This window comes from Aythya marila (assembly GCF_965140915.1).
Source record: "Aythya marila genome assembly, contig: HAP1_HAP1_SCAFFOLD_169, whole genome shotgun sequence".
Classification (NCBI taxonomy): Eukaryota; Metazoa; Chordata; class Aves; order Anseriformes; family Anatidae; genus Aythya; species Aythya marila.
Genome location: NW_028137768.1, coordinates 130752 through 201320, shown reverse-complemented (window position 1 = coordinate 201320; position 70569 = coordinate 130752). Strand labels below are relative to the sequence as shown.

The following is a 70569-nucleotide window of genomic DNA, read 5'->3' as shown; positions in this document are numbered from 1 at the left end:
TTCCAGCTGACTTCTCAACAGGAGATCGGCCAGGATGGTGCCGTGGTCTGGTCCAATTGCCGTGTGATTCTGGGTGAAAGAGAAGAAGCACCAAACGGAGCAGCATCCCTGTCAACACGGGCAGCCCCTGCCTCTATGCCCGAGGGTCTCCAGCGACTCACCGAGGCCGTCCTTGTCCCATTGTCCTCGTGGAGCGGTCACTGCCCTCCTGGCCCGATCTAGTCACCATCCTGCTGGCTGTTAGAGGTTGGTGGATTTGGGTTTGGGCGATCTTACATGAACATGCCCTGGAGAGCATTGGCAGCTCTACTGTTGAGCTAAGTGCAAGAGGGCAGTGAGGCCAGGATTGTGCTGTTTCTGGCTAAAAGAGGAAAACAACAAACGGAGCAGCACCTCCCTGCGACCATGGGCAGCCCCTGCCTCTCTGCTCAAGAGTATCTAGCGACTCACCGAGGCTGTCCGTGTCCCATTTTCTTGATGCAGCATTCACTGCCTTTCTGCCCCCATTCTGTCAGCTTCCTGCTTGCTGTGGACCATCGGCGGTGTAGGTTGGAGGGATCTTACCTGTCCTGGACTGCGTTGGGAGCTCTTCCTTCCAGATGATTTCTCAAGGGGAGAGTGACCAGGAGTGTGCTGTAATTTGGTCCCATCGCTGTGTAAATCTGGCTGCAAACGGAAAAGCACGAAACAGAGCAACATCCCCCTGAGACCACAGGCTGCCCCTACTTCTGTGCCTGAGGGTCTCTAGCGAATCACTGAGGTTCTCCCAGCCTCACACCAAGGCTGTCCATCTCGCATTTTCCTGATGTCCAGGAGATGTTCCTTGTAGCTTAAATGTGTCATATTCCCAATTTGTGTGGTGACACCGTGGTGGGGAATGGCTTGGGGCTGTCTTATCTGTCCTGTAGAGCGTTGGCATCTTTTCTGGCTAAGTTTCCAAAGCGAGAGAGGCCAGCAGTGTGCCATGGTCCGGTCTCATCGCTAGGGATGTTTCTGTCTGAAAGACGAAAAGCACCAAACTGAGCAGCATCCCCCTGTAACCATGGGCAGCGCTTCCCTGAGTGCCCAAGGGTCTTCTCACCGAGGCTGTCCGTGTCCCGTCATCCTCATGCAGTGGTCACTGCCATCCTGACCTGATCCTGTTACCATCCTGCTTGCAGTTAGAGCCTGGCGGGTGTGGGCTGGGGTGATCTTACCTTTCCTGGAGAGAGTTGGCATCTCCTCCGTCCAGCTGAGTGCTCGAGGACAGAGTGGCCAGGATTGTGCTGTTTCTGGCTGAAAGTGGGAAAGCACCAAACGGAGCAGCAGCCCCCTGCACCCATGGCAGCCCCTGCCTCTGTGCTCAAGAGTATCTAGAGACTCACCGAGGCTATCCGTGTCCTGTTGTCCTCATGGAGCGCTCACTGCCCTCCTGGCCTGAGCGTGTCACCATACTGCTTGCTTTTACAGCCTGCTGGGCATAGGTTGATGAGGTCTTACCTGTCCTGGAGAGTGCTGGAAGTTCCTTCCAGCTGACTTCTCAAGGGGAGAGAGGCCAGGACTGTGCCATGGTCTCGTCCCATCGCTGTAGGTGTCTGACTTTAATAAAAGACAAAACAAACGGAGGAGCACCCCCATGTGATCTTGGGCAGCCCCTGCCTCTCTGCCCGAGTCTACCACGACTCACCGAGGCTGTCCGTGTTCCATCATCCTGATCCAGGGGTCACTGCCCATCCTACCCCGATCGTTTCACTGTCCTGCTTGCTGTTACAGCCTAGTGGGTGTGGGTTGGGGAAATCTTACCTGTCCTGGAGAGCGTTGGCAGATTTTCCTTCCAGTTGAGCGGTTGAGGGCAGAGAGGCCAGAAGTTTGCTGTGGTCTGGTCTTGTCGCTGTGTGATTCTGGCTGAAAGAGAAGAAACACAAAACAAAGCAGCACCTCCCTGTGACCATGGGCAGCCCCTGCCTCTCAGCTCAAGAGCATCTAGCGACTCACCAAGCCTGTCTGTGTCCCGTCTTCCTCATGCAGCATTCACTGCCGTCCTGCCCCCATTCTGTCAGCTTCCTGCTTGCTGTGGACCATCGAGGGTGTGGGTTGGGGCGATCTTACCTGTCCTGGAGAGGGTTGGCAGCTCTTATTCCAGCTGATTTCTCAAGGGGAGAGTGGCCAGGAGTGTGCTGTGGTTTGGTGCCATCGCAGTGTGATTCTGGCTGCAAAAGAGAAGCACCAAAAGGAGCAGCATCCCCCTGTGACCATGGGCAGCCCCTGTCTCTCTGCCCGAGGGTCTCCAGCGAGTCACCAAGGCCGTCTGTGTCTCGTTGTCCTGATGGAGTGGTCACTCCCGTACTAGCCTGATTGTGTCACTGTCCTGCTTGCTAATAGAACCCGGCGGGTGTAGGTTGGGGCAATCTTACCTGTCATAGAGAGCATTGTCAGCTCTTATTCCAGCTGACTGCTCAACAGGAGAGCGGCCAGGATTGTGCCTTGGTCTGGTCCAATCGCTGCTGGATTCTGGCTGAAAGAGAAGAAGCACCAAACAGAGCAGCATCCCTCTGTGACCCCGGCCACCCCTGCCTCTGTGCCCAAGGGTCTCAAGTGACCCACTGAGGCCGTCCCTGTCCCATCATCCTCATGGAGCGGTCACTCCCATCCTCACCCGATCATGTCACCTTCCTGCTTGCTGTTCGAGGCTGGTGGATGTGGGTTGGGGTCATCTTACTTGTCCTGGATAGCGCTGAATGTTCCTTCCAGATGACTTCTCAAGGGGAGAGTCGCCACGATTGTGCCGTCGTCTGCCTCCCATTGCTGTGTGTGTCTGGCTTTAATAAGTGAAAGAAAAAATGCAGCAGCATCCCTGTGTGACAAGGGGCTGACCCTGCCTCTGTGCCCAACGGACTCGAGCGTCTCACCACGTCAATCAGTCTCACGTCATCCTGATGGAGCGGTCACTCCCGTCCTGGCCCAAGCGTGTCACTGTCCTGCTTGCTATGAGACCATGCTGGGGTGTAGGCTGGGGAAATCTTACCTGTCCTGGAGAGCGTTGGCAGCTCTTATTCCAGCAGACTTCTTAACGGGAGAGCAGCCAGGATTGTGCCTTGGTCTGGTCCACACTCTGTGTGATTTTGGCTGAAAGAGAAGAAGCACCAAACAGAGCAGCATCCCTCTGTGAACACAGGCAGCCCCTGCCTCTGTGCCCGAGGGTCTCCAGCAACTCACTGAGGCTGTCATTGTTCTGTCATCCTGATACAGCGGCCACTCCTGTCCTACCCCGATCATGTCACCGTCTTCCTTTCTGTTAGAACATGGTGGGTGTGGGTTGGGGAAATCTTACCTGTCCTAGAGAGCATTGGCAGCTCTTCCTCAAAGATGACTTCTCAAGGGTAGAGTGGTCAAGATTGTACCGTGGTCTGGTCCAACTGCCGTGTGATTCTGGCTGAAAGAGAAGAAGCACCAAACGGAGCAGCATCCCTCTGTCAACACGGGCAGCCCCTTCCTCCATGCCTGAGGGTCTCCAGTTACTCACCGAGGCTGTCCATGTCCCGTTATCCTCGTACAGTGGTCACTGCCCTCCTGACCCGAGCGTGTCATCATCCTGCTTGCTATTAGAGGCTGGTGGATGTGGGTTGGGGCAATCTTACCTGTCCTGGAGAGCGTTGGCAGCTCTTCCTCCCAGATGAGTGGTCAAGGGCAGAGAGGCCAGAAGTTTGCCGTGCTCGTCTCATCACTGTGTGATTCTGGCTGAAAGAGAAGAAGCACCAAACGGAGCAGCAACCCCCTGTGGCCATGGGCAGCCCCTGCCTCTCTGCTCGAGTATATAGCAACTCACCGAGGCGGTCTGTATCCTGTCTTCCTCATGGAGAGGTCACTGCCATCCTGACCCGATCATGTCACCTTCCTGCTTGCTGTTCGAGGCTGGTGGGTGTGGGTTGGGGCGATCTTACCTGTCCTGGAGAGCGCTGGAAGTTCCTTCCAGATGACTTCTCAAGGGGAGAGAGGCCAGGACTGTACTGTGCTCCCGTCCCATGGCTGTGTGAATCTGGCTGCAAAACAGAAGCACCAAACTAAGCAGCATCCCTCTGAGAGCACAGGCAGCCCCTACTTCTGTGCCGGAGGGTCTCCAGCGACTCACTGAGGCTGTCATTATACCGGTGTCTTCATACAGCGGCCACTCCCGTCCTTCCCCGATCATGTCACCGTCCTGCTTGCTAATAGAACCTGGTGCTGTGGGTTTGGGCAATCTTACCTGTCCTGGAGAGCATTGGCAGCTCTTCCTTACAGCTGACATCTCAAGGGTAGAGCAGCCAGGATTGTGCCGTGGTTTGGTCCACTCGCCGTGTGATTCTGGCTGAAAGAGAAGAAGCTCCAAATAGAGCAGCATCCCTCTGTGAACATGGGCAGCCCCTGCCTCTCTGCCCGAGGCTCTACCGCGACTCACCAAGGCAGTCTGTGTTCCATCATACTGATCCAGGGGTCACTCCCATCCTACTGCGATCATGTCACCTTCCTGCTTGCTATTCGAGGCTGGTGGGTGTGGGCTGGGGTGATCTTACCTTTCCTGGAGAGCGTTGGCAGCTCTTCCAGGTAGTGCTCGAGGGCAGAGAGGCCAGGATTGTGCTGTTTCTGGCTGAACGTGGGAAAGTACCAAATGGAACAGCAACCCCCTGCGACCATGGCAGCTCCTGCCTCTCTGTTCAAGATTATCTAGCGACTCACCGAGACTGTCCATGACCCGTTGTCCTCATGGAGCGGTCATTGCCATCCTGGCCCAAGCGTGTCACCATCCTGCTTGCTGTAACAGCCTGCTGGGCGTAGGTTGGGGTGATCATACCTGTCCTGGAGAGGGTTGGCAGCTCTTATTCCAGCTGATTTCTCAAGGGGAGAGTGGCCTGGAGTGTGCTGTGGTTTTGTGCCATCGCTGTGTGATTCTGGCTGAATGAGAAGAAGCCCCAAACAGAGCAGCATCCCTCTCTAAGCACGGGAAGCCCCTGCCTCTGTGCCCAAGGGTCTCAAGCGAGTCACCGAGGCTGTCATTGTTCCGTCATCCTGATACAGAGACCACTCCCATCCTACCCCGATCATGTCACCATCCTCCTTGCTGTTAGAACATGGTGGGTGTGGGCTGGGACAATCTTACCTTTCCTGGAGAGCATCGGCAGCTCTTCCTCCCAGATGACTTCTAAAGGGGAGAGCAGCCAGGATTGTGCCATGGTCTGGTCCAATCGCCGTGTGATTCTGGCTGATAGAGAAGAAGCACCAAACAGAGCAGCATCCCTCTGTGAACAGGGCAGCCCCTTTCTCTGTGCCCTAGGGTCTCTAGCGACTCACCAAAGCTGTCCCTATCCCATCGTCCTCATCGAGCAGTCACTACACTCCTGGCTCGAGAATGTCACCTTCCTGCTTACTGTTATGGGTGGTGGGTGTGGGTTAGGGTGATCTTACCTGTCCTGGAGAGTGCTGCATGTTCCTTCCAGATGTCTTCTCAAAGGGAGAGTCGCCACGATTGTGTCGTCGTCTGCTTCCCATCGCTGTGTGTGTCTGGCTTTAATAAGAGAAAGAACAAATGGAGCAGCATCCCCGTGTGACCAGGGGCTGACCCTGCCTCTGTGCCCGATGGACCCGAGCGTCTCACCACGTCAATCCGTCTCCCGTCATCCTGATGGAGCGGTCACTCCCGCCCTGACCCAAGCATGTCACTGTCCTGCTTGCTATGACACCGTTGCTGGGTGTGGTCTGGGGCAAAATTACCTGTCCTGGAGATTGTTGACACCTTTTCCAGATGACTTCTCAATGCGAGACAGTCCAGGAGTGTGCCATGGCTTCATTCCAGCACTGTCAGTGTCTCCAGCTGTAATAGAGGAGGCGACAAACCGAGCAGCCACCCCCTCTCAGCACTGGAAGCCATTCCTTCCTCCTTGCACGAGGCTCTCCCAGCCTCACACCAAGGCTGTCCATCTCCCATCTTCCTGATGTCCAGGAGATGTTTCTTGTAGATTAAATGTGCCATATTCCCACTTAGCGTGGTGACACCGTGGTGGGGAATGGCTTGGGACTGTCTTATCTGTCCTGGAGAGCATTGGCGTCTTTTCTGGCTGAGTTCTCAAAGCGAGAGAGGCCAGCAGTGTGCCATGGTCCGGTCTCATCGCAAGGGATGGTTCTGTCTGAAAGAGGAAAAGCACCAAACGGAGCAGCATCCCTCTGTAACCATGGGCATCCCCTGCCTCTGTGCCCGAGGGTCTGCAGCGACTCACCGAGGCCGTCCCTGTCCCCTCATCCTCATGCAGTGGTCACTCCCATCCTGACCAAATCGTGTCACCGTCCTGCTTGAAGAGAGAGGAAAAAGAAGCTGACTCCCTCTGGTTGAGGTTGTGTCTGGAGCGGACACTTGAGCGGGAGGAGCAGGCAGCCGAGCAGCCTCCCCGTCAGCACGGGCAGCCGGTACAGGCCTGCCCAACCGCCCAACCGCCCTTGGGGCCAGCATTCCGCAGCCATGGCCGTCCCCAACGCTTTGTGTTGTGCCAGCCTGGGCTTTGCTCTGCCCTTGCCCCTCAGGGTGCAGCAGCCTGGGGGTTGCCATGTTCTTCAGCTTTTGGAAAAAAAAGCATTTTTTCTGGAAATTTCTGGAAATTTCTCCAATTTCTCTCTGGAAAAAGGCATGTGTGGCTAGAAACATGCCTGCTGTTGTAGTCCAGTTACATTTAACTGGAGCTAAAGCCACTTGGAGGCCGGTCACTAGTGGAGTCCCCCAGGGCTCAGGACTAGGGCCAGTCCTCTTTAATATCTTTATCGATGATCTGAATGAGGGCATCGAGTGCACCCTCAGTAAGTTTGCAGATGACACCAAGTTAGGTGCGTGTGTCGATCTGCTCGAGGGTAGGAAGGCTCTGCAGGAGGATCTGGATAGGCTGCACCGATGGGCTGAGGCCAACTGCATGAAATTCAACAAGGCCAAGTGCCGGGTCCTGCACCTGGGGCACAACAACCCCAAGCAGAGCTACAGGCTGGGAGATGAGTAGTTTGAAAGCTGCCTGGCAGACAAGGACCTGTGAGTATTGGTTGATAGTCGGCTGAATATGAGCCAGCAGTGTGCTCAGGTGGCCAAGAAGGCCAACAGCATTCTGGCTGGTATAAGAAGCAGTGTGGCCAGCAGGGCTAGGGAACTGATTGTCCCCTTGTACTCGGCTCTCGAGATTCTTTTCTGAAGTGGAAGCCACAGTATCTCTTTTCAAGTGTTCAGAAATTGTACTGATACAGAACGGATCATTTCCATATCAACTCTTAGAAATACGAAAAATCCTGCAAATAAGCAATTGACATGATTCTGCTTTTAGTGCTGCACAAGCTAACAGTAGTCAAGTAATCTTTGGCACTGATGCCATGGTAGTTTGCAAGTTAAAGTCCTAAGTTAGGTAAATGCATGTTTTTAAACACAGTTTTCTTGGTGTAATCATGTTTTCGCTCTCTATTACTTATCTTTTACGTCTATATTCTTAATCTATTTCTACAATCGTTTTGTGTAACTTTGTTTAGTTTCTTCTCCTACATGCATTCACTTCCATTCTGAATTACCTTTTTCCTCTCTTATGCTGTCATACACTTTTTCCTCTCTTGGACTTTTTCTTCATTGCTCTGCTGATCTAGACATAGTTCTTCCTATATCTCCATTTGTTCTTATTTCAGCCCACAAATAATTAGATTCCATTTACTTCTGAGCAAGATATATCTCACTGCAGAAAGAAAGTTCTCCAAGTAGCAAACAGATTACACAAGAGCTAGCAAGGTCCACCCTATCTATCAGTCACTTCTGAACTAGTGATGCACTCCTTCCCATGCTCGCTATCCCATGATACAGCAAAATAGAACCACTTCCACTCATCAAAGGCTCATCTCCTACAAACAGGGATCAGTGTTATTTATGGTTCATGTGTTCAGTCATGTGTCAAACACGAACATCTAGATTCCAAGATCTGTGTCCACGCTGATGGGTTCACACGGCACTCTCAGTCTTACCATCTGTTCCATAAATCCTTAGAGCTCTTTGAAGTATGAGGCCCTCACCCTCAGACTTCGAAGTATATTCCCATCTGCATAAACACATATTGCCTAAATCAATCTCCCTGCACCGTGTAGTTTTACTGTAATATAATATGGTGGATTTTTTATTATTATTATTTTTCTTAATGGAAGGCTTAGAAGCAGGTGTTTTACTGACAGGAAGAATGAAAAGACGTCCCAGTTTTTCATTCCCTCTACAGCAGGTCAATCTTCATCAGCTGGCAGAATCATAAGAGCTCATGCAGCTCACAGAACTGCAGTGAAATATGTCTCCGGTTAGCTAGACAAGAGAAGGTTGGTGTGCAGATGTAGACATGGGTTGTAGGTAAATACATCAGAAGAAGTGGGAAGCAATAGCTGTAAAATAAGGCAACAGAAGAGGAACAGCTACAACAGGACATAGTGAAAGTGAGAAAGGAGGAAAGGAAGAGCAAAGCTATAAATCTGAGTTATGGAAGAATCACTTTTTCTTCAGGCTTTATTCAACTAAGAAACACATAGTTTTGAACTGCGCTTTTCACAGATTAGGAAAACTGGTAAATCTACAATTTAATCAGCCATTTGGATAGTTAAGGTGCTGCCCCATGTTTAGGAAGAAGCAGCTGGAGTGAAGATTAGACTGGTTCAAAACAGAACAGGGTGGAGTTATTTCAGTCCTCTGAGCCCAGATTTCTACTTTCCATGGGCAGCTGCAAGATAGCTAGAGAGCAGCTCTCTGCCATTTACAGGTAGATAAGTGATTGTTTTCCATTTCCAAAATTCGATTTATTTTTGATTAATAAGCATCCAAACTCTTCTGTATCACCCTATCTCTGTCAGAAAAGGAGAACAATGAAGAAAAAAAAGGGGGGGGGGGGGGGGGATGACATGTGGTATAAGCAAGCCAGACAAGTAAATCAATATTCCAATTCTCAACCAGACAAAAGTTCAAAATACTGAAAGGGTGTCAGAAAGCTTCCAGGAATTTTAGTGCACACTGAAGGTATTGGCACCCAGAGAGGACTGACAGCATGAGTGACTGCTTGCCAAAGAAAGAACTAATCATGTGGGTCTACCATTTAAGTAACTTTCAAAGGGCAATCTGAATAAAGGAGGCTAAGGATTGATCTTATAGGCTAACTACTGGTATACTGGGTCAAAATCCTCTGTGGAGAGAAGTTTGAGGTCTCTTCCCTAAAGAGAAGGCTTAACGACCCTTAAAATTACGCCAAAAAGTAATGTTTTTAATGCCATGGAATCTTGTCCAATCTTTATGACTTCTCTATGCCTTTCTTCCTGCCTTCTCTGTTTTTATTTTTATAGATGCCTGAATATTTACCTGGGTGAGTTACGTTGCCACACTACCATTAGCAAGATTTGATTATGTGCTTGAAAGTTGATTCGGATTTTGTATCTGTCCCATTTTTCAGTGATCAATACCCACTTGTTTTGAAATACTGTTGTTGATGTTTATGAAAAGACTTGTTTATTGACAAATGGTGCTCCACTGTGTCTAAGGACTTCCAGAATGCTTCAGCCTATGTGTCTTGAATAATGTTTTTATTTTAGACTATTAGAAAGCTCTATAGCACATTATCATTCATTAATGGAAACAGCATCCAGGTGCATTATAATAAATAAATATTGTGTTTATTGTATTTATTTGAGTCATATATCAAAATTCTGGAACATATAATGTTACAATGCACGCATGCTACTTGATCTCCACCTACTATATTTTACCACCAGCAGTTATTGCCATGAATACTGCACCAAAAATACAAAAGAGTTGCATGAACTCTATCATACAGGAAAATTAAATATTATGTTTTCTATTTTAGAAGTGTATCTGATTTTAAGTGGCACTTAGGCACTCACTCTAAGAATTTTTTAGTAGGAAGAGTGTGTGCTGTAAAGCTTTAATAGGATGTAAAATGCTTCATTAAGCATTATCTAACATGTCTAAAACAAAATGCAGACTAAAGATGTGATACTTTGGATGTTATTATAATTTCCCCTAGCATCGTATGTAGAATTACAATCCCAAGTGATTAATTTCCACACTTAAATGTCAGCAGAAAATGAAGTTCTAAGTTTGATTTCAGAATATAAATATACTGTGGTAGTGGAGAATAATTAAGGGCTTGATGTTCTCGTGTTGCAGATGGTTGGAGTCCTGTTAACTGAACCATAGGCTCCACATGGGAGAATAGGTCTGCCCAGACAGACTGTAGTGCTCATGTCTCAGGCTTTCAAATGCACTGGTGTTCAGACCTTTAGGACTCCCTTTGTCACTATTTCGTGATTCTTTGGGGATAAGGAACAGAGTTTGAAAAAAAGACTGGATTTGGAGATGTGGCATTTTTCAGGCTCAAGACTGGCGAACTATCCCTGATTAAACTGGTGTTTTTCAGAACTATTTTCCAGCCTTTTTGCCATTTGACTTACTCGTTGTTGGAGAAAAATGTGTGAATGGCAATACTGTCTAATAAGCAATAAAATGAGAAGAGATAATGCGTTATTCAGACTCTCAAAAACAAATCTGAAAGGGTTTTTTTGCTTGTTTGTTTTTGTTTTTTCCTTGATGTTTTGTCTCAGTGCTAAGATACTTGAAACAGGGTCTAATCACATTCTCTGCATGGGTATGATCTTCAATGTTTCTGTTCAGATTTTTTAAAATCATTGCAAACATCTACTGACAGTATCCATTTAGAACGTTTCTCAGATCTTTCCTGTACTGATAATTATTTGGCAGGGACCAGGACTTGCTACTACAAGACTGTGGTATACTAGGGTGAGACTACTATCAACGGAAGGAGAAATTTGTTGGATTATCGGAAATCCAGAGGAAACCAGCTGTGAGGCCTACCATTGAACACTGCTCTATGAATGCCAAGCAACATAGAAAATGTTAAAAATAGGCTTCAATCCTTAGAGCAACAGGCTTTCAAACCTCAACGTTTGTTCTAATTGTCTTGGTGTGCGAAAGCTACTGATACTCTCATTTCTTGAGTAGTTCCAGGAATTTAAAGTCTGAGCCTCTTGCTGTGTCATGGGTTTACGTGGCAAGGTTTTGGTGTTAGGGGGCCACAGGCATGGCTTCTGTGAGAAGGATCTAGAAGCTGCCCCATGTTTGGCAAGGGCCCCACTGCTGGCCAGAGCTGAGCCAGTAAGTGATGTTGTTTTGCGCCTCTGTGAGAGCAGATTTAAGAAAAAAAAAAAAAAAAAAAAAAAACCACAACACTGCGCCACACAGCAGAGAGTGAGAGGAGTGAGGAACGGCCTTGCAGGCGCCAAGGTCAGTGTAGAGGAAGGGGGAGAGGTGCTCCAGGCATGGAGCAGAAGTCCCCTGCGGCCTGTGGTGAGGCCCATGGTGAAGCAGGCTGTCCCCCTGCAGCCCATGGAGTACCACGGTGGAGCAGGGTTCCACGCTGCAGCCCGTGGAGGAGCCCACGCAGGAGCAGGTGACCTGGTAGGAGCTGCTGCCCGTGGGGGACCTGTGCTGGAGCAGTCTGCTCCTGAGGGATGGACCCCATGGTATGAAGCCATGTGGGAGCAGTTCTGGAAGAGCTGCTGCCTGTGGGAAGCCCACGCCAGGTCAGTTCAGCAAGGCCTGCATCCTGTGGGAGGGACCCCACAGCACAGGGGACAAGAGGGATTGAGAAGGAGCGGAGAAGAAGCGCTATAGACTGACCATAACCCCCATTCCCGCACTCCCCTGCGCTACTTGGGGGGAGGAGGTGGAAGAGGGTGGATGGGGGGGATAGGTGCTTTTGGTTTCCTTCGTTTCTCGCTTTTCTAGCTGCTTAGTAATAGGCAATCAATCTTACTGCTGAGTCTGCTTTGCCAGTCACAATAATTACTGCGCGTCCTCCCTGTCCTTATCTCAACCTTTGAGCCCTTTTGATTGTATTTTCTCCCTGTTCCTCTTTGAGGAGGGGGAGGGAGAGAGCGGTTGTGGTGGAGCTCAGCTGCCTACACGAGTAAAACCACCACAGTGTGTAAGGAGAAAAGCAAGGCAGAGTACACATACCCACACTTCAGGTGACATAGCAATCCAGGTGGCCATACTGTGACCTGTGATGTTTATGCATGTATCTACTCCTTAGTGTTTTTCCCCTAAAATACTGTTCCTTTCAGGGAAAGGATTACATACTGCTTTTTCTCTTTAATCATCAACTTGGTGGTTAGTTTAGGTTTAACCTGACTTAACTACTGCATGTGTGAATATTTTTGTGTGGCTAAACTTCCAAATAATAAATGCAATTACTTTTTATAAAATGAACTTTTTTTTTTTTTTTTTTTTTTTTTTTTAAATAGCTTCCTCAGAGAACTGAGTCCAATCTCTGTTAGCCAAAATATGGTCTTGAATCTAGGTTCCTCACATTGGTGTGAGCGCCTGCCTGTAATGTGCTGTGGAGGTTGGTTATTAGGCTTTGCGCGTGGCAGCAAGGTCATTTGTGAACCTCATTCACTGGAAACAGGGAAATGTCAGAGAAACTATTGAAACATGTATCGTTTCTCTCTTCACACCTAGTCTCTACTTTTCATCTGCAGTCCCTTCTCATATACTCACATTTTTCTTCCAGCACCAGTAGCAAAACAGATGGGCTCACAGGTCATGGGGAATTTATGGGAAATGCTGTTTCAAACGTGTTACTGGCCACAAGATCCTTCTTTTCCTCTTGTTCAGTGAATGGGACTAGATAAAGCACTACACTTCCCTGATACAATTGCAGGTTTTTTTGCCTTTTTTTTTTTTTTTTTTTTTTTTTCTGGCTTCATCCCTGATGAATTACTTGTATTTTGAAAATATATTCTTAAATATACCTCGGATTTTTCCCTGTGTTTCCTTTGGTGAAGCTTGATTCTTTTGGACTATCTATAATTTATTTAATGTTCAGTAAGGGTCTGATTTTATTTAACAAGCAAGTGCAACTTACCCCCCCAGTCTTAATGGCATTGCAACCACATGTACTGCACTATATATTTATTGTAATACTCCTCCCAGCTTTCACTGTATTCATCGTGTCTAGTTTATTTCTAGTCACTATATCCACATTACCCTTTTCCTGTGGCCTGAGTGGCTTTTGAGCATATTCCATAAGGAAGCAATCCTTTTTTACTCTTATAATCATGCTTGCTTAATAGTTTTTCCCACTAACATTTTCCTAGGAAACGTCTAGGTAATTGAACTCCTCCACTGGATCATTACGCTGGATTTGATACAGACTTCCTTCATCTGTTAAAACGTTTCCTGATATGCTTTCTCATCCTCTCCTGAAAGTCTCTGGCAAGGTCCAAGGACAAACTTTTTCCATATCTCATTCTTCTGTTTACTTCAAACAGTCCCGGTTGTGTCAGCCAAAATCCTAGTGTCATTTATTTCTGTTTATTCAGTATTCTCCCTGTACGCAAATTACTCCCTCCCTCATTACTTTTGTTTTACCTCACCCATCCGCAAACTTTATACCTTGGTAATTTTATCTCCCAGTTGATAGCTTGATATAACCAAGTCTCTGTCATTCCAATGTAATCATAATTTTCCCTCAACATGTTTCTAATACAGCTATCTTGTTACATATGTTTCTAGCATTTGTAAAACACATTCATCCTGTTCTTTGTCCTTTTTGTTCACCTTTTTTTTTTGAATGTGTAGAAAGAAAGGGTGTCCACGTTGACTTAATTTACAAATTCAGTGCCCCTTTCTCTAACCATTAAAGTCCTTATCTTTTTTGTCTATGTGAACTCTGGCTTCTGAGCAATAAAAGAAAATTAAGACACTTTAAATTACTTTTCTCATCTCAGTCTTAAAGTGTTTCTACAGAGACAATCTCTTTTGATTTTGAAGGGTTGTTAAGCCTTCTCTTTAGGGAAGAGACCTCAAACTTCTCTCCACAGAGGATTTTGACCCAGTATACCAGTAGTTAGCCTATAAGATCAATCCTTTGCCTCCTTTATTCAGATTGCCCTTTGAAAGTTACTTAAATGGTAGACCCACATGATTAGTTCTTTCTTTGTCAAGCAGTCACTCATGCTGTCAGTCCTCTCTGGGTGCCAATACCTTCAGTGTGGACTAAAATTCCTGGAAGCTTTCTGACACCCTTTCAGTATTTTGAACTTTTGTCTGGTTGAGAATTGGAATATTGATTTACTTGTCTGGGTTGCTTATACCACGTGTCGTCATTCCCCCCCTTTTTTTCTTCATTGTTCTCCTTTTCTGACAGAGATAGGGTGATACAGAAGAGTTTGGATGCTTATTAATCAAAAATAAATCGAATTTTGGAAATGGAAAACAATCACTTATCTACCTGTAAATGGCAGAGAGCTGCTCTCTAGCTATCTTGCAGCTGCCCATGGAAAGTAGAAATCTGGGCTCAGAGGGCTGAAATAACTCCACCCTGTTCTGTTTTGCACCAGTCTAATCTTCACTCCAGCTGCTTCTGCCTAAACACAGGGCAGCACCTTAACTATCCAAATGGCTGATTAAATTGTAGATTTACCAGTTTTCCTAATCTGTGAAAAGCGCAGTTCAAAACTATGTGTTTCTTAGTTGAATAAAGCCTGAAGAAAAAGTGATTCTTCCATAACTCAGATTTATAGCTTCGCTCTTCCTTTCCTCCTTTCTCACTTTCACTATGTCCTATTGTCAGCTGTTCCTCTTCTGTTGCCTTATTTTACAGCTATTGCTTCCCACTTCTTCTGATGTATTTACCTACAACCCATGTCTACATCTGCACACCAACCTTCTCTTGTCTAGCTAACCGGAGACATATTTCACTGCAGTTCTGTGAGCTGCATGAGCTCTTATGATTCTGCCAGCTGATGAAGATTGACCTGCTGTAGAGGGAATGAAAAACTGGGACGTCTTTTCATTCTTCCTGTCAGTAAAACACCTGCTTCTAAGCCTTCTATTAAGAAAAATAATAATAAAATAAATCCACCATATTATATTACAGTAAAACTACACAGTGCAGAGAGATTGATTTAGGCAATATGTGTTTATCCAGATTGGAATATACTTTGAAGTCTGAGGGTGAGGGCTCATACTTCAAAGAGCTCTAAGGATTTATGGAACAGATGGTAAGACTGAGAGTGCCGTGTGAACCCATCAGCGTGGACACAGATCTTGGAATCTAGATGTTCGTGTTTGACACATGACTGAACACATGAACCATAAATAACACTGATCCCTGTTTGTAGGAGATGAGCCTTTGATGAGTGGAAGTGGTTCTATTTTGCTGTATCATGGGATAGCGAGCATGGGAAGCAGTGCATCACTAGTTAGTTCAGGAGTGACTGATAGATAGGGTGGACCTTGCTAGTTCTTGTGTAATCTGTTTGCTACTTGGAGAACTTTCTTTCTGCAGTGAGATATATCTTGCTCAGAAGTAAATGGAATCTAATTATTTGTGGGCTGAAATAAGAACAAATGGAGATATAGGAAGAACTATGTCTAGATCAGCAGAGCAATGAAGAAAAAGTCCAAGAGAGGAAAAAGTGTATGACAGCATAAGAGAGGAAAAAGGTAATTCAGAATGGAAGTGAATGCATGTAGGAGAAGAAACTAAACAAAGTTACACAAAACGATTGTAGAAATAGATTAAGAATATAGACGTAAAAGATAAGTAATAGAGAGCGAAAACATGATTACACCAAGAAAACTGTGTTTAAAAACATACATTTACCTAACTTAGGACTTTAACTTGCAAACTACCATGGCATCAGTGCCAAAGATTACTTGACTACTGTTAGCTTGTGCAGCACTGAAAGCATAATTATGTCAATTGCTTATTTGCAGGATTTTTCGTATTTCTAAGAGTTGATATGGAAATGATCCGTTCTGTATCAGTACAATCTCTGAACACTTGACAAGAGATACTGTGGCTTCCCCTTCAGAAAAGAATCTCGAGAGCCGAGTACAAGGGGACAGTCACTTCCCTAGCCCTGCTGGCCACACTGCTTCTTATACCAGCCAGAATGCTGTTGGCCTTCTTGGCCACCTGAGCACACTGCTGGCTCATATTCAGCCGACTATCAACCAATACTCACAGGTCCTTGTCTGCCAGGCAGCTTTCAAACTACTCATCTCCCAGCCTGTAGCTCTGCTTGGGGTTGTTGTGCCCCAGGTGCAGGACCCAGCACTTGGCCTTGTTGAACTTCATGCAGTTGGCCTCAGCCCATTGTTGCAGCCTATCCAGATCCTCCTGCAGAGCCTTCCTACCCTCAAGCAGATCGACACACGCACCTAACCTGGTGTCATCTGCAAACTTACTGAGGGTGCACTCGATGCCCTCATTCAGATCATCGATAAAGATATTAAAGAGGACTGGCCCTAGTCCTGAGCCCTGGGGGACTCCACTAGTGACCGGCGTCTAACTGGCTTTAACTGCAGTTAAATGTAACTGGATTACAACAGCAGGCATGCTTCTAGCCACACGTGCCTTCTTCCAGAGAGCAAGCTGAAGCACATGGCAGCCCCCAGGCTGCTGCACCCTGAGGGGCAAGGGCAGAGCAAAGCCCAGGCTGGCACAACACAAAGCGTTGGGGACGGCCATGGCTGCGGAATGCTGGCCCCAAGGGCGGTTGGGCGGTTGGGCAGGCCTGTACCGGCTGCCCGTGCTGACGGGGAGGCTGCTCGGCTGCCTGCTCCTCCCGCTCAAGTGTCCGCTCCAGACACAACCTCAACCAGAGGGAGTCAGCTTCTTTTTCCTCTCTAACTCCAAGCAGGATGGTGACACGATCGGGTCAGGAAGGGAGTGACCACTGCATGAGGATGAGGGGACAGGGACGGCCTCGGTGAGTCGCTGCAGACCCTCGGGCACAGAGGCAGGGGATGCCCATGGTTACAGAGGGATGCTGCTCCGTTTGGTGCTTTTCCTCTTTCAGACAGAACCATCCCTTGCGATGAGACCGGACCATGGCACACTGCTGGCCTCTCTCTCTTTGAGAACTCAGCCAGAAAAGACGCCAATGCTCTCCAGGACAGATAAGACAGTCCCAAGCCATTCCCCACCACGGTGTCACCATGCTAAGTGGGAATATGACACATTTAAGCTACAACAAAGAAACATCTCCTGGACATCAGGAAGATGGGAGATGGACAGCCTTGGTGTGAGGCTGGGAGAGCCTCGTGCAAGGAGGAAGGAATGGCTTCCAGTGCTGAGAGGGGGTGGCTGCTCGGTTTGTCGCCTCCTCTATTACAGCTGGAGACGCTGAGAGTGCTGGAATGAAGCCATGGCACACTCCTGGACTGTCTCGCATTGAGAAGTCATCTGGAAAAGGTGTCAACAATCTCCAGGACAGGTAATTTTGCCCCAAACCACACCCAGCAACGGTGTCATAGCAAGCAGGACAGTGACATGCTTGGGTCAGGGCGGGAGTGACCGCTCCATCAGGATGGTGGGAGACGGATTGACGTGGTGAGACGCTCGGGTCAATCGGGCACAGAGGCAGGGTCAGCCCCTGGTCACACGGGGATGCTGCTCCATTTGTTCTTTCTCTTATTAAAGCCAGACACACACAGCGATGGGAAGCAGACGACGGCACAATCGTGGCAACTCTCCCTTTGAGAAGACATCTGGAAGGAACATGCAGCACTCTCCAGGACAGGTAAGATCACCCTAACCCACACCCACCACCCATAACAGTAAGCAGGAAGGTGACATTCTCGAGCCAGGAGTGTAGTGACTGCTCGATGAGGACGATGGGACAGGGACAGCTTTGGTGAGTTGCTAGAGACCCTAGGGCACAGAGAAAGGGGCTGCCCTGTTCACAGAGGGATGCTGCTCTGTTTGGTGCTTCTTCTCTATCAGCCAGAATCACACGGCGATTGGACCAGACCATGGCACAATCCTGGCTGCTCTCCCCTTTAGAAGTCATCTGGGAGGAAGAGCTGCCGATGCTCTCCAGGAAAGGTAAGATTGTCCCAGCCCACACCCACCATGTTCTAACAGCAAGGAGGATGGTGACATGATCGGGGTAGGATGGGAGTGGTCTCTGTATCAGGATGACGGAACAATGACAGCCTCGGTGACTCGCTTGAGACCCTCGGGCACAGAAGTAGGGGCAGCCTGTGCTCTCAGGGGGATGCTTCTCCATTTGTTGGTTCTTCTTTTTCAGCCAGAATCACATGGCGATTGGACCAGACCATGTCAAAATCCTGGCCACTCTCCCCTAGAGAAGACAGCTGTAAGGAAGATCTGCCAATGCTCTCCAGGACAGGTAAGATTGCCCCAACCCACACCCAGCAGGTTCTACTTGCAAGCAGGATGGTGAAACGATCTGGTTAGGACGGGAGTGACTGCTCCATCAGGTTGACGGGACACCGACAGCCTTGGTGACTCACTGGAGACCCTCGGGCACAGAGGCAGGGGCTTCCCATGCTTAGAGAGGGATGCTGCTCTGTTTGGTGCTTCTTCTCTTTCAGCCAGAATCACACAGCGATGGCACAAAACCACAGCACACTCCTGGCCACTCTCCCCGTGAGAAATCAGCTGGAATAAGAGCTGCCAACACTCTGCAGAACAGGTAGTATCCCCCCAACCCACACCCACCAGGTTCTAACAGCAAGGAGGATGGTGACATGATCGGGGAAGGACGGGAGTGGCTGCTGTATGAGGACACTGGTATAATGACAGCCTTGGTGAGTCTTTGGAGACCCTCGGGCACTGAAGTAGGGGCAGCCTTTGCTCTCAGGGGGATGCTGCTCCGTTTCGTGCTTCTCCTTTTGTAGCCAGATTCACACCGCGATGGGACCAAAACACAGCAGACGCCTGGCCACTCTCCCCTTGAGAAGTCAGCTGGAAGGAAGAGCTGCCAATGCTCTACCTGACAGGTAAGATTGCCCCAAGCTACACCCCCGATGGTCCACAGCAAGCAGGAAGCTGTCAGAATGGGGGCAGGACAGGAGTGATCGCTGCATGAGGATGATGGGACACAGACAGCATCGGTGAGTCGCTAGATACTCTTGAGCAGAGAGGCAGGGGCTGCCCATGGTCACAGGGAGGTGCTGCTTTGTTTTGTGCTTCTTCTCTTTTAGCCAGACACACACAGCGATGAGACCAGACCAAGGCACAATCGTGGCCTCTCTGCCCTTCAGAAGTCAGCTGGAAGGAACTTCCAGCGCTCTCTATGACAGTTAAGATCTCCCCAGCCAACGCCCAGCAGGCTGGGCTTTGCTGCTCCATTTGGTGCTTTTCCTCTTTCAGCCAGAAACGGCACAATCCTGGCCTCTCTGCCCTCGACCACTCATCTGGGAGGAAGAGCTGCCAATGCTCCCTAGGACAGGTAAGATCGCCCCAACCCACATCCACCAGCCTCTAACAGCAAGCAGGAAGGTGACACACTCGGGCCAGGAGGGCAGTGACTGCTCCATGATGACGATGGGACAGGGACGGCCTCAGTGAGTTGCTGGAGACCCTTGGGCACAGAGGCAGGGGCTGCCCGTCTTAACAAAGGGATGCTGCTCCGTTTGGTGCTTCTTCTCTTTCAGATAGAATCACATGGTGATTGGACCAGACCACGGCACAATCCTGGCTGCTCTACCCTTGAGATGTCAGCTGTAAAGAAGTGCTGCCAACACTCTCCAGGACAGGTAAGATTTCCCCAACCCACACCCACCAGGTTCTAACAGCAAGGAGGATGGTGACATGATCGGGCCAGTAGGGCAGTGACTGCTCCATGTGGATGATGGGACAGGGACGGCTTTGGTGAGTCACTGGAGACGCTCAGGTAGAGAGGCAAGGTATGCCCATGTTCACAGAGGGATGCTGCTCTGTCTCGTATTGCTTCTCTTTCAGCCAGACACACACAGCGATGGAACCGGACCAAGGCACAATCCTGGCCGCTCTCCCCTTGAGAAGTCAGCTGGGAGGAAGAGCTGCCAATGCTCTCTAGGACAGGTAAGATTGCCCCAACCCACACCCACCATGTTCTAACAGCAAGGAGGATGGTGACATGATCGCGGTAGGACGGGAGTGGCCGTTGTATCAGGATGACAGAACAATGACACCCTCGGTGGCTTGCTGGAGACACTCGGGCAGAGAGGCAGGGGCTGCCCGTGTTCACAGAGGAATGCTGCTCTGTTTGATGCTTCTTCTCTTTCAGCCAAAATCACGCGGAGTGTGGACCAGACCACTGCACAATCCTGGCTGCTCTTCCCTTGAGATGTCAGTTGTAAGGAAGAGCTGCCAACACTTTTCAGGACAGGCAAGATTGCCCGAAACCACACCCACCAGGCTCTAACTGCAAGCAGGACAGTGACACGCTTGGGCCAGGACGGGAGTGACCGCTCCATCAGGATGACGGGAGACGGATTGACGTGGTGAGACACTCGAGTCCGTCGGGCACAGAGGCAGGGTCAGCCCCTTGTCACACGGGGATGCTGCTCCGTTTGTTCTTTCTCTTATTAAAGCCAGACACACACAGCGATGGGAAGCAGACGATGGCACAATCGTGGCGACTCTCCCTTTGAGAAGACATCTGGAAGGAACTTCCAGCACTCTCCAGGACAAGTAACATTGCCCCAACCCATATCCACCATTGTCCACAGAAAGCAGGAAGGTGAAACGATCTGGCTAGGACAGCAGTGACCACTCAATGGAGACGACGAAATACGGAAAGCCTCGGTGAGTCATTGGAGACCCTTGGGCACAGAGGCAGGGGCTGCCCGTGGTCACATAGGAATGCTGCTCTGTCTCATGGTGCTTCTCTTTCAGCCATAAACGCACAGCAATATAACCAGACCACAGCACAAACTTGCCGCTCTCCCCTTGAGAAGTCAGCTGGAAGGAAGAGCTGCCAACGCTCTCCAGGACAGGTAAGATTGCCCCAACCCACACCCAGCAGGTTCTATTTGCAAGCAGGACGGTGAAACGATCTGGTTAGGACGGGAGTGACTGCTCCATCAGGTTGACGGGACACCGACAGCCTCGGTGACTCACTGGAGACCCTCGGGCACAGAGGCAGGGGCTTCCCGTGCTTAGAGAGGGATGCTTCTGTGTTTGGGGCTTCTTCTCTTTCAGCCAGAATCACACAGCGATGGCATAAAAACACAGCACACTCCTTGCCGCTCTCCCCTTGAGAAATCAGCTGGGATAAGAGCTGCCAACCCTCTCCAGGACAGGTATGATCGCCCCAGCCTACGCCCAGCAGGCTGTAAGAGCAAGCAGGATGGTGACACACTTGGGCCAGGATGGCAATGACCTCTCCATGAGGACGACGGGACACTGACAGCCTCGGTGAGTCGCTAGATACTCTTGAGCAGAGACGCAGGGGCTGCCCATGGCCACAGGGGGTTGCTGCTCTGTTTGCTGCTGCTTCTCTTTCAGCCAGACACACACTGTGACGAGACAAGAGCACGGCAAACTTCTGGCCTCTCTGCCCTCGAGCACTCAGCTGGAAGGAAGAGCTGCCAACGCTCTCCAGGAAAGGTAAGATCACCCCAACCCACACCCACCAGGCTCTAACAGCAAGCAGGACGGTGAAATGATTGGGTTAGGACAGGCGTGACCGCTGCATGAGGATGACGGGACACGGACATCCTTCGTGAATCGCTGGAGACCCTTGGGCACTCAGGCAAGCGCTGCCCATGGTTACGGGGGATGCGGCTCAGTTTGGAGCTTTTCCTCTTTCAGACAGAAACACACCTAGCCATGAGACCGGACCATGGCACACTGCTGTCCTCTCTCGCTTTGAGAACTCAGCCAGAAAAGATGCCAGCGCTCTACAGGACAGATAAGACAGCCCCAAGCCATTCCCCAGTATGGTGTCACGGTCGGACCAGGAATACAGTGACCACTCAATGAGGACGATGGGACAGGGACGGCATTGGTGAGTTGCTAGAGACACTCGGGCACAGAGGCAGGGGATGCTCGTGTTCAGAGAGGGATGCTGCTCTGTCTTGTGGTGCTTCTCTTTCAGCCAGAAATGCACAGCGATGGAACCAGACAATGGTATAATCCTGGCCACTCTCCCCTTGAGAAGTCGGGTGTAAGGAAGAGCTCCCAATGCTCTCCAGGACAGGTAAAATCGCCCCAGCCCACACCCGCCAGGCTCTAACTGCAAGCAGGATGGTAACAGGATTGGGTCAGGACATGAGTGACCGCTGGATCAGGATGATGGGACACAGACAGCCTTGGTGAGTCGCTAGAGACACTTGGACACTCAGGCAAGCGCTGCCCATGGTCACAGGGGGAAGCTGCTCCGTTTGGTGCTTTTCCTCTTTCAGACAGAAACATACCTAGCAATGAGACCAGGCTACGGCACACTGCTGGCCTCTCTCGCTTTGAGAACTCAGCCAGAAAAGATGCCAACAATCTACAGCACAGGTAAGACAGTCCCAAGCAATTCCCCACCACGGCGTCACCACGCTAAGTGGGAATATGACACATTTAAGCTACAGCGAACGTCTCCTGGACATCAGGAAGATGGGAGATGGACAGCCTTGGTGTGAGGCTGGGAGAGCCTCGTGCAAGGAGGAAGGAATGGCTTCCAGTGCTGAGAGGGGGTGGCTACTCGGTTTGTCGCCTCCTCTATTAGAGCTGGAGACACTGAGAGTGCTGGAATGAAGCCATGGCACACTCCTGGACTGTCTGGCATTGAGAAGTCAGCTAGAAAAGGTGTCAGCGCTCTCCAGGACAGGTAAGATTTCCCCAACCCATACCCCAGCATGGTCTCTTTGCAAGCAGGACAGTGACACGCTTGGGCCAGGACGGGAGTGACCGCTCCATGAGGATGACGGGAGACAGATTGACGTGGTGAGACACTCGAGGTTGTGGGGCACAAAGGCAGGGTCAGCACCCGGTCACAAGGGGATGCTGCTCCGTTTGTTCTGTCTGTTATTAAAGCCAGACACACACGGCAATTGGACCAGACCAAGGCACAATCCTGGCCACTCTCCCCTTGAGAAGTCAGCTGGAAGGATCTTCCAGCGCTCTCCAGGACAGGTAAGATCGCCCAAACCCACACGCACCAGGCTCTAACTGCAAGCAGGACGGTGACACGATCGGGTCAGGACAGGAGTGACCGCTCCATGAGGATGACGGAACACAGACAGCATTGGTGAGTCACTAGATACACTTGAGCAGAGAGGCAGGGGCTGCCCATGGTCACAGGGGGTTGCTGCTCCGTTTGGTGCTTCTCCTTTTGCAGCCAGACACACACAGCGATGGCACCAAACCACAGCACACTCCTGGCCACACTCCCCATGAGAACTCAGCAGGAAGGAAGAGCTCCCAACGCTCTCTAGGACAGGTAAGATCGCCCCAATCCACACCCCCGATGGTCCACAGCAAGCAGGAAGCTGTCAGAATGGGGGCAGGACAGCAGTGAATGCTGCATGAGGAAGACGGGACACAGACAGCCTCGGTGAGTCGCTAGATACTCTTGAGCAGAGAGGCAAGGGCTGCCCATGGTCACAGGGAGGTGCTGCTTTGTTTTGTGCTTCTTCTCTATCCGCCAGACACGCACAGAAAAGACTCCAGACCACGGCACAATCCTGGCCTCTCTGCCCTTGAGAAGTCAGCTGGAAGGAACTTCCAGCGCTCTCTGGGACAGTTAAGATCTCCCCAACCAATGCCCAGCATGCTGGGCATTGCTGCTCCGTTTGGTGCTTTTCCTCTTTCAGCCAGAAACGGCACAATCCTGGCCTCTCTGCCCTCGAGCACTCAGCTGGACAGAAGAGGTGCAAACGCTCTCCAGGACAGGTAAGGTTGCCCTAACCCACACCCACCAGGTTCTAACAGCAAGCAGGACGGTGACGCGCTCGGGTCAGGAGGGCAGTAAACGCTGCATGAGGATGACAGGACACGGACAGCCTCGGTGAGTCGCAGTAGAGCCTCAGGCAGAGAGGCAGGGGCTGCCCGTGGTCATGGAGGGATGCTGCCTCTCTTTTTCCTTCTCTTATTAAAGCCAGACACACAGAGAATTGACTCCAGACCACGGCACAGTCCTGGCTTCTCTGCCATTGAGAACTCAGCTGGAAGGAAGAACTTGCCATGCTCTTCAGGAGTGCTCAGATCACCCCAAACCACACTCACTAAGGTCCACAGCAAACAGGAAGGTGATTCGATTGTTTAGGACGGCAGTGAGCACTCCAACAGGATGATGGGAGGTGGTCAGACTTGGTGAGATGCTCGAAAACCTCGGGCACAGAGGCAGGGTCATCCTGTGGTCACACGGGGGTGCTGCTCCGTTTGTTCTTTCTGATATTAAAGCCAGACACACACAGTGATGGGATGAGACCACGGCACAGTCCTGGCCTCTTTCCCCTTGAGAAGTCAGCTGGATGGAGCTTCCAGCGCTCTCCAGGACAGGTAAGAGCTCCCCAATCCACACCCAGCAGGCTGTAAAAGCAAGCAGGATGGTGACACTCTCGGGCCTGTATGGCAGTGAGCACTCCATGAGGATGACGGGACACGGACAGCATCGGTGAGACGCTAGATACCCTTGAGCAGAGAGGCAGGGGATGCCCACGGTCACACGGGGTTGCTGCTCTGTTTGGTGTTTTTCCTATTTCAGCTGGAAACGGCACAAGCCTCGCCTCTCTGCCCTTGAGCAATCAGCTGGATGAAAGAGCTGCCAACTCTCTCCAGGACAGGTAAGATTGCCCTAATGCACACCCACCAGGTACTAACTGCAAGCAGGACAGTGAAATGATCGGGTTAGGACAGGAGTGACCGCTGCATGAGCATGATGGGACACGGACAGCCTCGGTGAGTCGCTGGAGACCCTTGGGCACTCAGGCAAGCACTGCCCATGGTTACAGGGGGATGCTGCTCCGTTTGGTGCTTTTCCTCTTTCAGACATAAACATCCCTAGCGATGAGACCGGACCACGGCAAACTTCTGGCCTCTCTGACCTTGACCACTCATCTGGGAGGAAGAGATGCCAACGCTCTCCAGGACAGGTAAGATTGCCCTAACGCACACCCACCAGGTTCTATTAGTACGCAGGACGGTGACGTGATCAGGGTAGGATAGGAGTGGCCGCTGTATCAGGATGATGGAACAATGACAACCTTGGTGAGTCGCTGGAGACCCTCGGGCACAGAAGTAGGGGTAGCCTGTGCTCTCAGGGGGATGCCACTCTGTTTTGTGGTTCTCCTTTTGCAGCCAGATTCACACAGCGATGGGAGCAAACCACAGCACACTCGTGGCCACTCTCCCCTTGAGAAATCAGCTGGAAGGAAGGGCTACCAGTGCTCTCCAGGACAGGTAAGATCGCCCCAACCCTCACCCCTGATGGTGCACAGCAAGCATGAAGCTGACAGAATTGGGGCAGGATGGCAGTGAATGCTTCATCAGGAAGTCGGGACACAGACAGCCTCGGTGAGTCACTAGATAATCTTGAGCAGAGAGGCAGGGGATGCCCATGGTCACAGGGAGGTGCTGCTCCGTTTGGTGCCTCTTCTCTTTCATCTAGACACACACAGCAACGAGACCAGACCACGGCAAACTTCTGGCCTCTCTGCCCTCGACGACTCATCTGGGAGGAAGAGCTGGCAACGCTCTCCAGGACAGGTAAGATCGCCCCAAACCACACCCACGTGCATGTATGAGCAAGCAGGACGGTGACACACTCGGGCCAGGAGGACAGTGACCGCTCAATGAGGACGATTGGACAAGGACGGCCTCGGTGAGTCACTAGAGACCCTTGGGCATAGAGGCAGGGGCTGCCCATGTTCACAGAGGGATGCTGCTCTGTCTCATGGTGCTTCTCTTTTAGCCAGAAATGCACAGTGATGAGACCAGACCACAGCACAACCTTGCCTGTCTCCCTTTGCAAAGTCAGCTATAAGGAAGAGCTGCCAACGCTCTCCAGGACAGGTAAGATTGCCCCAAACCACACACACCAGGTTCTAACAGCAAGGAGGACGGAGACACGATCGGGGTAAGATGGGAGTGACTGCTGCACGAGGATGACAGAACACGGACAGCCTCCGTGATTCACGGTAGAGCCTCAGGCAGACAAGCAGAGGCTGCCCGTGGTCATGGAGGGATGGTGCTCCTCTTTTTCCTTCTCTTATTGAAGGCAGACACACACAGAATTGACTCCAGACCACGGCACAATCCTGATATTTCTCCCCTTGAGAAGTCAGCTGGAAGGAACTTCCAGCGCTCTCCAGGACAGGAAAGATCACCCCAAGCTATGCCCAGCAGGCTGTAAGAGCAAGCAGGATGGTTACATACTCAGGCCAGGATGGCAATGACCGCTCCATGAGGACAACGGGACACGGACAGCCTCGGTGAGTCGCTAGGTACTCTTGAGCAGAGAGGCAGGGGCTGCCAGTGTTCACATAGGGATGCTTTTTCGGTTGGTGCTTCTCTTTTGCAGCCAGAATCACACAGCGATGGAAAAAAACGATGGCACTACCTGGCCGCTCTCCTCTTGAGAAGCCATGGCACACTCCAGGACTCTCTCGCATTGAGAAGTCAGCTGGAAAAGGTGTCAATGATCTCCAGGACAGGTAATTTCGCCCCAACCCACACTCCAGCACAGTGTCTTTGCAAGCAGGACAGTGACACGCTCGGACCAGGACGGGAGTGACCGCTCCATCAGGATGACGGGATTGACGTGGTGAGACGCTCGAGGTTGTTGGGCACAGAGGCAGGGTCAGCCCCTGGTCACACGTGAATGCTGATCCATTTGTTCTGTCTCTAATTAAAGCCAGACGCACACAGCAATGGGAAGCAGATGATGGCACAATCGTGGCGACTCTCCCCTTGAGAAGTCAGCTGGGAGGAACATCCAGCGCTCTCCAGGACAGGTAAGAACGCCCAAACCCACACCCACCAGCCCATAACAGCAAGCAGGAAGCTGACATGATCGGGGTAGGACAGTAGTGTCTTCTGTATCAGGATGATGGAACAATGACAGCCTCAGTGAGTTGCTGGAGACACTCGGGCACAGAGGCAGGGGCTGCCCGTGTTCACAGAGGGATGCTGCTCTGTTTGGTGCTTATACTCTTTCACCCAGAATCACACGGCGATTGGACCAGACCACGGCACAATCCTGGCCGCTTTCCCCTTGAGATGTCAGTTGTAAGGAAGAGCTGCCAACACTCTTCAGGGCAGGTAAGATCGCACCAACCCACACCCACCAGTGTCCACAGTAAGCAGGAAGGTCACACGATCAGGCTAGGATGGGTGTGTATGCTGTATGAGGACGGCGGGACACTGACAGCCTTGGTGAGTTGCTGGAGACCCTCGGGCACAGAAGTTGGGGCAGCCTGTGGTCTCAGGGAGGTGCCTCTTCATTTGATGCATCTCTTTTCCAGCCAGATGTACTGGGTCTGGCTGGAATGTTAACTTTCCCGGCAGCAGCCCATACAGTGCCGTACTCTGTACTTGTAGCTGGAACAGCAGTGTTATCACACCAGTGTTGTGTCTACTGCTGAGCAGCAGTGGCACAGCATTGGGCCTTTCTCTAACCCTCCTAGGGGGTGGGCAAAAAGTGAGGAGAGAAAAATCACCTGGTCAGCTGACCTAAACCAATCAAAGGGATATTCCATACCATATGATGTCACACTCAGCAATAAAAGGTGGAAACAGGAAGAAGAGGGGAGGGGTGGGCTCTTGTTGTGAAAATGTCGGTCCTCCTCTCGAACACCGGCTGCGTGCGTTGAGGCCTTGCTTCAAGGACGTGGTCAACCATCGCTTATTTGTGGGAAGTAGAGAGTAATTTCTTTCCTCTGCACTTCCATATAGCCTTCATTTATTTTGTTTGTTTGTTTTCCTCCCTTCTTTTTATTTTTTCCCTTTTTCCCCTCCCTTTTCCCCTTTCCCTTTTTATTTCCCCTTAGTTAAATTGTTTAGTTCATAATAATCTTTCTTTATTATTATTATTTCCCTTTAATTAAATTATCCTTATCTCAACCCATGAGTTGTTCTTTGCTTTACTTCTCCCCCTCCTCATCTAAAGGAGGGGGAGTGAGAGAGCGGTTGTGGGGTTTAGCTGCCCAGCACGGTAAAACCACCACACATGCTGTAGGTGAGCCTGCTGGAGCAGGGGCGTTGGAATAGATGATCTCTGGAGGGCCCTTCAACCATTCAGTAATTCTGTGAAATAAATAAAAACATGTTGTGTTGTTGTTCTTCACGATGTGTAAGAAGTCTTCATTTTCAGAATTTTGTAGATTGTCTCATGATTTTTTTCATAGGTCTGGGACATGTCCCAGCAAGATGAGGACACTCCCTCTATGCAAATATAAATTTATATAGATATTTCCAAAAATGCATGTCCTCCCAATAACTTAAATGGAGATACTGTATCTCCCAAACATACTTATATTGGCATATTTCACATCTACATTTCATATCTAAATGGATTTGGGAGCAATGAAGTCTTTAGAGGTTGAATAGATCCTGCCTCTACTTCTTTGCCATTGGGCTACAGCTGGTAGCAGTTTCCTCATGTCACCTCTGTTTATGACCCAGAGAAATCTGACACCAAAAATGTCACTCAAATGTCACTCTGGCACCTCCAATGTCACCAGGGATCTGCATCTGAACAGCTCCCTCCTGCCCTCCACCTCCATTCAGTGTGCTGGGAGCTGAGACACGCAGCTGACATGCAGATGTCTGGTGTGCGCCCATCTAAACCACTGCACGAGGAAACTCCTGTGGAATTCCATGAGTCATGAGAGAGGCATCTAACCTCCCTCTAGCCTCTGGACTGAAAACAAAAAAGGAGCTGCCTTGCTTGATTCAGATGAAACACTTCCCTCAGCAGGGGGAAGGCAGATCTCTTCCTGTCCTTGTCTGGGTGCCCTGCCTAAAAACAGGACATGGAAAAGTCCTAATAGTTTGGACCTTTAGTTTTCTGTATGGACTTGGACCTAATAGTTTTCTGTATGAGAAATGACAGCACTGGAAATAAGTTTCCTTCCCAGCGGAGGGAACAAACACCAGTAATTGCTTCAGTCAGTTTCAAAGTTGATTAACTTGGAGGCCCAGGGACTTGTCAAGACCTCCCTGTGCTGATGAGCTGGACTCCTGAGCCCAACGGGAGCTCCTGGCAAGCGGGCAGCACTGCAGAGAGACAGCTCTGCCCAGGAGCAGCTCCTCTGCACAGTGCACCAGCAGGGCTGGGGGCACTGCCTGCAGGGGACAAGGGACAAGGGCGGCTGAGAGAAGGGAGGGAGATGTTAAAGGCAGTGTGGAGGGGGGATGCTGAGAGCTCACTGCAGGAGAAATCTTCACAGCCCTGAACCGGGTAAGTCTGTGGCTGCAGGGCAACACAGCTGTTGTTCCTGGTGTCATCTCCAGATTTGCTGGCAAATCCCACATCCTATGGGATCTTTCAGGAGGACTTTCTACTATCTCTACTGTATGAATGACATGGTTCAGAGCAGGGCTTACCAGACACAGATGTCAGAGGGACAGGATATGAGGGTTCCTTCTCATGGGGCCAGCTGCAGCCTGTGCAGCCAGGGTGCAGTCAGGGGAGCCCAGGTCTGTGGTGCAGAGCAGGGTCCCTGCTGTGCCCCAGGGGCTGTGTGTCAGGGCAGGGCCTCTGCTGCCTGCCAGGCTCAGCACTCAGCATGCCCAGGGAACTTCCCAGGGCACAGCAGTGAGAATTTGTGGGTGTTAGGAACCCCCCCAGCAGGACAGGGCAGGGCAGGTTCCTGCTGCTGCCCAGAGCTCTACAGCACCTCCAGTCCATGTCAGAGGGGAATCTTCAACTGAGACATCAGAGCAAGGAATACTTGAAGAGAATGATTTTGTGCTTTGTGATTTCTCCTCTTGCTTTGCTGGATGGCAGTACGAGATGGGAATTTATTTTTACATTATTATGAAGTCACTGAGTCAACTGTTCTAGTTACCTCCTGTTAGGTCAGACCTGTTCCTTAGCCACACAATATGGGGAGTTGTCCCTGAAAAGTGCCCTGGGACAGGAGGTGTCTGCAGGGCAGAGCCGAGCACAAAAATGGGTTGGACAGGGTCTGGAATCAATGGCAGGGAGGAGATGTGGGGACAGGGAAGCAGCTGCCAGCAGGGACAGCTCCAGGCAGCAGAGACCAAGGCAGGGAAGGAGAGGGAGCTGCTGCCCAAAACACCAAGGGAAGGAGGATTCAGACAGTCCCTGCCAGGTCCGCAGTGCAGGCACTTTCTCTGCAGCAACTCCCTGCTCTTTATGATTGAGCCACCTTCTCCTCAGCTGGACATCCAGAAGAGGAGAGGAGCCTGTGTCCTGCAAGGTGATAGACAACAATAAGGCTGAGAGTACCTGCCCCGCAGTGTCACTTCCATAGGTGGCATGCAAGCTTGGTAATGTGAAGGCTTCCCTGCATGCCCATCTACATTTTCCTTTGTCAGCAGATTGGAGCATTGTTGTATTCTTTATTATTTGTTCACCTGTCTGTGATTCTCCTATACTCTTTGTCTGGGGTGCAGGTGGGTGTAAGCTTCTATTCTGACATTGACTGCTGGGGCCCTGTCCTTAGGGTGTCTTCTTGTGAACAAGGTGCCCAAGATCCGTTTGAAACAGTCAGGCACACCGTCATTCAGTTGGAAGGGTTGGAGGATGAGTGGATTCATTCCTCATTCAGCTCAGGGAATGGTGACTTGTGTGAATGAGGCTCAGAGAAATCTCTCTAACTTGTCTCTGTCTCTTCCTCCATCTACAGGTCCACATGGCCAGAGGTAGCAAATGTCCAACAGCAGCTTCCCCACTGAGTTCCTCCTGCTGCCATTCGCAGACACACGGGAGCTGCAGCTCCTGCACTTCGCGCTCTTCCTGGGCATCTACCTGGCTGCCCTCCTGGGCAATGGCCTCATCATCACAGCCATAGCCTGCGACCACCGCCTCCACACCCCCATGTACTTCTTCCTCCTCAACCTTGCCCTCCTTGACCTGGGCACTATTACCACCACTGTTCCCAAAGCCATGGCCAACTCCCTCTGGGACACCAAGGACGTTTCCTACTTGGGATGTGCTACCCAAGTCTTTATGTTTGTTGTCTTTGTCACAGCAGAGTTTTACCTTCTCACCGTCATGGCCTATGACCGCTACGTTGCCATCTGCCAGCCCCTGCACTATATGACCGTAATGGCCAGCAGAACTTGTGTCAACATGGCAGTTGTTGTCTGGGGTGCTGGTGTTCTCAGTGCTTTGGTGCACACTGCCAATACATTTTCCCTTTCATTCTGCCAAGGTAATGCCCTGGACCAGTTCTTCTGTGAACTTCCCCAGATCCTTAAGCTCTCCTGTTCAGATGCCTACCTCAGAGAACTTGGGTTCATAATGTTTTGCTTCTGTTCAGGTATTGGATGTTTTGTTTTCCTTGTGCTGTCCTATGTGCAGATCCTCAGGACTGTTCTGAGGATGCCCTCAGAGCAGGGCCAGCACAAGGCCTTTTCCACATGCCTCCCTCACCTCACTGTGGTCTCCCTGTTCATCAGCACTGTCATGTTTGCCTACCTGAAGCCCCGCTCCATTTCTTCCTCATCCCTGAATCTTTTGCTGGCAGTTCTGTACTCAGTGGTGCCTCCAGCAGTGAACCCCCTCATCTACAGCATGAGGAACAAGGAGCTGAAGGATGCTGTTAGGAAATTGATTTGGGGGATGTTTTTCAATACTCATAAAGATCCCTTCACTCTCCAATCATGAATGCCAGTACATCAACTTCCAGACTTATATTTTGGTTGTCTTTAGCAGGTGGCTATATAGATACTTATTTTTTTTCTCATTGTCAGTTTTGCTACCTGGGTTTCTTGTGTTCCTGCATAAATACCAGGATTCTCATCAGTGCAGTGAATGAATGAACCTGTTCTGTCCCATATGGAGGCTGTATAAATGTGCATCTAACCCTGTGAGTTAAGCAATATTCTCTTCTAGCACCCCTGTAATAAAACGGAATTACCACAATGAAATGCCTGAAGGCTGGGATTTCTTTGCCTAACAAGCGTCAAGAATAGGCCCAAATCATTGCTCCCTACAAAAGTCTGTTCCTGCTTCTGTTCTGGAGGTAATGGCTCATTGTTGCATTGTGACCTGTCAGAGACCAAGGGCTAGGTTTAAGACTCACCCATGGGTGTCTGCTCACAGCAGAGACAGCAAATGGTCACTGCGTTACATAGCCAGGGCCGTTCCCACGTCTGACCTGTAGATGATGTCCTTCAGGAGGGGAATCTGGAGCTGCCTGCAGAGCCCAGGGTACCTCCAGGGTCAGCGGAGCATGGCATGAGCACTGACTGCAGCCCCTCTGAAAGTGAGAGATCTCCCACTGTGGGCTCAGCCACAGTGAAAGAACTAAAGCCAGGTATTCACAAGGAACCTGGAATTCACAGGGTCCAGCTCAGTGATCTGGACCTGGCTGAGTCTGCTTCCCACCTTGACTAGCACAGCCATGCAGATTCACCCCACAGCACCACAGCCTATTTGCTCTGCAAGGCAGCACCAACAGCTTGGGGACAACTTGTGGGGAGCACAGGGACATCCATTCCCCACTGCCCAAGGGGGGCACTGCAGAGAACTGCAGTGAACTGCAGTTCTCTTCCAGGAGCTCTGTTTCTGCTGACTGACTATGCCATGAGGGGCAGGACCTCTGCCCATAGACTCACAAGGAGTATCAACTTTTTGGATGAGGCCATCTAACTAATTCTTTTCTCCATCTAACAGTCAATCCATCAAGCCCATATTCCTCCAGTTCAGTAGCGAAAAAGTTGTGAGAGATCATTTCAAAAGCCTCATAGACATCCAGGTAGATGACACCAGTAGCCCTTCCCTTTTCTGGTAAGGAACATTAAAGAATGGAATAAAACTAAGGAAAACCTTTAGGTATATAAACATATCTATGCTTTTAATTATATATCCAGTCCTTATTCTAACATCAAGGAGTATACATAATGTATATATTACCATGTTTTTCTTGTATATTGAAAAACATCATACATCTTTGTTGGAACATATCAAACAATATCCTCACACAAAAATATATATATATATAAACAGCACTTTTAATGAGAACCTTAATCAAATCAAGTGCCTTCAAAACTCAGGGATGATTAAATAAAACTTTTACTCCTTTCTCTGCCCCATGTCTCAGAAACTTCCTTACCAAGGTTCTGGTTTGCTCAGTTCCAGCTGGCAGCATCCTTCCTCAGCACAGAGGAAAACTGGAACACAGGACTGCTTTAGCCCACCAGAGATCACAATTCCAGGACTCTCTGCTTCTCAACTTCCAGCAAACACAACCCACACTGATCCTTGCTTGATGAATACTTTGATTGATGAGGATATTTCTCTGGAGTTTCACAGAGAGACAAAATTTTTCCTGAGGCCTGTAGCTCATCAGCTGAGATGTCTTCCAGATGAGAAAGACAGGTGTGAGACAAGAAGAGGAAAGGAAATTCTCTTAACCCCCACCATGAGCAATAGCTCAGGTGCAACATGGCCAACCAAGTTGCCGAAGTACTAAGCTGATACAGCCCACTGGGGGCTCCTTGGAAAAGGAATTAGATGTGAAGAGAGGGGTCCAGCTGGAGGAGAGATACCATGCAGATGAGAGTCTGTGAATAAAAACAGGTGGAATAACTTGGACATTGGTATCTGGGGCCATTTCTGATGCCTTTGGGTATCTGAAAATTCTGCATGGATCAGAAAAGCATGACATAGGCCTTTAAGGCAACTGTCCCCCATTTCAGTAGCTGCAGGAGGTAGAAAAGACATGTACTTGGACAGATGATGTGCACTTCTTTGCTGGGTGCTTGCAAAACGGTGTTCCTCTTCCTTGACCATCTCCACCAGAATGAGGAGTTCATGTATCAGGCTTGGATGTGAACCCCATGCACCTACATTTCAATGTGAGGCTCCTGAGACAAGTTGGGGTTTATATCTCTTGTCCTTAGCAGCACCAGCACAAACAACTGTGCCCACTGGCTCTCCCCGTCCTGCATTTCCATTCAGAACAGAGGTAGCTTTTAAACTAAAAGAGGGTAGTTTTAGATTGGATATTCAGAAAAAAATTGATTTTTCAGGGTGATGAGGCACTATAACAGGTTGACCAAAGGAGCTGTGGGTGCCCCATCCCTGGAAGTATTCAAGGCCAGGCTTAATGGGGCTTTGAGCAACCTGGTCTGGTGGAAGGTGCCCCTGCCTATGGCAGGGCAGTTAGAACTGGTTGATCTTTAAAGTGCCTTGGAAACCAAATCTTTCTATGTTTTTGTGATCTTATGATTAACGTGACTGACCAGACTTGTTTCCCGTCACTGCCTCCCATTCTTATTTTTCCTCATTGCATGGGAAAAAGTCTTGGATCAGATCCCCTCAGTGCTTAGCTGATCATCAGGGCTAAACCACAACATATTGCTGTTGGTGACTGGGCTTGAGCTTCTGCTAAAACTATTACAGCTAATGGGTTAATCTCAACAAGTTTTCCAGATGAAGCCAGTGCACAGATTCCTCTTTGCCAGTCTAGAGGCAAAGAGCAAGGCAGGGCACTTGGGGTCTAAGACCAGCCCAAACCCCATGCTTAAAAGTCCTTAAAACTCCCCGCTTCTGAGCTTTCCATTTTCCTGCCTAAGTGCACCCATTCTGCCCTGGGACAGGTCCTGAGGGGACAACACAGCCCATGGAGAAACTACTTCACTGCTTCAAACCCATCATCTCCTCCCCCACCCTTGTGTTTTGAGGTGGTCACTTTTTGCAGTCATCTGCTCTGATCCTTTCTATGTCTAAACACATAGGGAAAGGTGAAGGAGAAAATGTCTGTCTTTGCTGAACAAGTTTCTCTTGTGGTTTTTGTTTTAGTTTTGTTTATTTTCCTGTTTGAGGAGTACTTTGATTTACAGAAGAGAGTAATTTACTACAGTCATCAGAGACTTGAGTAATGAGTTTAACCTTCTTCACTCCTGGTGCCTGTGAGAACTTGTTCTCCTGAGGCTTCCCCAACAATCAATGAAACAAGAGAAAGTGCTTGTGTCTGGGTCGTCCCAGCCTAGAACTGCCATGCAAAATAAAGGTGAGGGATCTCTTTCAGATGCTCTTCTCTCTCTCAGCATTGACGGGATGGGAGTAAGTCAAATAGCTCAACCTGAAGGATGTGACTTTTAGTCAACTGAAATATAAGCCTACACAGTAGTACTTGGCACTTTGCTTTTTTTAGGCACTTCCTCTTTGTACTACAAGGACTATCCTTAAGCTTTTGAAGAGGACAAGATTTTTCCACCTCTCAGAAAAGCAAGGCATTTAGTTGAGAATGTCTGATAGTAAGAACGAAGACCAATTCTGGATATATCTGCTTTTCAGTGCAGAAAGAAGTCAGATGAGATTGTGATAGATGTTTCTACGGACCTGGTGGGACCATAATGAATTTTGGCCTTACTTTACAGTACTAAAAAAGGCAAGCTACACTTGGTCCCCATTTTTCTTCTTTCCTAAAGAAATAAGGGAAGATGACAAAGAAGAAATCACAGCATTACAAAAGAGAGACCTGAAATTTCTTTGTCCTGAAATAAACCAGGGGATCCTCAGCTGCTGGTAGTCCAAAAGGCAAGTACTGAAGAGGAGAGAGAATAACTTCCAATATACATATTTGAATTCATGGTTTAGAATCTACAAAATAGAAAATATTTGTGCAGAAGATGAGATTTCCTTTCGAAACATTGTTACAATGGGTGTTTGCAATTGTTCTGAGTAAATGAGGACCTTCCCGGGAACAGGGTGCAATCGCTAACAACCCCTTATTGGTCCTGTGCTCTTGAGAAAGAATAATTTGTGGCTGATGGACAAAGTTGGAAAGAAGACAAGAAATTCCTGTAGGACTCTGCATGATATATGAAATGGAAAAGGCAGAGTGTAAGGAAGGTCCAACAGAATCTCCTTCTCTCTCTGTTTTATAGGAAGCCTGCAAGCAAGGAAAGAGAGAAGGAAGGAGATAACCTTGCATCCAGACCATGAAATTATTTTACTTGGTTTTGCCATGTTCTTGCCTCAGCAGGATGAATGGAAATTGGGCATGGGAGTAGGCAATGGAACTGTCATTTCTGAATTCATCCTCACAGGCTTCTCAGGGCTTGATCAAAGGCTACAGCTATTTTTCTGCATGGTCCTTCTACTCATGTACCTGACAACGGTGATGGGGAATGCAGCCATCATTTTCCTGGTGTGTATGGATAGCCGCCTGCAAACCCCCATGTACTATTTCATTGGCAATCTGGCATTCCTGGAAATCTGGTTTACGTCTTCCACAAGCACCAAACTGTTGGTAATTCTGAGCTCTGGCAGGAGAACTATCTCAGTAGGTGGATGCTTTGCCCAGTCCTCCTTCTATTTTGCCCTGGGTGCTGCAGAGTTTGTTCTCCTTGTTGTCATGTCCTTTGACCGTTATGTTGCCATCTGCCAGCCTTTGCGTTATGCTGCCATCATGAAGCATCAGCTCTGCATCCAGCTGGTTGCTGCTGTTTGGGTCATGGGCTTCACATTCTTGAGTTACCACTTGGTGCTGCTCTCCAAGCTCACTTTCTGTGGTTTGAAGAACATCCAGCATTTTTTTTGTGACAACACCCCTTTATTCCAACTGTCTTGCTCTGATGTCACCCTGCTTTGGAAAACAGAATCAGTTTTCATATTGTTTATCATGCTGTCTTCCTTGTGTCTAACTCTGGCATCTTACACAAGCATATTTTTCTGTATTCTACAAATGCCAACAGCCTCTGCGAGGAGAAAAGCTTTTGCTACGTGCTCTTCCCATCTCACCACCTTGGCCATTGCCTATGGAAGCTGCATAGCTCTCTACACACCCACCTCAGATCACGTTTCTTTGGAGACCAACAGCATTGTAGCTTTGCTGAACACTGTCCTGTACCCATTCTTAAACCCATTCATCTACAGTCTTAGAAACAAGGCCGTGATGCTGGCCCTGAAGGAAGCCATGGCCCGTGCAACAGCACAGCTTTTCCCCTAATCATGATGCATTTCTGAAAAGTAATTTGAGTTCTCTGCTGTCATATCTTATGTAATACCACCATCATATACATGTGACCTCCACATGCAGAAGTCTCCAGAGGTTTATGTTCTTGCTGGATTGCGTTAGGCTGTGTGATAAGAAGCACATCTGCACACAAAATGAAGGCCCAAGGAAATGATGTCAGGATGAGTAATTCAGTTCATGCCCTGCCCTGGCTGCTTCCAGGCCCATCACAGGAGAGCCCTCAGCTCAACAAAAGCCCATCTCCATGAGCCCAGGAGAGCACAGAGCACATTGGCAAGTGGGAACCTAAGTCACAGGCTCGTGAAGAAACAAGATCCTGTCCCAGCTCCTTCCAGGGCTACTGTGGAAGGGCTGTCAGCCCAGTGTCCAGGCAGGAAACCCATCCAGATGCATCACTGGCAGCAGCTCTTCACATCACCATTTGGACTAAGGGGATTACTGCCAAGGGCTGTAGGTCACCTGATGGTTATACACAGGGGTAAGTGCAGCAGCTGGACTAGAACCAGGGCATCAGAGTGCCCATGTAGTCAGCAACAGGAGACATGGCAGTGTATGGACTCAGTGGACTTAAATGTGTGTGTGTGTGAGATTGGGATGATGTGTGCCAGCAGCTACAGTGGGGCTGCAGCCATGGGGGCTCATATGTCCCAGTGACTTCAGCTGGGGAGACTGGGAGCCAGGAACTTGTCCTGGGCAGGCTGAGTGTCTGATCCCAGCTGCTGGCATATCTACCTTGGACACACAAACATGCACATGCACACACTACCGCTTTATATTTCCAACTGTCAGGCCTCCTTCCTACTCAGCCAGAGAGGGGATCAGGATAAGACTTCTCCTGCTGTTTGTGGTTGTGTGAATGCTGAGTGTGCCTGCCTGCATTCACCTGTGTCCTGCCATGTATTGATGCCTATGTGTTGTGTATGTGGGCTTGTGTGTGAGCCTCCCGAGAGTGCACACTCTGCCCATCTCAGCTTGGACTGAGGGGCAGAGAGCTGCAGCCACCTCAGCTCCCTCAGGCTGCTGGAGGGGTCTCTCTGTTGAACAGAGCTGTGTGCCTGCTGAGCACAAAACCATCCCTGTATACAACATAGATATGGCAAGGCTGACAGGAATGGAAAGGCATAAGGGGTTGTGGTTGATAGCAAGCAGAATATGAGCCTGCAGTGTGCCCTGACAGCCAGGAGGGCCAACTGTATCCTGGGGTGCATCAAGGATGGCTTTGCTAGTCAGTCGAGGGAAGTGATTGTCCCACTCTGCTCTATGCTGGTGCGACCTCACCTCGAGTACTATGTGCAGTTCTGAGCACCACAGTGCAAAAAGGACATGAAACTGTTGGTGGATGATCTTTGTGTGTCCCTTCCAACTTGGGATATTCTATGATTCTATGATTCCAGGCCATCAAATCCACACAGGCCAATAAACATGATTGTCCCTTCCCTCCATCTGGCTGCAAGCAGGGCCCCTCTAGCCCTATTCTTAGTAGTTGTCAGTGTGTCTCAGGGACTGTGATGGCAATGGGAGCAGCAATCTTCTCAGAAGGTACCCCTTTGGCCATTATTTTTCTTTGCAACTCACATACCCATGCCTCTAAGGTCAAGGCAGATTACCAATCCCATTCTTTCATGTCCTCTCCATGGTCATCCAGGTAAAACCATGGGGTGGCACATGGTGTGTACCCGCCATATCCCCTTCCTTGAGCAGAGCAGAGGCCGATGACAAGCTTGACACGCGCTGACAGTGTGTGCTTGCAGGCCAGAAGGCCATCAGCATCCTGGGCTGCATCAAAAGAGGCCTGGCTATCAGGTCGAGGGAGGTGATTGTCCCCCTCTACTCTGTTCTTGTGAGGCCCCTCTTGGAATACTGTGTCCAGGTCTGGGGCCCCCAGACAAGAAGGATGTTGACCTGTTAGCAGGTCCAGAGGAGGGCCATGAAGTTGATCAGAGGGCTGCAGTATCTCTTTATGAAGAAAGGCTGAGAGATCTGGGGCTCTTCTGCCTACAGTTGTGTGGGGACCTCATTGTTGCCTTTCGGTATTTAAGGGGCCTTATAAAAAGGTGGAGAGAGACTCTTTGCTCAGTCAGATAATGACAGGATGAAGGGGGAAAGATTTCAAACTAAAAGAGGTGATTTATATTACAGGTTAAGAGGAAATTCTTCACTCAGGGGGTGGTGAGACTATGGAAGAGGTTGCCTAGAAAGGTGTGGATGCCTTGTTCCTGGAGGTGTTCAGGACCAGGCTGGCTGAGGCACTGGGTAACCTGATCTAGTGAGTGACATCCCTGCCCATGGCAGGAGGCTTGGAACTGGATGATCTTTAATGTCTCTTCCTCACCAAGATGTTCTTTGATTCTATGTTTCTATGATCCAAGTGCCTGTTGAACACTGACTGTCATGGGACATCAACCAGGTCTCTAGAAAGCCCGTTCCAGTGCTTGACCACCCTCACAGTACAGAATATTTTCCTAATGCCCAGTCTGAACAGCCCCTGGTGCAGCTTTGTGCCTTTCCCACATGTCCTGCCATTGGTTCCCAGGGAGAAGAGACCGGCACCCCCTCTCTCCACTTCCCCTCCTGAGGAAGTTATTTAGAGCAATGAGGTCGCCCTTCAGCCTTCTTTTCTCCAGACTAACTAGCAGTCCACAGGCTGTCTTCACAGGACAGGCCTTTTACCAGCATTCCCCCTTTTCTCTTGGTTCCCCATCTAAAAATGTCCCTAATCAGATAACCTCACTGGAATAAACATTTTCTCTCTGTCCCATGCTCTCACCATTCAGTGTGACTGACCAGGTCTGCTTCCCTTCACTGCCTCCTTTATTCACACAAATGATGGTGAGTCACTGGAACAGGTTGCTGGTCTTGAAGGTCCCTTCATACCCAAAGAGTTCTATGATATGGTGATCCTGCAGCCCAGCAATTGGTTATGTAGGTTATGTAGACAGAGGGATATCTGTGAAAATGTTTCCTCCCTCTGAATATTAATAAGTGCTTAGAAGAGATGGAATGCAGCCTGCCTGTCACCTTGTGGCTCTCCGGTCTCATAACGGAACAAGAAAAGATGAATCTCGTGTCAAATATTTATTTTGAAATAGGGGAAAAGACACTGCTGGCAGTAAGTGTCCTGTCTATTCCACTGGAGGCTCAGGGACTTGTCAAGAGCTCCCTGTGCTGCTGAGCTGGGCCGGGCTCCTGGGCCCAAGGGGAGCTCCTGGCAAGAGGGCAGCACTGCAGAGAGACAGCTCTGCCCAGGAGCAGCTCCTCTGCACAGCGCAGCAGGGCTGGGGACACTGCCTGCAGGGGACAAGGGTGGCTGAGAGAAGGGAGGGAGATGTTAAAGGCAGTGTGAAGGGGGGAAGCTGAGAGCTCTCTGCAGGAGAAATCTTCACAGCCCTGAACAGGGTAAGTCTCTGGCTTCAGGGCAACACAGCTGTTGTTCCTGGTGCCATCTCCAGATTTGCTGGCAAATCCTGCAGCCTATGGGAACTCTCAGGAGGACTCTCAGAGTTTCTTTGGATTAGAGGAGAACGACAAGTTCCAGAGCAGGGATTACTTGTCCATACAGTCAGAGGGACAGGACATGAGTGTTCCTTCTTGTGGGACCAGATGCAGGGGTGCGGGCAGGGGTGTCCAGGGCTGTGGTGCAGAGCAGGGTCCCTGCTGTTCCCCAGGGGCTGTGTGCCGGGGCAGGGCCTCTGCTGCCTGCCAGTCTCAGCACTCAGCCTGTGCAGGTAGCTGCCCAGGACACTGCGGGGAGAAGCTGTGGGTGGAAGGTGCACTCTGCAGCAGGCAGGGTCCTGCTGTTGGCAGGAGGCTTCTGCCTGGGACAGGCTGCTCATATCTCCACAAGAGCAACAGTACATCTCTGGGTTTGATTCTTGAAAGGGAAGACCAAGTCCTGCATTACCTGAATGGAAGGCACTCTCTAGGGTCTCTTCTTTCACTTTCCAGCACTGCAGGGCTCTCAGGACAGGTCAGAGCTGCTTCTTAGCCACCTAAAATAGGGAGATGTCCCTGTAAAGTGCCCTGAGACAGGGGGTGTCTGCAGGGGAGAGTTGAGCACACAGCAGGTGTGATAGGGTCTGTGAGCAATGGCAGGGAGGAGATGTGGGGACAGGGAAGGAGCTGCCAGCAGGGACAGCTCCAGGCAGCAGAGACCTGGGCAGGGAGGGAGAAGGAGCTGCTGCCTGAAATGCCAAGGGAAGGGGGATTCAGGTACTCCCTGCCAGGCCTGCAGTGCAGGCACCTTCTCTGCATCAACTCCCTGCTCTTCTCTGCCACCCAGCACAGCATCTGCCCTCAGGGGTTTTAGGGAATGAGCCACCTCTTCCTCATCTGGACCTCCAGAACAGGAGAGAAGCCTGTGTCCTGCACTGTGATACACCATAATGAGGCTAAGAGAACCTGCCGTGCAGTGTCACTTCCATAGCTGAAATGCAAGCTGAGAGAATGGTGATTTATGTGAGGGAAGGAATGGGTTTTGTTCAGTGACATCTGACTAACTTGTCATTGTCTTTTCATCCATGCACAGGTCCCAGTGGCGGCATATGTCAAACAGCAGCTTTCCCAAAGAATTCCTCCTCATGGCATTAGGGGGCACATGGGAGCTGCAGCTCCTGCACTTTGGGCTCTTCTTGGGCATCTACCTGGCTGTCCTCCTGGGCAACGGCCTCATCCTCACAGCTGTAGCCTGCAACCACCACCTCCACACCCCCATGTACTTCTTCCTTCTCAACCTCGCCCTCATCGACCTGGGCACTATTACCACCACTGTCCCCAAAGCCATGGCCAACTCCCTGTGGGACACCAGGGCCATTTCCTTCTTTGGTTGTGCTACCCAAGCCTTTCTGTTAGTCTTTTTCATCTCAGCAGAGTTTTCTCTTCTCACCATCATGGCCTATGACCGCTACATTGCTATCTGCATACCCCTGCACTATGGAACAATAGTGGAGAGCAGAACTTGTGTCAACATGGCAGCAGCTGCCTGGGGCAGTACTTTTCTCTATGCTGTGCTGCACACTGCCAATACCTTTTCCCTTCCCCTCTGCCAAGGCAATGCCCTGGACCAGTTCTTCTGTGAAATTCCCCAGATCCTCAAGCTCTCCTGCTCAGATGCCTACCTCAGAGAAGTTGGGCTTCTTGTGGTTAGCGCTGTTTTAGCATTTGGATGTTTTGTTTTCCTTGTGCTGTCCTATGTGCAGATCTTCAGGGCTGTGCTGAGGATTCCCTCAAAGCAGGGAAGGCACAAAGCCTTTTCCACGTGCCTCCCTCACCTGGCTGTTGTCTTCCTGTTTATCAGCACTACCTTTTTTGCCTACCTGAAGCCCCCTTTCATGTCCTCCTCCTCCCTGAATCTTTTACTAGCAGTTCTGTACTCAGTGGTTCCTCCAGCAGTGAACCCCCTCATCTACAGCATGAGGAATCAGGAGCTGAAGGATTCATTGGGGAAACTGGTGACTGGATGTTTCTCAGAACGAATAAACTGTTTGTTATCTTCTGCATATTACTCATAATTCAACTCATTAGAGGTGCAGGTGCAGTTTATTTATTTATTTATTTATTTATATTTGCTTGTGTGCGTGTATTTCTTCTTTATTTTCTTCAATTCCAATAGCTTTTTCTGCAAAGAATGTTTGTTCTTCTTCCCCTGCTATTTAAACATCTACCTGTCTTTTGTGACTGAAAGGCTTAGTGTAAACAAGGAACCAGGCTCTCTTCATCTTTAAATATAAGAAAGAACTCTGAAGTGACTTGCTTGACTGAGATCCTTCCTTAGAGATCTATGATGGAGCTGCGGGGGCTCTTGGCTCTGTGCAGAGGTGGAGGAGAGAAGAGTCCTGGCACAGCAACACTGCCAGGGAGCCCGAGGGCTTGGTCTGTCCTGAGCTGCTTTCCTTTTCACTTCCCATGTTGTTCTTCAGAGCCCTTGTGTTGCTGTGAGGACTGATTGCTCTTGTTGCTTGCTCACTGTGCTGCTGTGGGGCAAGGCTGTGTGGGACATGGGGTGTCCTGGGAGCAGAGCAGGGTGCTGTGTGTGTGCAGTTGTGTTGCCTGAGGAGCCCCAGGGCCAGCAGTGTGGTGCTGTGCTGTGTCTCGGAGAGGGACTGGCCTGGGGGGCCACAGGCTGCCTGGGGGTGGACAATGTCCTGCAGATTGCAGCAGCAGGGACACTGCCACTGACATCCACTTCTCCATTTGCTGCTTTGGGGCAAGCACAGTCTGGACTGTTCTGCTGGGCTGAGCTGGGCTGGACAGAGGAGATGGAGGTGTGGAGAGCTGGGGAGGGGCTGAGCTGGGCTGGCCTCCTGGGAGAGACGGGGGAACCACAGAGCAGTTTGGGCTGGGTCCTTGTTCACTGGATATGGATATGACCAATGCTAGTCATCATGACTTTCACACCAACTCCTTCTCTGCAGAGTTCTCAACATTTTCCTAAACTATATATTCAGTTCTTGAATCAGTTTTCCACACAGAGGTGGTCATTTCCTTCAAGATGCCCTGGAGAAACTAAAGGCTGCATGAGGAAACGTGAGTCTGGACATGTGGGAGGCCTTTTGCAGCATGCGCTGCTTCACCCACAGAGTACCTGAGGGATTGTGCAGGGCATCCCCTTAACCTGCTGCTCCTGGGTGTGCTGGGAAGAGGCCTCCTGAAAACAACAGCTCCTTGTAACCCTATGGATGCTGGCTGTGAGGTCACTTGTATCCCAGCCCCTGGCTGGCCAACAGCAGGGAGGCAGAGGCTCTGAGGTCAAAAAGGCCATCAGAAAGCTGCCCCAACAGGGTGACACATTTGGGGAGGCCAGGGGAAGAACTGAGAGAATAAAAGTGTGAGATTTGGGGGAGAGAAGAGGGGTTTGGCTAACAGTAAAGAAATATTTTGAAGAGTTAGGAGGGGTTCATGTAAGGCTGCTGTTGCTTCAACACTCACTGGGAAAATATTCATGTTAGGCCAGTGGCGATATTTCTAACCAGGAACCTGATGTTACCCTAAATGCTATCCCTCATGCTTGAAGAAATCCATTGCGCTAATCCCTAAATTCAAATTCTACCGTGAAGTCATATCTCAGACACTGCAGCACTCAGCAGTGGCATGACTTCATTCAGGCCACGATAGTCCACTGGCCATATGAGACTAATAAAGGGTGAGTGAGTCTTGCTGTTCTCCCCTTGGCTTTACACTTGATGAACCATCATGTGGATGGGAATCGGGGAGTCTCAGTTAGCATGATACTGCCTCAGAGGCACCGCTGGGGTAACCATCAGCACCTGCTGTTCTTCAACCCTCAACAAACCCACAATGGAAGGGTCCTGGAAGAGACCAGGTCAAGGCAGACAGCTGTTTAATGTCCTCCGTTGACAAGGCAGACATGCCAAAAGCCCACCGGAACCCTTTTGGATCTTGGAAGTACCCTCTCCTGAAGTAGTTTACACCAAGCATGTACAGAGCCTCCAGGCCAGTCCCAGCTGGGTGCTTTTTGCTACTCCTTCCCAGTTAGACTCACTTCAGCCTCCAATACTGTTACCAGTTGGGATCCTCCTGTCACTGCAGAAATACAAATGGGATTTGCCCCTTTACAGTTTGATGGCATTACAGTACACTTAGCTCCAGTGTCCACTTGAGCCTTATACTCTTGTGTGTCTGACATTTTTGGATTTCAGTAAAGCTTTTGACACAGTTTCCCATAGCATCCTACTGGACAGAATGTCCAGCATAGAGCTAAATAAAGCCATCATACAATGGGATAGCAATTGGCTGATGGGTAGGGCTCAAAGGGTTGTGGTAAATGGGGGCCACATCAGGTTGGTGGACAGTCACTAGTGGGGACCCCAAGGCTCCATTTTAGGGCCAGTCCTCTTCAATGTTTTTATAAGTGATTTAGATGCAGGACTAGAAATTGTTTTGAGGAAATTTCCTGATGACACTGAACTGGGAGGAGTTGTTGACTCTGATGAGGGTGGAAATACCTTGCAGAGAGATCTGGACAGACTGGAGAGCTGGGCGATCACCAACTGCATGAAGTTTAACAAGAGCAAGTGCCAGGTCCTGCACCTGGGATGGGACAACCCTGGCTATATTTACAGACTGGGGGACAAGATGCTGGAGAGCAGCCCCACAGAGAGGGACCTGGAAGTTGTGGTTAACAGCAAGCTGAATATGAGCCAGCAGTGTGCCCTGGCAGCCAGGAGGGCCAACTTTATCATGAGGTGCATCAAGCACAGCATTGCTAGGGCAACGAAGATGTTGAAGGACCTAGAGGGGAAGACGTATGAGGAGCGGCTGAGGTTACTTGGCCTGTTCAGCCTGGAATAGAGGAAGCTGAGGGGGGATCTCATCACAGTCAACAACTTCCTCACAAGTGGGAGTGGAGGGGCAGGTGCTGACCTATTCTCCTTAATCACCAGTGATAGGACCCACGGAAATGGTGTCAAGCTGAGGCAGGGGATTTTAAGCTAGACATCAAGAAGAGGTTCTTCACTAAGGGTGTTGTCACACACACTGGAACAGGCTCCCCAGAGAAGTAGTCACAGCACCAAACCTGTCGGAGTTTAAGAAGTGTTTGGACTGTGCACTTAGTCACATGGTCTGAATTTTTGAGTGGACCTGTCTGGTACCAGGAGTTAGACTCAATGATCCTTGTGTGTCCCTTCTGACTCAGAATATTCTATGATTCTATGCTTCTATGATTCCAGGCCATCAAATCCACACAGGCCAATAAATAAGATTGTACCTTCCCTCCATCTGGCTGCAAGCAGGGCCCCTCTAGCCCTATTCTTAGTAGTTGTCAGTGTGTCTCAGGGACTGTCGGATGGAAATAGGAGCAGCAATTTTCTGCTATATGGAAGGCCCCCCCTTTGGCCATTGTTTTTGTTGCAACTCGCATACCTGTGCTTCTAGGGTCAAGGTAGATTTGCCATCCCATTTTTTCATGTCCTCTCCATGGTCATGCAGGTAAAACCATGGGGTGGCACGTGGTGTGTACCCGCCATATCCCCTTCCTTGAGCAGAGCAGAGGCCGATGACAAGCTTGACATGCGCTGACAGTGTGTGCTTGCATGCCAGAAGGCCAGCAGCATCCTGGACTGCATCAAAAGAGGCCTGGCTATCAGGTCGAGGGAGGTGATTGTCCCCCTCTACTCTGTTCTTGTGAGGCCCCTCTTGGAATACTGTGTCCAGGTCTGGGGACCCCAGACAAGAAGGATGTTGACCTGTTAGCGGGTCCAGAGGAGGGCCATGAAGTTGATCAGAGGGCTGCAGCATCTCTTTTATGAAGAAAGGCTGAGAGATCTGGGGCTCTTCTGCCTACAGTTGTGGGGGGACCTCATTGTTGCCTTTCAGTATTTAAGGGGCCTTATAAAAAGGTGGAGAGAGACTCTTTGCTCAGTCAGATAATGACAGGATGAGGGGGGAAAGGTTTCAAACTAAAAGCGGACATTTAGATTACGGGTTAGGAGGAAATTCTCCTAATAATCGCTAGTAGGTCAAGGGAGGTGATTGTCCCGCTCTACTCTGCGCTGGTGCAGCCTCACCTCGAGTACTGTGTGCAGTTCTGGGCACCACAGTATAAAAAGGACATGAAACTGTTGGAAAGTGTCCAGAGGAGGGCTACGAAGATGGTGAAAGGCCTGGAGGGGAAGACATACGAGGAACGGCTGAGGTCACTGGGCCTGTTCAGCCTGGAGAAGAGGAGGCTGAGGGGAGACCTCATCACAGTCTACAACTTCCTCGTAAGGGGGTGTCGAGAGGCAGGAGACCTTTTCTCCATTAACACTAGTGACAGGACCCGCGGGAACGGGGTTAAGCTGAGGCAGGGGAAATTTAGGCTGGACGTCAGGAGGGGGTTCTTCACAGAGAGGGTGGTTGCACACTGGAACAGGCTCCCCAGGGAAGTGGTCACTGCACCGAGCCTGTCTGAATTTAAGAAGAGATTGGACTGTGAACTTAGGCACATGGTCTGAACTTTTGGGTAGACCTGTGCGGTGTCAAGAGTTGGACTTGATGATCCTTAAGGGTCCCTTCCAACTCAGGATATTCTATGATTCTATGATTCTATGAAATTCTTCAATCAGAGGGTGGTGAGACAGTGGAAGAGGTTGCCCAGAAAGGTGTGGATGCCTTGTTCCTGGAGGTGTTCAAGACCAGGCTGGCTGAGGCACTGGGTAACCTGATCTAGTGAGTGACATCCCTGTCCATGCCAGGGGGCTTAGAACTGCATGATCTTTAAGATCTCTTCCTCACCAAAATGTTCTTTGATTCTATGTTTCTATGATCCAAGTGCCTGTTGAACACTGACTGTCATGGGACATCAACCAGGTCTCTAGAAAGCCCGTTCCAGTGCTTGACCACCCTCACAGTACAGAATATTTTCCTAATGCCCAGTCTGAACAGCCCCTGGTGCAGCTTTGTGCCTTTCCCACATGTCCTGCCATTGGTTCCCAGGGAGAAGAGACCGGCACCCCCCTCTCCACTTCCCCTCCTAAGGAAGTTATTTAGAGCAATGAGGTCACCCTTCAGCCTTCTTTTCTTCAGACTACCCAACAGTCCACAGGCTGTCTTCACAGGACAGGCCTTTTACCAGCATTCCCCCTTTTCTCTTGGTTCCCCAACTAAAAATGTCCCTAATCAGATAACCTCACTGGAATAAACGTTTTCTCTCTGTCCCATGCTCTCACCATTCATTGTGACTGACCAGGTCTGCTTCCCTTCACTGCCTCCTTTATTCACACAAATGATGGTGAGTCACTGGAACAGGTTGCTGGTCTTGAAGGTCCCTTCATACCCAAAGAGTTCTATGATATGGTGATCCTGCAGCCCAGCAATTGGTTATGTAGGTTATGTAGACAGAGGGATATCTGTGAAAATGTTTCCTCCCTCTGAATATTAATAAGTGCTTAGAAGAGATGGAATGCAGCCTGCCTGTCACCTTGTGGCTCTCCATTCTCATAACAGAACAAGAAAAGATGAATCTCGTGTCAAACATTTATTTTGAAATAGGGGAAAAGACACTGCTGGCAGTAAGTGTCCTGTCTATTCCACTGGAGGCCCAGGGACTTGTCAAGAGCTCCCTGTGCTGCTGAGCTGGGCCGGGCTCCTGGGACCAAGGGGAGCTCCTGGCAAGCAGGCAGCACTGTAGAGAGACAGCTCTGCCCAGGAGCAGCTCCTCTGCACAGCACAGCAGGGCTGGGGGCACTGCCTGCAGGGGACAAGGGCAGTGAGAGAAGGGAGGGAGATGTTAAAGGCAGTGTGGAGGGGGGATACTGAGAGCTCTCTGCAGGAGAAATCTTCACAGCCCTGAACAGGGTAAGTCTCTGGCTGCAGGGAAGCACAGCTGTTGTTCCTGGTGCCATCTCCAGATTTGCAGACAAATCCTGCAGCCTATGGGATCTTTAAGGAGAACCCTTAGAGTTTCTTTTTATATGAGAACAACAAATTCCAAAGCAGAGATTGCCTGCCAAAGCTGTTAGAGGGACAGGACACGAGGGTTCCTTCTTATGGAGCCAGCTGCAGGCTGTGCAGCCAGGGTGCAGGCAGGAGCACCCAGGGTTCTGGTGCAGAGCAGGGTCCGTGCTGTTCCCCAGGGGCTGTGTGCCGGGGCAGGGCCTCTGCTCCTGCCAGGCTCAGCCTGCCTGGGGAGCTGTACAGGGTGCTGCAGGAATAAACTGTGGGTGGAAGGAGTCCCTCTGTCAGGGCAGGGCATGGTCCTGCTGGTGCCCAGATGCTGCTGACTGGGGCAGGCTGCTTCCAGCTCCAGAGCACTCCCAGGGCATCTCAGAGTGGACTCTGCAAGACAAAGGTCAGAGCAAGCGATTCTTGAAGGGAAGCATTCTGTGCTTTGAGATTTCTCCTCTTGCTTTGCTGGGTGGCAGATGGTGATGGCAATTTATTTCTCCATCCTGATGACAACACTAAGTCCCCAGTTCTTTTAACTTCTATTAGCTTAGAGCTGCTCCTGCCTCTGAACTTGGGGAGTTGTCTGCGAAAGGTGTCCTGGGGCAGGATGTGTCTGCCGGGCAGAGCCGAACACACAACGGGTGGGATGGGGTTTGTGAGCAATGGCAGGGAGGAGATGTGGAGACAGGAAGCATCTGCCAGCAGAGATAGCTCAAGGCATGAGAGACTTGTGCAGGGAGGGAGAGGGAGCTACTGCCTGAAACACCAAGGGAAGCAGGATTCAGGCACTCCCTGCCAGGCCTGAAGTGCTGGAACCTTCTGTGCACCAAGCTCCTGCTCTCCTCTGCCAGCCAGTCACAGTGCCTGGGGTTTTAGGGAATGAACCACCATCTCCTCAGCTGGACCTCCAGAAGAGGAGAGGAGCCTGTGTCCTGCACTGTGATACTCTTACAGCTCAGGGAATGGTGACTTATGTTAGTGAAGGAGTTGGGGTTTGCTCTGAGATGCCTGCCTAACTTGACTCTGCATTTTCCTCCATGAACAGGCAAAGATGCCCTGAGGCAGCAAATGTCCAACAGCACCTTCCCCACAGAGTTCCTCCTCCTGCCATTTGCAGACACACACGAGCTGCAGCTCCTGCACTTCAGGCTCTTCCTGGGCATCTACCTGGCTGCCCTCCTGGGCAACGGCCTCATCCTCACAGCCATAGCCTGCAACCACCGCCTCCACACCCCCATGTACTTCTTCCTCCTCAATCTCGCCCTTATCGACATGGGCTCCATCTCCACCACTGTTCCCAAAGCAATGGTCAACTCCCTCTGGGACAGAACGACCATTTCTTATGCAGGTTGTGCTACCCAGGTCTTCCTCTTTGTTGTCTTTGTCACAGCAGAGTTTTCTCTTCTCACCATCATGGCCTATGACCGCTACATTGCCATCTGCAAACCCCTGCACTATGGGACAATAATGGACAGCAGAACTTGTGTCAACATGGCAGCAGCTACCTGGGGCAGTACTTTTCTCTATGCTGTGCTGCACACTGCCAATACCTTTTCTCTCCCCCTCTGCCAAGGCAATGCCTTAGACCAGTTCTTCTGTGAAATTCCCCAGATCCTCAAGCTCTCTTGCTCTGATGTCTACCTCAGGAAAGCTGGGCTTGTTGTGGTTAGTGTCTGCTTAGCCTTTGGGTGTTTTGTCTTCCTTGTGCTTTCTTATGTGCAGATCTTCAGAGCTGTGCTGAGGATCCCTTCAGAGCAGGGCCGGCACAAAGCCTTTTCCACGTGCCTCCCTCACCTGGCCGTGGTCTCCCTCTTCATCAGCAATATCGTGTTTGCCTATCTGAAGCCCCCTTTCAAGTCCTCCTCATCCCTGAATCTTTTGCTGGCGGTTCTGTACTCGGTGGTGCCTCCAGCAGTGAACCCCCTCATCTACAGCATGAGGAACAAAGAGCTCATGGATGCTGTTAGGAAACTGATTTGGGGGATGTTTTTTAGTACTCATAAAGTTTCCTTCACTCTACAGAAATGAAAATTGTTCATCCCATTCCAAAATGTTCTATTTTCTTCTTTGTTTTTATCATTATTTATTAAATTGCTTTTTCCTTATTGTCATATTGACTGATTTTGCTTCTTGTATTCCCACATAAATATTTGGATTCCTCCCACTGCAATGAATGCATGAAACCGCTCTGTGTCATATGGATGCTTTCTGCATGTTCTTGTAACTGTGAGTCAGTGAATTATCTCATAAAAACTTTGTAATAAACAGGATAACCCATGTGGACTGCCTGAAGGCTGGAATTTTCTACTCAAGCCTGTGCCAAAAAATAGCTCTCCACTAGGGTCTGTTCCTCATTAGGTTCAGGAGGGAATGGCTCATTGTTACACTGTGACCTGTCAGAGACCTAGGGCTAGATTTAAGACTCACCCATAGGTGTCTGCTGACAGCAGAGGCAGCGAATGGTCACTGCATTACATAGCCAGGGCTGTTCCCACATCTGACCTGTAGATGATGTCCTTCACGAGGGGAATCTGGAGCTGCCTGCAGAGCCCAGGGTACCTCCAGGAACAGCAGAGCATGGCATGAGCACTGACTGCAGCCCCTCTGAAAGTGAGAGATCTCCCACCGTGAGCTCAGCCACAGGGAAAGAACTAAAGCCAGGTATTCATAGGGAACCTTCAACTCTGCAGTCTCAGAGAAGAGAGTGGACCTGAAGCGGGCAGAATGAAGGGAAGCTGGTCAATGATTCATTTCCCCCTTCGCAGAGTACCTCTGTCTGGTCCAGCCCAGTGATCTGGACCTGTCTGGGTCTGCTTCCCAACCTGACCAGCACGGCCCTGCAGATTCACCCCACAGCACCACAGCCCATTTACTCTGCACAGCAGCACTACCAGCTTGAGGATCACATGTGGGGAGCACAGGGACAGCCATTCCCCACTGCCCAAGGGGAATTGATCTTTGAAATTCGACCAGCTCCACCCTTCTGCTGGCCTCATTGTCTGTACTAGGGGAACAGACACCAAGACAGTGGATCAGCACTGGGTCATAGGCCCAGAGATTTTCAATACCGATCTGCAGAAAATACTAACTAACCTGATCTACCAGTAGAGCTATCACTGCTCAGGGAAGATGATGGTAGTGAACACCTCCAGAGGTCCCTTCTGACTCAGGGAAGAAAGGGCTGGACTGTACAGTCAGAGTGCATGACAATCCTGTGTTTTGAGGTCTTTGAGGCTGGTGTTTGTAAATCCTTCCTCCTCAAGGTTACACAGTGAGCGGGGTAATTCTCAAAATGAGGATCTGACCCATGGGAGCTTGTAGTACAACAGGTGTAATGTTTAGCCTGGAGAAGAGGTGGCTCAGGGGTGACCTTATCTCTCTCTAAAGGCACCTTAAAGGAGGCTGTAGCGAGGTGGGAATTGGTCTGTTCTCCAACATGCCTGGTGATAGCACAAGGGGGAATGAGCGAAAGTTGCACCAGGGGAGATTTAGGTTGGATATTAGGAAGAACCTCTTTACCAAAAGGGTTGTTAGGCATTGGAAGAGGCTGCCCAGGGAAGTGGTTGAGTCACCATTCCTGGAGGTCTTTAAAAGACGTTTGGATGTAGAGCTTAGGGATATGGTTTAGTGCAGGACTTGTTAGCGTTAGGTCAGAGGTTGGACTAGGTGAACTTGGAGGTCTCTTCCAACCTAAATGATTCTGTGATTCTCTGATTCTGTGAAAAGCTTGTGTGTTGAGATAAAGACAGTTTAATAGGAGAGAAAAGGAAGAGGAAAAATAATGATAATATTATCATTTATGATTAATAATAATAAATATTTTTATTAATATTATCGAATGTACAAAGCAAGAGATGCTCTAGGCAATTACTCAGCACACCCTGACTGATGCCCAGCCCATCCCCAAGCGGCTGTCTCTTGATCCCGACCAGTCTGCATCAGGATCTCCTCTGCAGGTCTCTTGACCTTGTCTCTTGACTAGGTCTCTTGACCTTTGGCAGGGCTGATAGATAGAGCTTTAAACAGGGGAAGGGGATAAAAGCAGGCATGTCAGTGATGAACTATGGGATGGTGCACTAGAATCAGAGGGACTGTGTGCCGGTGAGGTCCTTCGGTTGGCTCCCCAAGGTGATGTGTGTAAGGAGGTGCATTTGAAGTGCTTCTACACGAACGCACACAGTATAAGGAATAAAATGGACGAGCTAGAAGTCTGGGTTAGAAATGGACCAGCTAGAAGACTGGGCTAGAAGCCCAGTCCCACAGCTACGACATCATCAGCATAAGCAAAACCTGGTGGGATGAGTCCTGTGGCTGGTGTGCTGCAATAGATGTTTACAGGCTCTTCAGGAGGGACAGGCAGGGTAGGCGAGGTGGTGGGGTGGCGATGTATGTGAAGCATGGGCTGGACTGCATGGAACTTCAAGTTGGGGATGGCAAAGTTGAGAGCCTCTGGGTAAGGATTAAGGGATGAACAAATAAAGGGGATGTCATTGTGGGAATCTATTACAGACCACCCGGCCAGGACGGCAACACTGAAGAATTATTCTTTGCAGAACTAAGAGATGCCCCGAAATCAATTGCCCTTGTCCTTATGGGAGATTTCAACTTGCCAGGTGTCAACTGGGATCACCACATGGCTGACACGAGCAAGTCCAGGAGGTTCATAAAGCACCTAGATGATAACTTCTTGGTGCAGGTGCTAAGGGAGCCAACTAGGAAAGGTGCCCACCTTGATCTATTGCTGGAAAACAGAGAGGGTCTTGTGGGAGATGTGGCAATTAACGGCCATCTCGGTCATAGTGACCATGAAGTGGTTGAGTTTAGAATTTATGGTGACAGGAGGAAAAGTGCCACCAAAACTTCAGCCCTGGATATGGGGAAAGCAGACTTCAGGCTGCTCAGAGGACTAGTCAGGAAGGTCCCCTGGGAAGCTGCTTTTGAAGGCATTGGCGTCCATCAGTGCTGGTCAATCTTTAAGCACTGCCTCCTAAAATCACAGAATCACAGAATTCCTAGGTTGGAAGAGACCTCAAGATCATCGAGTCCAACCTCTGACCTACCGCTAGCAGTCCCCACTAAACCATATCCCTAAGCTCTACATCTAAACGTCTTTTGAAGACTTCCAGGGATGGTGACTCCACCACTTCCCTGGGCAGCCTGTTCCAATGCCTCACAACCCTTTCAGTGAAGAAGTTCTTCCTAACATCTAGCCTAAAACTCCCCTGGCGCAACTTAAGCCCATTCCCCCTCGTCCTGTCACCAGGCATGTGGGAGAACAGGCCAACCCCCACCTCGCTACAGCCTCCCTTGAGGTACCTGTAGAGAGCGATAAGGTCGCCCCTGAGCCTCCTCTTCTCCAGGCTGAACAAGCCCAGCTCCCTCAGTCTCTCCTCGTAGGACTTGTTCTCCAGGCCCCTCACCAGCTTCGTCGCCCTTTTCTGCACTCGCTCAAGCACCTCGATGTCCTTCTTGTAGCGAGGGGCCCAAAACTGAACACAGTACTCGAGGTGCGGCCTCACCAGAGCTGAGTACAGGGGGACGATCACCTCCCTAGCCCTGCTGGTCACACTGTTCCTGATACAAGCCAGGATGCTGTTGGCCTTCTTGGCCACCTGAGCACACTGCTGGCTCATATTCAGCCGACTATCCACCATCACTCCCAGGTCCTTCTCTGCCTGACAGCTCTCCAACCACTCATCTCCCAGCCTGTAGCTCTGCTTGGGGTTATTGCGCCCCAGGTGCAGGACCCAGCACTTGGCCTTGTTGAACTTCATGCAGTTTAAAAGAACAAGGTCAGGCAATTCCAAAATATCAGAAGTCAGGCAGGTGGGGCAGAAGGCCGACCTGGTTGAACAGGGATCTGCTACTGGAGCTTAGATGGAAAAAGAAAGTGTATGACTGCTGGAAGGAGGGTCAGGTGACAAGGAAGGAATACAGGGATGCTGTTCGTGTTTGTAGGGAGAAAATTCATGGGGCCAAAGCCCAACCAGAGTTGAAGCTGGCCATGTCTGTGAGACACAATAAAAATGTTTTTTTTTTTTTAGATATGTTAACAGAAAAAGGAGAACCAAAGAATACATAGGTCCACTACTTGATGTGGAAGGTCTCCTCACAGACAAGGACAAAGGCAAAGCAGAGATGTTTAATGCCTTCTTCACCTCTGTCTTCAATGCTGATGATGGGCTTCCAAACCCCAGGTGCCCTGAACTGGAGGACCATGGAGGTGGGAATGACAAACTCCCAACCGACCCTAAATGTGTGCAGGATTTGCTGCTCCACCTCGATCCATACAAGTCCATGGGTCTGGATGGCATCCATCCCAGGGTGCTTAAAGAGCTGGCTGATGTCATCGTGGGACCTCTCTCAATTATTTTTCAACTATGTTGGAAATCTGGAGAGGTCCCAGTAGAGTGGAAGCTGGCAAATGTGCCAATTTTCAAGAAGGGTAAGTAAGAAGACCCTAGCAATTACTGGCCAGTCAATCTCACATCAGTGCCTGGTAAAATTATGGAGAAGACGATTCTTGAAGTTATTGAGGTGCACCAGGGGGACAAAGCAGTCATTGGTCCCAGCCAACATGGGTTCATGAGGGGTAGGTCCTGCCTAACAAATCTGATTTCCTTTTATGATAAGGTCACCCATCTAGTTGACCAAGGGAAAACAGATGATGGGATTTTTTTGGACTTCAGCAAGGCTTTTGACACAGTTTCCCATAGGATCCTACTGGACAAAATGTCCAGCATACAACTTAACAAAAATCATACGATGGGTGAGCAATTGGCTGACGGGCAGGGCTCAAAGGGTTGTGGTAAATGGGGCCACATCTGGCTGGCAGATGGTCACTAGTGGGGTCCCTCAAGGCTCCATTTTAGGGCCAGTCCTCTTCAATGTCTTTATAAATGAGTTGGATGTAGGACTAGAAGGTGTTTTGAGGAAATTTGCCGATGACACCAAATTTGGAGGAGTTGTGGAGTCAGCTGAGGGTGGAAAGGCCTTGCAGAGAGACCTGGACAGATTGGAGAGCTGGGCGATCACCAACCACATGAAGTTTAACAAAGGCAAGTGTCGGGTCCTGCACCTGGGACGGGGCAACCCTGGCTATACGTAACGACTGGGCGATGAGACGCTGGAGAGAACCTCCGCAGAGAGCGACCTGGGAGTGTGGTTGACAGCAAGTTGAATATGAGCCAGCAGTGTGCCCTGGCAGCCAGGAGGGCCAATCGTGTCCTGGGGTGCATCAAGCACAGCATTGCTAGTCAGTCAAGGGAGGTGATTGTCCCTCTCTACTCTGCGCTGGTCTGGCCTCACCTCAAGTACTGTGTGCAGTTCTGGGCACCACAGTATAAAAAGGACATGAAACTGTTGGAGAGTGTCCAGAGGAGGGCTACGAAGATGGTGAAAGGCCTGGAGGGGAAGATGCACGAAGAACGGCTGAGGTCACTGGCCTGTTCAGCCTGGAGAAGAGGAGGCTGAGAGGGGACCTCATTGGGGTCTACAACTTCCTCATGAGGGGGAGTGGAGAGGCAGGTGACTTATTCTCTGTAAACACCAGTGATAGGACCCGCAAGAATGGTGTTAAGCTGAGGCAGGGGAAGTTTAGGCTGGACACCAAGAAGAGGTTCTTCACCAAGAGGGTGGTTGCACACTGGAACAGGCTCTTCAGGGACATAGTCACTGCACCAAGCCTGTATGAATTTAAAAAGCGATTGAACTGTGCACTTAGTCACATGGTCTAAACTTTTGGGCAGACCCATGCAGTGCCAGGAGTTGGATTTGATAATCCTTTTGGATCCCTACCAACTAGGGATATTCTATAATTCTATGATTCTATGACCTTACTTTTTTACAACAAAATCGTCTTTCAGAAGGATTTGAATTATTTTCTTCCCCTTCTCAAATACTTCTGCTATGTTAGCCCACTCAATGATGCCATCAATACATTGGAGGTGTCGCACCACTGTCCTGCTATTGACAATGCACATCCCCATCTTCAGGAAGATCCCTGAGCAATATATAATGTAAAGGGAAAGGATCTCCCTTCTCAGAGGCCAGGGATCAAGGCTCAGCCTTTGTGCTTGGTGAAACATATCCAGTTTTTCCAAAGATCAATGTCAATTTCACATTGCCTTTGCCTCCTTGGCCTCACTGCCTCCACTGTTTGGCTCTAATGAGCTCCAAAGGAGGCTATGTCAGTTCGGGCCCTTGGAGGGAAACTCCAGGAAACTTACATCTGACTTGGACTTCTTGAAAGAGTTCTTCAATTTGCTGTCAGTGCCTGAGGTTCGTGGACTCATCACCAAAGACACCAGAGGGGTGATTCCACTGCCTTGGGCTGGGCCTCTGCTGCTGAGCTGGGCCAGGCACCTGGGACAGAGAGAGCTCCTGGCAAGAAGGCCCTGATGCAGAGAAACAGCTGTGCCCAGAAGCAGCTCCTCTGCACAGCGCAGCAGGGCTGGGGCCTCTGACTGCAGGTGGCATGGGGAGACGACAGAAGGAGAGAGGGTTTGGAGGCAGTTAAGAGTGGGAGGATGCTGAGAGCTGACTGCAGGAGAAATCTGCACAGCCCTTGACAAGGTAAGTCTCTGGCTGCAGGGCCATGACGCTGCAGGTCCTAGAAGGGTCTCCTCCTGGGTCTTGTTTCAGGGAGGGCAGTGGGCAATGCAGTAGGCTTTGAGATTCCTGCTGGTTTGCACTGCAAGGTGAGGAAGTCTGGCTGAAGCCCCTTGGAGTGCCCTAAGGCAGGTGCCCCCAGTCAGCCCAGAATACCCAGCCCTGGCTGGCCATGCCGGGCTCTCTGTCAGCTGCCCCGTAGCTCCTGCAGCCATGGAGGTGCCCCTTGGCAGGGCCCTGTTGGTGGCAGGGTGCTGCAGGGCAGCGCTGAGCACAGCCGTGTGGGATGGGGTCTGTGAGCACAGGCAGGGGGAAAGAAGAGGTGGGCGCAGAGCAGCAGCTCCCGGCAGGGACAGCTGCAGGCAGCAGAGAGAGGGGGATTCGACCAGAAGGAGCTGTTGCCAGAAATGCCATGGCAGGGGGGATTCGGGCACCACGCGGCCATGCCCTGCAGTGCAGACGCCTTCCTCTGGAGCAGCCCCTCCCTGGCCTCTTCTCCCCCCTGCAGCCCATGGGCTGTGGGACACACAGGGCCAGCACAGCAGGCAGAGCCCAGTTGAGGAGAAACTCCCAAGCTCCTTCTGACCCTGTACCAAAGTGCCCCAAGGAGAAGACACCTCCATGCTAAGGTCATGTCTGTGTTGCTGGATGGCTGTATGTGGGCACCTGGAGTGAGGCCTCTGCACCCCTAGCTAGGAGGGAAGGGCTGAGTTTGTGGTCTGGCAACCAGAGACAAGGTAAGGATTCTGCCAAGCTGCATTTGGACTGGGACTTCTCTGCTCTCAGCTGCCTCCAGTTTCTTCTCAGGGAAACACCTGAGCATGATGGTCGTCCTAATCATTACAGGGGTAACTACTAGAAAATAAAGCAAAGAAAATCCTACTTTGCTCTGCACTGTGGTTGGAGATGTTTGCAAGAGTACTGCAAAGCTCAATGATCTGAGAGGTGGACTGAACCTGAGTTTCCCCTACGTTCCTTTTTCCCTCGTGCTGTACAGTAGGAAGGACTCCTCTAGAGCCCAAAGCAGCCCCTGCTCCCAGTGCCTCCCTCAGCCAACACCAGCTGCAGCTCGAGCAAGAGAGCTGCAGAACAGTTCTCGTGCTAAGAGAGAGGCTCTGTTTGGGGGTGTTATAAGACTTGCATTAGGTTTTCCTCAGAGAATTATGTTCTAACTTTGTTTTGCTTTCTCCTCTTCAACAGACAGCCTTGACAAAGTCAGAGAATGTCCAACAGCAGCTCTGTGAGCGAGTTCCTCCTCCTGCCATTTGCAGACACACGCGAGCTGCAGCTCCTGCACTTCGGGCTATTCCTGGGAATTTACCTGGCTGCCCTCTTGGGCAACGGCCTCATCCTCACCGCTGTAGCCTGCGACCACCACCTCCACACCCCCATGTACTTCTTCCTCCTCAACCTCGCCTTCCTCGACCTGGGCTCCATCTCTACTAGTGTCCCCAAAGCCATGGCTGACTCCTTCTGGGACACCAGGACCATTTCCTCTCAAGGATGTGCTGCACAGGTCTTACTGTTTGCCTTCTTTCTCACAGCAGAGTATTCCATTCTTACTGTCATGGCCTATGACCGCTACATTGCCATCTGCAAACCCCTGCAGTATGAGAGCCTCCTGAGCAGCAGAGCTTGTGCCCAGATGGCAGCAGCTGCCTGGGGCAGTGGCTTTCTCAATGCTGTCCTGCACACGGCCAATACATTTTCACTTCCCCTCTGCCAAGGCAATGCCCTGGAGCAGTTCTTCTGTGAAATCCCACAGATCCTCAAGCTCTCCTGCTCAGATGCCTACCTCACGGAAGTCTGGACACTTCTGTTTAGTATTTCCTTAGCATTAGTTTGCTTTGCTTTCACTGTGGTGTCCTATGTGCAGATCTTCAAGGCCGTGTTGAGGATGCCCTCTGAGCAGGGCTGGCACAAAGCCTTTTCCACGTGCCTCCCTCACCTGGCCATGGTCTCCCTGTTTCTCAGTACCATCATGTTTGCCTACCTGAAACGCCTCTCACTCTCCTCCCCAACTCTAAATCTCGTGGTGTCACTTCTGTACTCGGTGGTGCCTCCAGCAGTGAACCCCCTCATCTACAGCATGAGGAATAAGGTGCTCAAGGATGCAGTCTGGAAATTCTTGGAATACATGCTTCTTCAAATCAATAATGTGCCTTAAAGTTCCTACTTTATTTCAGAAACTGAGGAAAATCTTTTGTTTTCTCTATTACTCCTTTATTTTCTCTTATTGTGTTTTTCTTCCATTTCTTGCTTTGATCTAGAGAAGCTTATTCTTAGCCTCCTACCTGTTATTTTGTTCTTTACTTTGAGACAATCATCATCTGGAGCTATGTTTGGGCCTCTTCTATAGATACAGATAAAAAAGAAGCCACGAGAACTTCGTTGGTCTCAGTTCCCATTTGTTTCCACCTGCTCTGGAGCTGCGGATCAGCCCCAGCATGCAGGAGGGGCTCAGGGCCCAGAGCCCAGCTGCCACATGGAGGAGTGTTGTGGTTTAACTCTGTCGGCAGCTAAACACCACACAGCCTTTCGCTCACCCTTCCCCCTCCCTCCCTGCTCCTGACCCTTTAAGATTTCCTTCTTCAAGAGTGCTCAGCTTTCCTGGACTCCTCTGCCCTTCAGAACTGCCTCCCAAGAGACTCTGCCAACCAGTGTCCTGAAGAGCTCAAGGTCTGCCCTCTGGGAGTCTAAGACTGTGGTTTTACTGATCCCTCTCCTGACTTCACCAAGAATGGAGAACTCTAACATTTCGCGGTCACTCTGCCCAAGCCAGCTCCCAAGCACAACATTTCCAACCAGTCCTTCTCTGTTTGTGAAGAGAAGGTCTAGCAGGGCACCTCCCCTGGTAGGCTCACTAACCAGCTGTCCTGGTTTCAGTTAGAACAGAATTAATTTTCTTCCTAGTAGCTGGTGGAATGCTGTGTTTTGGCTTAGGATGAGAAGAGTGCTGATAACACCCCGATGTTTTAATTGTTGCAGAGCAGTGCTTATACCAAGCCAAGGACACCTCAGACTTTTGCTCTGTCCTGCCAACAGGCAGGCTGGGGGTACAGTAAGAGCTGGGAGGGGACAAACCCAGGACAGGTGACCCGAACTAGCCAAAGGGGTATTCCATACCATCTGACGTCATGCTAAACAACATATAGGGGTGGCTAGCCGGGGGGAGGGGGCCGGACTGCTCGGGGTTAGGCTGGGCATCGGTCAGCGGGTGGTGAGCAATTGCATTGTGCATCACTTGTTTGTACATATTATTATTAGTAGTACTATTATCATCATTGTATTATTATTATTATTATTATTATTATTATTATTATTATTATTATTATTATTATTATTATTATTATTATTATTATTATTATTATTATTATTTTCCTGTCTTATTAAACTGTCTTTATCTCAACTCACGAGCTTCACTTTCCATTTCTCTCCCCCGTCCCAGAGAGGGAGGGGGGAGGGTGAGCGAACGGCTGCGTGGTGTTTAGCTGCCAGCCGGGTTAAACCACGACAGTCTTTTTGGCGCCCAACGTGGGGCACGAAAGGTTGAGATAACGGCAGATCTGACCAGAGTGTGTTAAACTAAAATTGGTATAAGTATTAGACCTGCTTAATAGTCACTTGTCATAATGCTGATTGCTTTAATCTCAACTGTGCTGCGCCTGTTTTCCAAATTGAGTATTATAGCACGTTATTTTCCGTATGTGCTCTCTGTCATGTTGTTTATCCTCTCCGGGCCCTGGTTTCAGACCATTATGGTACTGTGTGTTGTATCAGTGGCTTATGAGATGATGAAATATCTGGCCATGACTCTAACCTGGTATTTGTACTCAGTAACATCTTCGATTCTATACTTTGGAAACTGTATTTTGGAAACTATTAGCAATTGTATCTGTTGCCTTTTTTCATTAGGGAGTCAATCTGTGGAGGGGAAAGGGGAAGATAATTTTTCTTACTTGATCACTCTCCCTTTCTCCTTCACCACCCCTGTACCCTCCTTGATCACTCTCCCTTCCTCCTTCACCACCCTCTTATCCTCCGAGTTTATTACAATAGCTCTCCAAGATATTGAATATCCTTGGGATACTCAGACCAGCATAGTCCTGTTGTTCTGCCTCCTGAATGCACTTCAGGTTCTGCTTAAAGTTAAACAACTACTTAGGAAGCTCATCCGCAGATCTGCCCGGAGGCAGTATAGTTGTGGGTGGCAGGGAGTATGGGAGGATATGGGCAGGCATCTAGAGCAGTTGGCACCCCCAGTGTTTTGGAAATTCACCCCTGAACAAGTGCAAAATCCTCAAAAACTGGCAGAATGCTTGAATAAAAGGTGTCGCGATTCGGGAAGTTCCAAAGTAACACAAATCATTGTAACATGCTGGGGCCTGGCTCATGCCTATCGAGCTGCCATGGATACTGCTATCAACTTAGTGACAGACCCTGCGGCCACTCCAAGTCCCGTGACAGATCCAACGGCCACTGTGACCCCTACGGTGGACTCTGCAGCCGCTCCAGTCCCAGCTTCTGCAGATGCTCCAATCCCAGCTCCTGCAGCCACTCCAGTCCCAGTTCCTGCAGCCGCTCCAGTCCCAGCTCCTGAAGCTGCTCCAGTCCCAGCTCCTGCAGCCGCTCCAGTCCCAAATCCTGAAGCCACTCCAGTCCCAGCTCCTGCAGCCGCCCCAGTCCCAGCTCCTGAAGCCGCCCCAGTCCCAGCTCCTGAAGCCGCCCCAGTCCCAGCTCCTGCAGCCGCTCCAGCTCCGGTTCCTGCAGCCGCTCCAGCTCCGGTTCCTGCAGCCGCTCCAGTTCCAGCTCCTGCAGCCGCTCCAGCTCCGGTTCCTGCAGCCGCTCCAGCTCCGGTTCCTGCAGCCGCTCCAGCTCCAGTTCCTGCAGCCGCTCCAGTTCCAGCTCCTGCAGCTGCTTCAGCTCCTGCAGCCGCTCCAGCTCCTGTAGCTGGGTCAGAGAAACGAGCTGTAGCAGTGCAAGTTGACCCTGCAGAGGGTATTCCAACCTCTGTGGCAGACCCTATAACAAGGTCAGAGAAACGAGCTGTAGCAGTGCAAGTTGACCCTGCGGAGGGTATTCCAACCTCTGTGGCAGACCCTGTAACAAGGTCAGAGAAACGAGCAGTAGCAGTGCAAGCTGCCCCTGTAGAGAAGGTGAAAAAATGGTATAGAGATTCAGGTCGTTTAGAACGCAGAGAGTCTTCTGCCAAATCTAGGTATAGAGACGACGGAGACGACGACGACGCTGGGCCATCAAGGGTTCAGGAGGAGGAAGATGAGGATGCCGAAAAATCAACAGTAACTACCCGAAGCCTAAACGAGCGTGAGTTACGAGATGTGCGAAAAGATTTTGGTCGCTGTATAGGTGAGCAGCTTGTCACCTGGCTGCTCCGATGCTGGGACACTGGAGCCAATTGTGTGGAATTAGATGGCAGGGAAGCCAAGCGACTGGGATCCCTTGCTAGAGATGCAGGCATTGACAAAGCAATTGCAGATGGAGCACAATCTCACAGCCTCTGGAGGCGTCTCCTCTCAGCTGTGAGGGAAAGGTATCCCTTCAAGGAAGAACTTTTATGTCTACCAGGCAAGTGGACCACTATGGAGAAGGGAATCCAGTATCTGAGGGAATTAGCCGTACGGGAAGTGATTTATGAGGATCCAGACCTCAGACAAACATCCAAAGATCCAGATGAAGTCAGGTGTACGCGACCCATGTGGCGGAAGTTTGTACGGAGTGCACCATCATCATATGCCAGCTCATTGGCAATAATGGCCTGGAAAGAGGATGAGGAACCCACAGTGGATGAAGTGGCTAAACAACTCCGGCAGTACGAAGAAAGTCTCTCCTCTTCCTTACAGGCCTGCGTCTCAGCTGTGGAGAAACTTTCTGAAGAGTTCCACCAACTTAAAGAGAATCTATCTTCATCCCCACCTGAACCAACCAGTGTCCACCGACCAAAAGAGAACACTGTGGAGAAACTTTCTGAAAAGGTTCACCAACTTGAAGAGAGATTATTCTCCTCCGTACCTGTACAGAGCAGTGTCTCAGCTATCAGGGGTAGTCGTTCATCCACACAAGGAAGACGATATGGTGGGTACTCACCCCGTGCTACCCTGTGGTTTTACTTACGAGACCATGGAGAGGACATGAGAAAATGGGATGGAAAATCTACCGCGACCCTAGAGGCACGGGTACGTGAGTTGCAAAAGAAAACAATCAGGAAGAAGGGATTCTCTGAAAAGTTTGCTGCTCCAACTTCCAGCAGACAGTCCTTCAAACACAGAAACGAAGAAGATTCCGACCAGGATTAGGGAGGCCCTGCCTCCAGCCAGGGGGAGGAAAGGGATAATCGAGTTTATTGGACTGTGTGGATTCGATGGCCTGGCACATCAGACGCACAGAAGTATAAGGCTTTAGTAGACACCGGTGCACAATGCACTATAATGCCATCGAGCTATAAAGGACCAGAGCCCATCTATATTTGTGGAGTGACAGGGGGATCTCAGCAGTTGACTGTATTGGAGGCTGAAGTGAGTCTGACTGGGAATGAGTGGGAAAAGCACCGTATTGTGACTGGCCCGGATGCTCCATGTATCCTTGGCATAGACTATCTCAGAAGAGGATATTGTAAGGACCCAAAAGGGTTCCGGTGGGCTTTTGGTATAGCTGCCTTAGAGACAGAGGGCATTAAACAATTATCTACCTTGCCTGGTCTCTCAGAGGACCCCTCTGTTGTGGGGTTGCTGAGGGTCGAAGAACAGCAAGTGCCAATTGCTACCACAACTGTGCACCGGCGGCAATATCGCACTAACTGAGACTCCCTGATTCCCATCCATAAGCTAATTCGTCAATTGGAGAGCCAAGGAGTGATCAGCAAGACTCATTCACCTTTCAATAGTCCCATATGGCCAGTGCGAAAGTCTAATGGCGAGTGGAGACTAACAGTGGACTATCGTGGCCTGAACGAAGTGACGCCACCACTGAGTGCTGCAGTGCCGGACATGCTGGAACTTCAGTACGAACTTGAATCGAAGGCAGCCAAGTGGTACGCCACAATTGATATCGCTAATGCATTTTTCTCCATCCCTCTAGCAGCAGAGTGCAGGCCACAGTTTGCTTTCACTTGGAGGGGAGTCCAATATACTTGGAATCGACTGCCCCAGGGGTGGAAACACAGCCCTACCATTTGCCATGGGCTGATCCAGTCTGCACTGGAGCAGGGGGAAGCTCCTGAACACCTGCAGTACATCGATGACATTATTGTGTGGGGTGACACAGCAGAGGAAGTTTTCGAGAAAGGGAAGAAAATAGTCCAAATCCTTCTGAAAGCCGGTTTTGCCATAAAACAAAATAAAGTCAAAGGACCTGCACGAGAGATCCAGTTTTTAGGAATAAAATGGCAAGATGGACGTCGTCAAATCCCAATGGATGTGATCAACAAAATAACAGCTATGTCTCCACCAACTAACAAAAAAGAAACACAGACTTTCCTAGGTGTTGTGGGGTTTTGGAGAATGCACATCCCAAATTACAGTCTGATTGTAAACCCGCTCTACCAAGTAACCCGTAAGAAGAATGAGTTTGAATGGGGCCCTGAACAACGACAAGCCTTTGAACAAATTAAGCAGGAAATAGTCCATGCAGTAGCCCTTGGGCCAGTTCGAACAGGACCAGATGTAAAGAATGTGCTCTACACTGCAGCCGGGGAGAATGGCCCCACCTGGAGCCTCTGGCAGAAAGAACCTGGGGAAACTCGAGGTCGGCCCCTGGGGTTTTGGAGCCGGGGATACAGAGGGTCTGAGGCCCGCTATACTCCAGCTGAAAAGGAGATACTGGCAGCATATGAAGGAGTTCGATCTGCTTCAGAGGTGGTCGGTACTGAAGCTCAGCTCCTCCTAGCACCCCGATTGCCGGTACTAGGCTGGATGTTCAAGGGAAGGGTCTCTTCTACGCATCATGCAACTGATGCTACATGGAGCAAGTGGATTGCACTAATTACTCAGCGGGCTCGAATAGGAAACCCCAGTCGCCCAGGAATATTGGAAGTGATTATGGACTGGCCAGAAGGTAAATACTTTGGGATATCATCAGAGGAGGAGGTGGGTCGTGCTGAAGAAGCCCCACTGTACAACCAGTTACCAGAAAATGAAAAGAAATATGCCCTGTTCACTGATGGGTCCTGTCGTATTGTGGGGAAGCATCGAAGATGGAAGGCTGCTGTATGGAGTCCTACACGACGAGTTGCAGAAGCTGCTGAGGGAGAAGGTGAATCGAGTCAGTTTGCAGAAGTGAAAGCCATTCAGCTGGCTTTAGACATTGCTGAACGAGAAAAATGGCCAGTTCTCTATCTCTACACCGATTCATGGATGGTAGCAAATGCCCTGTGGGGATGGTTACAGCAATGGAAGCAAAACAACTGGCAGCGTAGGGGCAAACCCATCTGGGCTGCTGCATTGTGGCAAGATATTGCTGCTCGGGTAGAGAACCTGGCTGTGAAAGTACGTCACGTAGATGCTCATGTGCCCAAGAATAGGGCTACTGAAGAACATCAGAACAACCAGCAGGTGGATCAGGCTGCTAAGATTGAAGTAGCTCAGGTGGACCTGGATTGGCAGCATAAAGGTGAATTATTTATAGCCCGATGGGCCCATGACACCTCAGGCCATCAAGGTAGAGATGCAACATACAGATGGGCTCATGATCGAGGGGTGGACCTGACCATGGACGCTATAGCACAGGTTATTCATGACTGTGAAGCATGTGCTGCAATCAAGCAAGCCAAACGGTCAAAGCCTCTTTGGTATGGAGGACGATGGCTGAAATATAAATATGGAGAGGCCTGGCAGATTGATTACATCACACTCCCTCAAACTCGCAATGGCAAGCGCCACGTACTTACAATGGTGGAAGCAACCACCGGATGGCTGGAAACATATCCTGTGCCTCATGCCACCGCCCGGAACACTATCCTGGGCCTTGAAAAGCAAGTCCTATGGCGACATGGTACCCCAGAAAGAATAGAGTCAGACAATGGAACTCATTTCCGAAACAACCTTATAGACACTTGGGCCAAAGAACATGGTATTGAGTGGGTGTATCACATCCCCTATCATGCACCAGCCTCCGGGAAAGTTGAACGATACAATGGACTGTTAAAGACTACATTGAAAGCAATGGGCGCTGGGACATTCAAAAACTGGGATACGCATTTGGCAAAGGCCACCTGGCTAGTCAATACTAGGGGATCTGCCAACCGAGCTGGACCTGCCCAATCAAACCTGTTACGTACTGTAGATGGGGATAAAGTTCCTGTAGTGCATGTAAAAAATATGCTGGGTAAAACAGTCTGGGCTACTCCTGCCTCAGGAAAAGGCAAACCCATTCGTGGAATTGTTTTCGCTCAGGGACCTGGATATACTTGGTGGGTGATGCAAAAGAACGGAGAGGTCCGGTGTGTACCTCAAGGAGATTTAATACTGGGTGAGAATAGCCCATGAACTGAATTGTACCATCTTAATTGCTATATAATACTGTATGTTACCACTACCATGACTACTATAGGTGACTAATTAGAATGTATGGAAAAGAGTGTAACCTGAGCATGACATAAATGGTATGGAATAAGGGGTGGATAGATGTCCTGGTTTCAGTTAGAACAGAATTAATTTTCTTCCTAGTAGCTGGTGGAATGCTGTGTTTTGGCTTAGGATGAGAAGAGTGCTGATAACACCCCGATGTTTTAATTGTTGCAGAGCAGTGCTTATACCAAGCCAAGGACACCTCAGACTTTTGCTCTGTCCTGCCAACAGGCAGGCTGGGGGTGCAGTAAGAGCTGGGAGGGGACAAACCCAGGACAGGTGACCCGAACTAGCCAAAGGGGTATTCCATACCATCTGACGTCATGCTAAACAACATATAGGGGTGGCTAGCCGGGGGGAGGGGGCCGGACTGCTCGGGGTTAGGCTGGGCATCGGTCAGCGGGTGGTGAGCAATTGCATTGTGCATCACTTGTTTGTACATATTATTATTAGTAGTACTATTATCATCATTGTATTATTATTATTATTATTATTATTATTATTATTATTATTATTATTATTATTATTATTATTATTATTATTATTATTTTCCTGTCTTATTAAACTGTCTTTATCTCAACTCACGAGCTTCACTTTCCATTTCTCTCCCCCGTCCCAGAGAGGGAGGGGGGAGGGTGAGCGAACGGCTGCGTGGTGTTTAGCTGCCAGCCGGGTTAAACCACGACACCAGCTGCATCAGGAAGCTTTCTTCCACTCTCTCCAGAAACCTCCTGGACTGCTTCCTCTGAGCTGTATTGCATTTCCAGGATATATCTGTGAAGTTGAAGTCCCCCATGAGAACAAGTGCTGATGATTTTGCAACTTTTGACAGCTGCCTGTAGAACTCCTCATCTGTCTCTTCATCATGGTTTGGCAGTCTATAAGATATCCCCACCAGGATGCCTGCCTTGTTGGCCTTCCTGAGTACCCTATCCCACAGGGACTCAACATTATCATTCTCAGCCTCGAGTTTCACAACATCAAAACACTTTCTAATATAGAGCTATGCCACCACTCCTGTGCTGCCTGTCCCTTCTGAAGAGCTTATAGCCAGACATTGCAGTACTCTAGTCATGGGAGTGCTCCCACCAAGTTTCAGTGATGGCGACCAACTCATAGCTTGCCTTTTGTTTCTTTGCTATTGAACGATGGCTAGAGTTGTATTATAATGGACACGCATCAATAAAATCTCTGTTTATGGCCCAGAGGAGTTTGGCACTTGAAACATCACTCAAATGTCACCCTGGCACCTCCAATGTCACCCGGTGTCTGCATCTGAACAGCTCCCTTCTGCTCTCTGTTGCTATTCAATATGCTGGGAGCTGAGACAGGTAGCTGACATGCAGCTGCCTAGTTTGTGCCCACCTGAACCAGGTCAAGAGGAATCCCAACTCGTGTGGGTTGTGTGATGCACGAGAGAGGAAGCTGAGCCCCATTCTAGCCTCTGGACAGCAAATAAAGAAGTAGATGCCTTGTTTTACTCAGCTGAAACACTTCCCTCAGCAGGGGGAAGGCAGGTCCTTCCCTGTCCTTGCATGGCTGTTCTGCCTAAAACCAGGACATGGAAAAGTGATTCTTGGACCACATAGTTTTTCTGTATGAGGAATAACAGTGCTGAAAAAGTTTCCTTCTGAAGTAGTGGGAGGGAACATGAGTGATTACTTGTCTGTTTCAAAGTTGATTCCCCTGGAGGCACAGGGACATGTCAAGAGCTCCCTGTGCTGATGAGCTGGGCCGGGCTCCTGGGACCAAGGGGAGCTCCTGGCAAGCGGGCAGCACTGCAGAGAGACAGCTCTGCTCAAAAGCAGCTCCTCTGCACAGCACAGCAGGGCTGGGGGCACTGCCTGCAGGGGACAAGGGCGGCTGAGAGAAGGGAGGGAGATGTTAAAGGCAGAGTGGATGGGGAATGATGAGGGCTCACTGTGGGAGAAATCTTCACAGCCCTGAACAGGGTAAGTCTGTGGCTGCAGGGCAGCACAGCTGTTGTTCCTGGTGCCATCTCCAGATTTGCTGGCAAATCCCTCAACCTATGGGAGCTTTCATGAGGACGCTAAGTGTTTCGAAAAGAGGAGAACAACAAGCTCCAGAACAGTGATTATCTGCCATAAATAACTGAAGGACAGGACATGATGTTTCTTTCTCACAGGGCTGGCTGCAGCCAGGTTGCAGGCAGGAGTGGCCAGGGCTGTGGTGCAGAGCAGGGTCCCTACTGTGCCCCAGGAGCTGTGTGCTGGGGCAGGGCCTCTGCTGCCTTCCAAGCTCAGCACTCAGCCTGCCCGAGGAGCTGCCCAGGGTGCTGCGGGGAGAAGCTGTGGGTGGAAGGAGCACCCCCTCCCCTGGCAGGACAGGGCAGGGTCCTGCTGTTTCCCAGAGGCTGCTTCCTGGGGTAGGCAGCTCTCAGCTCTACAGCACTCCCAGGGCATCTCTGGGGGTGATTCTTGAGAAGAAAGGCCAACTCCTGCACTACCTGCATGGAAGGCACTCTCTAGAGTCTCTGCTCTCATTTTCCTGCCCTGAAGAGCAGTCAGGAGAACGCTAATGGAGTTGTCTGGTTGTGTCAGTCAGTGAGGCTGTTAGATTATTCCACTGAAATAGACCTGTAGGTCTGTGAGGAATCTCACAGTTTTCCTCTACACTCTATAACCTATATACTTCATTTTTTTGTGACAGATTTTTGGGTGTCGTACTCAGCACCTAAAATACTGAGACACCTGTGTCCAGTGGGCACCTGAGATCCATTCCCACTGGTTTTCAGCAGACGCTGTAGGGCAGTACTGACTCTGGCTGAGCCCACACAGGATCTATCTGGTCCCTCTACACCCTTAGGAAGTAAAACTGAGAGCTAGAGGCAAGAGAACATCTTCCTCAAAGGGAAGTAGTAGTCTGTCTTCATGACCAGGTTTTGATGAAACATAATATATACATGTAGTTATAGGTATTGCAGACAGAAATCTCTCTAACTTGTTCTGTGTCTTTTTCACCATTGACAGTCATCCTTGCTCTGAGGCAGCAAATGTCCAACAGCAGCTTCCCCACTGAGTTCCTCCTCCTGTCATTTGCAGACACACGCCAGCTGCAGCTCCTGCACTTTGGGTTCTTCCTGGGCATCTACCTGGCTGCCCTCCTGGGCAACGGCCTCATCCTCACAGCCATAGCCTGCGACCACCACCTCCACACCCCCATGTACTTCTTCCTCCTCAACCTCGCCCTCCTTGACCTGGGCACTATTACCACCACAGTTCCCAAAGCCATGGCCAACTCCCTCTGGGACATCAGGGCCATTTCCTATGCAGGCTGTGCTACCCAGGTCTTTTTCTTTGTTGTCTTTGTCACAGCGGAGTTTTACCTACTCACCATCATGGCCTATGACCGCTACGTTGCCATCTGCAAACCCCTACACTATGGGACAATAATGACCAGCAGAACTTGTGCCAACATGTCAGCAGCTGCCTGGGGCAGTACTTTCCTCTATGCTGTGCTGCACACTGCCAATACCTTTTCCCTTCCCCTCTGCCAAGGCAATGCCCTGGACCAGTTCTTCTGTGAAATTCCCCAGATCCTCAAGCTCTCCTGCTCAGATGCCTACCTCAGAGAAGCTGGGATTCTTGTGGGTAGTATCTGTTTATTATTTGGTTGTTTTGTTTTCCTTGTGCTGTCCTATGTGCAGATCTTCAGGGTCGTGCTGAGGATCCCCTCCCATCAAGGACAGCACAAAGCCTTTTCCACATGCCTCCCTCACCTGGCTGTGGTCTCACTCTTCATAAGCACTGGTACATTTTCCTACCTGAAGCCCCCCTCCGTGTCCTCCTCCTCCCTGAACCTTTTGCTGTCAGTTCTGTACTCGGTGGTGCCTCCAGCAGTGAACCCCCTCATCTACAGCATGAGGAATCAGGAGCTGAAGGATGCAGTGTGGAAAGTGATGACTGGAGGTTTTTCAGAAGCAAATAACTGCATGTCCATTGCATATCACTCATAATGTAACTCATTAAAGGCCAAGGCATATCTTGTTTTTCTTGTTTTTTGTTTTTTTTTTTTGTTTTGTTTTGT

At 49.9% G+C, this 70569-nt stretch overlaps 6 protein-coding genes across 6 annotated transcripts; all 6 read left to right on the top strand.

Moving 5' to 3' along the window:
* Window positions 1-30663: 30663 nt before the first annotated feature.
* LOC309890545 (olfactory receptor 14A16-like) lies at window positions 30664-31623 on the top strand (the record flags this gene model as incomplete). The annotated part of the gene is made up of 1 exon (XM_082784973.1): window positions 30664-31623. The coding sequence occupies one exon, from the start codon at window positions 30664-30666 to the stop codon at window positions 31621-31623; it is 960 nt and encodes a 319-aa protein (XP_082641099.1).
* A 4348-nt stretch (window positions 31624-35971) lies between these two features.
* LOC309890537 (olfactory receptor 6E1-like) lies at window positions 35972-36919 on the top strand (the record flags this gene model as incomplete). Its single annotated transcript, XM_082784965.1, has 1 exon — window positions 35972-36919. One exon carries the CDS (start codon window positions 35972-35974, stop codon window positions 36917-36919), a length of 948 nt encoding a protein of 315 aa, XP_082641091.1.
* Window positions 36920-41487: 4568 nt separating this feature from the next.
* Window positions 41488-42453, top strand: LOC309890544 (olfactory receptor 14A16-like; the record flags this gene model as incomplete). The annotated part of the gene is made up of 1 exon (XM_082784972.1): window positions 41488-42453. The coding sequence occupies one exon, from the start codon at window positions 41488-41490 to the stop codon at window positions 42451-42453; it is 966 nt and encodes a 321-aa protein (XP_082641098.1).
* Window positions 42454-49399: 6946 nt separating this feature from the next.
* LOC309890543 (olfactory receptor 14C36-like) lies at window positions 49400-50359 on the top strand (the record flags this gene model as incomplete). The annotated part of the gene is made up of 1 exon (XM_082784971.1): window positions 49400-50359. One exon carries the CDS (start codon window positions 49400-49402, stop codon window positions 50357-50359), a length of 960 nt encoding a protein of 319 aa, XP_082641097.1.
* Window positions 50360-58163: 7804 nt separating this feature from the next.
* Window positions 58164-59108, top strand: LOC309890542 (olfactory receptor 14I1-like; the record flags this gene model as incomplete). Its single annotated transcript, XM_082784970.1, has 1 exon — window positions 58164-59108. The coding sequence occupies one exon, from the start codon at window positions 58164-58166 to the stop codon at window positions 59106-59108; it is 945 nt and encodes a 314-aa protein (XP_082641096.1).
* A 10427-nt stretch (window positions 59109-69535) lies between these two features.
* Window positions 69536-70498, top strand: LOC309890541 (olfactory receptor 14C36-like; the record flags this gene model as incomplete). Its single annotated transcript, XM_082784969.1, has 1 exon — window positions 69536-70498. The coding sequence occupies one exon, from the start codon at window positions 69536-69538 to the stop codon at window positions 70496-70498; it is 963 nt and encodes a 320-aa protein (XP_082641095.1).
* Window positions 70499-70569: the final 71 nt, after the last annotated feature.